This window comes from Podarcis vaucheri (genome assembly GCF_965113315.1).
Source record: "Podarcis vaucheri genome assembly, chromosome: 5".
NCBI lineage: Eukaryota > Metazoa > Chordata > Lepidosauria > Squamata > Lacertidae > Podarcis > Podarcis vaucheri.
In genome coordinates, this window is record NC_138763.1 from 91041679 (window position 1) to 91102133 (window position 60455).

General features: G+C 47.8%; 1 protein-coding gene and 1 long non-coding RNA gene across 2 annotated transcripts; one reads left to right on the forward strand and one right to left on the reverse strand.

Moving 5' to 3' along the window:
* Window positions 1-5330: 5330 nt before the first annotated feature.
* Window positions 5331-22893, reverse strand: WNT8B (Wnt family member 8B). Its single transcript, XM_082223644.1, has 6 exons — window positions 22778-22893; window positions 15230-15263; window positions 10567-10705; window positions 8142-8267; window positions 7042-7184; window positions 5331-5912 (listed from the first exon to the last, which is right to left on the reverse strand). Exons 1-6 carry the CDS (start codon window positions 22843-22845, stop codon window positions 5352-5354), a joined length of 1071 nt encoding a protein of 356 aa, XP_082079770.1. The 5' UTR covers window positions 22846-22893; the 3' UTR covers window positions 5331-5351.
* LOC309532889 lies at window positions 15687-18033 on the forward strand. Its single transcript, XR_014220052.1, has 3 exons — window positions 15687-15798; window positions 16630-16707; window positions 17497-18033. It is a non-coding gene; the product is annotated as an uncharacterized lncRNA (long non-coding RNA).
* Window positions 22894-60455: the final 37562 nt, after the last annotated feature.

A 60455-nucleotide genomic window follows, 5' to 3' on the forward strand; every position in this document is an offset into this window, starting at 1 on the left:
GGCAAATCAGAGCAGCGCATGGAAACGCCGTTTACCTTCCTGCTGGAGCGGTCCCTATTTATCTACTTGCACTTTGATGTGCTTTTGAACTGCTAGGTTGGCAGGAGCAGGGACCGAACAACGGGAGCTCACCCCGTCGCGGGGATTCGAACCTCCGACCTTCTGATCGGCAAGTCTTAGGTTCTGTGATCAAAAAGAACATTGAGAACATCGTCGAGCAAAGGGCAATTCCAGACTGTCGCTATTTTGCAGGTGGGAATTCTAGCTCGTAGCAGCCTGGCCAGGTTGCATAATTATCATGGATTTGGCACTCAACAAATCTTCTTATTTGGGGAATTTTTGCAGTTAGGAAAGTGTTGGGTAAAGTGGTTCACTGGAAAGTGTGAAATAACAATTGTGATGTCCTGTAACACCCACCAGAAACAAATAAGAATAAATGCTTAATAAACCTACAACATTGTGCAGCGGGCTGAAAAAATAGAAATAAATAAATACCACATGGACATCTCAGTGTTTAGCAAGCACTTAGCTTTCAATTTATTTATTATAACCTAGACAGAGGTCTATTGACCAGTAACAGGTAGCTAGACTGGCTTTAATACTGAAAATTAACAGCAAAAGCTGAAACGACATAGATAAATTAATGCCTCGGGGATTAATCTCAGCAAGTCACATCCCAAAGTCCCATGAAAAAAAGTTGTGTTGTGTAACCCCTGCACAGCAAGGAGGGGGAAAACAAGCAAACCAGTTTTCTATCCAGAGTTACAAAGCTTTCGCTAGGCCTAATGGAGATACACAATCTAGACGGATAAACAGTTATGCATACGTATATCACAGTTAACTGTGCAATAAATAAAACTTCAAAGTGCTTAACTCTCCTATTTACAACATAATTAAATACCTTACTGGTGTTATCCATGCCATCTACTAAGGGGAAGGGTTTTGTAAGTCGTAACATTATGAATAATAACAAAGAGGGTTTTAATAATTTCATCCTGCTCTGGAGTGACTGGGTAGGACATAGGAAAGCACTTTCACCCCCTCCCCTCAAATATAATGTCTAATGTGAGGCTGGGGGCTGAGAAAGCTGCTGTGCCGATGGACTAAAGCTGGTTTTGGACACAGCACCCTGCCTATCCACATAAGCTCAAAGTTTAGGCTGCTCAAATTTGGGTGTGGTTTTTTTTCAACCCAAGAAGCAGTCTCCCTGTGCCAGCAGCAGTTAGCGCTCAGATCAGGCCCCTGTTTGCTCTCCTTGGAGGAGACTCTTGAGAGTCCCATGGACTGCAAGAAGATCAAACCTCTCCATTCTTAAGGAAATCAGCCCTGAGTGCTCACTGGAAAGACAGATCCTGAAGCTGAGGCTCCAATACTTTGGCCACCTCATGAGAAGAGAAGACTCCCTGGAAAAGACTCTGATGTTGGGAAAGATGGAGTGCACAAGGAGAAGGGGATGACAGAGGACGAGATGGTTGGACAGTGTTCTCGAAGCTACCAGCATGAGTCTGACCAAACTGCGGGAGGCAGTGGAAGACAGGAGTGCCTGGCGTGCTCTGGTCCATGGGGTCACGAAGAGTCAGACATGACTAAACAACTAAACAACAACAACAACAATGTTTGGCAGTGCAGACTTGTGGGGAACAACTCTCCTGCGATCAGTTCCTGGGAAGAAGCAGAGGGCTTTCTCCGCAGCATCGCTGGGAGAGATAAAGGGAGGAGAGAGCTGGCGAGGATCTTAACGGGGACAAAGAGAAGGCGCCGAAGAAAGCAAGAATGGATACCCCAGATGGACTGCCGAAAACATGAGAGAAGGAGTCATGGGATCTCGAAATCAGGACGTTTGAGACAGCAGCTGATTAAGAAGGTCAAATGGCACCCTGAAATTTTCCACCCAGAGCCTCTAAAACGCTTATTCACACTGCACTGCACCGTTGAGGGCTGCAGAGATTATTAAAGAGGCAGAGGATTCTCCCCGTGGCACAGAAGGTACGCCAGCCCAGAAGTGCTCAAAGAAAAATCCTTCTAATTCTCCAGATAATAAAACTCCAGATATTAAGTAAGCATTGAAAATAACACTCCCGTGTATTGAGATTTAGTTTATATTCCTGCATCAAAATTTCCTTCTTGCAGTATCACATGTTTTCCATGGCGAAGATATGCAATGATCTCCATCGTTCATTTTTTGCTGAGGGCTTTCCAGAGGAGCAAAGGGTTTTTTTAAAAAAAAATTAGAGCTACACTTTTGCTATCTTCAGTCTAGCACCAGTCATAGTATAAACACCGACAACTGGGAAACACTGGCCTTCAAGTGCTCCAATTGGAGAACAGCCTTTACCAAAGGTGCCATGGGCTTTGAAGACATTCGAACTCAGGACGATAGGGGGAAACATGCTAAGAGGAAGGAACGCTTGGCAAACCTTCACCATGATCAACTCCCGCCCGGAAACCTGTGTCCCAACTGTGGAAGGACGTGTGGATCCAGAATTGGCCTCTACAGTCACTTACGGACTCACTGTTAAAACTGTGTTCGTGGAAGACAATCTTACTTGGCTATGAGTGATTGCCAAAGAAGAAGAAGTCATGAAATATCTTATCCCCACATTGTAATGGATAGGTTTGAGGGAAGCCTTAGAGGGAGGGAGCTGTCAGGTCTTTTTTTGTAAATGGGGCTGGGCGAGTCTAGCTGGGGAAATGGCCAGCCCCAAAGAATTTGACACCTAAATAGAACCACAGAATGATGCCCCCACCATCTACATCAGGAACAAAGGGAGATCTACACTGGGCTCTGCTTTCCCTGTGGATCCTGCCGCTCAAGGCAGTCTCCCCATCTTGTCCTATGGGTGGTCCGGTCCTGGCTGAGGAGCCTGCAGACAGCAAGCAAAGGAATTGCTAGAATAGCCTTTCCCAAGCTAGTGCTCTCCAGATGTTTTGGAGTACAACTCCCATCATTCGTGACCATGGGCTATGCTGACTGGGTATGATGGGAGTTGTAGTGCAGAATATATGGAGGGCACTAGTTTGGAGAAAGTTGGGCGCTCATGGAATAGCTTTACTGCTTTTCAGTAGATTTGTTTTTTAAGCACTAGACGTACAATGCAGCACGCACAGGGAGCATGTGTGCCTAAGATCTGAGAACATAAAAGTTTGCAAAAAGGCATGTTCTCTTTGTCTGTTTCGGTGTCATTTGTCATAAACGAAGCCACAATCCAAAGTGGAATTTGGCTCCCACTACAGCTGCAAAAAGCTACAACGCACTATTGGGAGAAGAACGGCATTTTCCAAGTACAAAAACCTTGATCACTTGAGTGCCGTGAAAATGTGATAGCCTCACCCCAGAAGAACTATACTGAGAGAAGATGTCTTGAGCTTACGACTGACTGAGCAATGAATGTAAAATTATCGTGCCAAAAAACATAACAGAACAATCTCTCATCACCTGGTAAGGCCATGAGATTATATATATTTTTTTCTGATTCTAAGGAACAGTGTGTCCATATTTTTTTTTTCTTTTCGGCACATTATAGCAAATTTATGAGTGGTGGAAATGTATTTCCATTAGGGAGCACCCAAAACAGAAGCTGTTTCCCTCCTTCCTCACCCATGCTTGTGTTTGTCTCTCCTTTCACCTTCCACTTCAGAACTGCATTCCTTTCCAACTGAGACTAGTTCCTGGTTCCTATTCCCTCCCTGAATGCGCAACGTAGCCTGCCACTCCTATTTCCTGTTCCTCCTGGCCCTTCAAGGTTCGTTTCAGCGTTCAGGGATCCCTAACAGTGCCCTTTTCCTGAGGAGCTACTCAAAACTATTGGCTCCCCTGAAATAAAACTCTTTTGAACTCACTTCACTACTCCCTGATTCAGCTCTCACAATAAAAGGACTAATCAGGTTCTGCAACAGAGGTCAGAGAGAAAGACCCTTACTTTTTATTTTAAAAAAGTGGGTGGGTAGCTGTGCTTTTCTCACACCTGGAGACAGAGGCACGGTCCTGATCCCAGGTATGTACAGTGGTACCTCGGGCTACATACGCTTCAGGTTACATACACTTCAGGTTACAGACTCCGCTAACCCAGAAATAGTACCTCGGGTTAAGAACTTTGCTTCAGGATGAGAACAGAAATCATGCTCCGGCGGCGCGGCAGCAGCAGCAGCAGGAGGCCCCATTAGCTAAAGTGGTGCTTCAGGTTAAGAACAGTTTCAGGTTAAGAACGGACCTCCGGAACGAATTAAGTACTTAACCCGAGGTACCACTGTACTGGAATGTGGAGTTCAAAGCTAATAGCAAAGGACACAGAGGGAAGCTATCCTTGAAGATAGCACATAGAGCAACGTGGCTCAAACACGCTTGGAATTCCCTGCCTATGTAAGCAAGCTCTGCAGATGCAGAATCTTGGGTAAAAAAAAGTCCTAGATTGGGTGGATGTTTTGTAGCTTCTGTTAAGGGTAGGATGGCCTCTGAGGTCGCAGCAAAGGACCATGTGTTTCCTTACTTGGAAAAGAAACCCAATTCTTGGGTCCAACAACAAATCCGCTCCAGTGGTATGCGGTCAGTGGACTAAGCTAGTCCCCTAAATGTTCCCGGTAAATCAGAGTATTATAGTATTATAGCCTGCTGCCTCCTTCCCAAAGCCCAGAAAGCCTTTGCTTGGCTCAGTGAGGGTTATCTGATGCTCCGACGGGTCCAAGAGACATCCCCCCACCTTCCCAAAGCCCACCCAGCTTTGGCAAGGAGGCAGCAAGTTTCAGCATCCTGGCAGAGGACTAAACCTCCTTTGCAAAGTCTAGGAAGCTTCTGCCCGGCTTAGGGAGGGAGGCACGATGCTCATGCGTGGAACATCGAAATAATGTATGTGCAATCTCTCTCCCACACACACACCCCGGCCCGTCACCCTCGCAAACTGGTGCCTCTGGCCCTAACTGCTCCCCTATGAAGAATTTCACCACACACGACAACAGTCTGTGGGGGCTCCCGGAAACTTCATCTTTGCCAGAATGCCTGCGAGCTCTCTCCCTCTGGGCTTCCCCAGCTACAGTGGTACATTGGTTCTCAAACTTAATCCATTCCAGGAGTCCGTTTGACTCCCGAAACCATTCAAAAACCAAGGCACAGCTTCTGATTGGTTACAGGAGCTTCCTGCACCCAAGTGGAAGCCGCGGCGGACGTTCAGCTTCCGAAAAACGTTTGCAAACCGGAACACTTCCTTCCGGGTTTGCGGCGTTCGGGAGCCGATTCGTTCGATGACTAAGCCTTTCGGCAACCAAGGTACCACTGTATGGGGTCGTTGGTTCTAACTTAAACATTATCCAGAAGTGAAGAAAAATCGGAGGGGGGGGAGGTTGGCAGGGGGCTGGTATTAGGGCTGCTTCCTCTTGAGTTTGCGGGAGGCCGCGCTGCCCCCACCACGTTCCCGCTTCTCCTTGCGCACGCAGTAATATTTGGTGACGCGCTTGCGGCACTGCTCGCACCGGACGGCGCAGCACCAGTGGAACTTGCAGTTGCAGCTGGACACCATCTCAGCTCGCCGCTCCTCCACGGCCAGCCCGCAGTCGCCGCACAGACGCTGACAGCTGCGCTTCTCCCACTTGCTCAAAGCCTTGCCCCTCTTCAGGCACTCCCGGCCCTCCGTCCCCAGCAAGCCCAGAGTCTTGTTCTCCAGGCAGTAGTCAGGGGAGTCCTCCAGGTGGACCAGCTCCTTCTTGGAGATGGAGCTGAAGGTTTCGGCAATCGCCCCCCGGCTGGCGGCACTGTTGCCTGCCCCTTGGAGCAAGTCAACCTTCAGGCCTTTGTGGTATTTCTCCTTCAGGTAGGTCCCTACTTCTCGAAACTCGGGCAGCTGCAGCCAGCAGGTCTGCGTGGTGCAGCTGCCGGATACTCCGTGGCATTTGCAAGTCCTCTTCATGGTCCCTTTCACTGCCTAGAGAGGAAGGAAAAGACAAGAGGGAATGCCATGCAAGAAGGCCAGGCGGACCGGAAGCCACTCCCTGGCCTGGATTTAGGTTTGATGAGGCCCTAAGCTACTGAAGGTAATGGGGCCCTTTATATGTCCAGCTGTCCTTTGTCCACAACAAATTGTCACTGTTTTTTGTGTTGAATATATGCTATATGGTCATTTCTGGACCTAATAGGTATCTAAAGCCATTTGCACATAACAAAATATGTATTTTATCGAAGCAATTGTTTTTTATCTCATATGTTGGAAATGTACATCCAGTTGTTCTCCTTTAATTTTTTTTGGGGGGCCCCAAGAGAGTGGGGCCCTAAGCTATAGCTTGTTTAGCTTATACATAAATCCGGCACTGGCCACTCCCCACCCCCCAGCCCAGGTTCAGTAAAAAGCTAAGGTAAAGGACCCCTGGACGGTTAAGTTCAGTCAAAGGTGACTGTGGGGTTGTAGCGCCCATCTTGCTTTCAGGCCAAGGGAGCCGACGTTTGTCCACAGACAGCTTTTCCAGGCCATGTGGCCAGCAAGACTAAACCACTTCTGGCAAAACAGGACACTGTGGCGGAAACCAGAGTGCACGGAAACGCCATTTACCTTCCCGCCAGAGTGGTACCTATTTATCTACTTGCACTGGTTTACTTTTGAACTGCTAGGTTGGCAGGAGCTGGGACAGAGCAACAGGAGCCTACTCCGTCGCACGGAACCAAACTGCCAACCTTCCGATTGGCAAGCCCAAGAGGCTCGGTGGTTTAGACCACAGCGCCACCTGTGTCCTGCGAGCTCAGTATCTAGAACTAGAAGACTTTTTATTGAAATGGATCATAATTTTCTACCTGAAAGGTACTTTGCAACTGTTTTGGAAAACTGTTCCATCGGTGGTCAGAGTCTTCCTTCCAATTTCGACAGAAATTTATGAATGGCAAACCTGCTGACATTAAAATCTGGAGCCTTCAGGAAACTTGCCGAAGTGTTTCTCTGTATCAAGCCATCCATCTAAATTGGCTGCGCCAGAGGAGGCTACCTCCTCAGGAAGAAGGCTAAAGGATACCTATCTCCTGCTTCAAACTATTTCATTTGCCATAGGTGGAAAATGGGTCATTACCTTTCTGCCTGCCTCGTTGTTATGCAGGTTCATCGCTGCTCTGGCGTCCTGCCCTGTCTCAAGTGCGTCCACAAACTGCTTTGAAATGGCCTCCCCAAAGCCCACGTTGTCGCTGCAACCGCCCCACAGCCACCCTTGTCCTCCTGTTGGAGAGAGAGAGAGAGATATCATCAGACATATGGAGTCAAGAGGCAGGCGAGATTCTTTCAGTCCTTTCATCCTCATGGTGAATGTTACAGCCGCAGCCATAAAGGAGATGGATTCTTAATAACGAGATTTGTTTTAGGGGCAATAACAAATTCCACAACCCCCAGAGTGCTTTAACAATCAAACCCATTTTGTGGGGAACTCCAGGAATTGTATCTTTCCAAGGGGAAATAGGGGACTCCTCGCAAACTCCCAGCACCCTTAACAATCCACAGTTCCTGGGATTCTTTGGAAAAAGCCACGGCTGTTTCCAGTCGTTTGAGTGAGTGCATTGAATTGCGCAGGAGGTTGAACTAGAGCACCTCCAAGGTCCTCCGCCCATCTCGAGGATTCTATGAAAATACACCATTTCTTGCAGAAAACTGAAGCTACAGTCCTATATAACCTGGTGGGAGTAATTTCCACTGGATTCAGAGGGACTGACTTCTGAATGGACACACATAGGATTGCACTCACTGCCATAGCACTGATAGGGGAGAATCAATTCTGCACAGTTTTCTAGCTCAGTTGGTTAGAGCATGGTGCTGAGGTCACAGGTTTGATCCCCATATGGGAAAGCTACCTATAAACTACAGGATCCTCAGGGACCCTTCCAACTCTGATCTATGATTCTAATAAAGTGAGGACGTAGAGAAGGGCAAGAAATATTATGTTTGGATTGGCAGTTTTGTTTCTCTTGCAATAAGAATGGGCACAAGAGTAGGGTGGCCATACGTCCGGATTTTTCCAGACATGACTTGGATTTCAAAGGCAGAATTGATTGGGGGGGGGGGTCCAAAAGGCAGCACTTTGTCCTGGATCTTAGGCAAGCGAATTGAAAAAGCTCCACAACTTTTGGGACGTCCTGGTTTTTTACTTTTTGAAATATGGCAACCCTACACAAGAGTCCTTACCAAGTTGCCCGTTGCGTGAATCATCGCATCCACAATTGTCAAAGTCGCCCAGGCTGCAATTGCGTGTCAGTGTGTACATGACTCCAGCGGAGCTGATCGCATGGACAAAGGCTGTTTCTCGGTTTGCTGTCAAACGAAGACACAGGAAAAAGGAAACTAAAGGAGGTGCAAGACAGGATACGGCCGCAGCTCCTGTGATTTGGAGCATCCCAAACAGTAAGGCTGAAACTTGGACTTGTAAAAGGATGAAAGAGTACTGTATTGGGAAATGATCCATACTGAACTGAGAAATTTTTTTTTAAGGTAAAGGTACCCCTGATGGTTAGGCCCAGTCGTGACCGACTCTGGGGTTGCGGCGCTCATCTCGCTCTATAGGCCGAGGGAGCCGGCTTTTTTCCACAGACAGCTTCCAGGTCATGTGGCCAGCATGACTATGCCACTTCTGGCGAACCAGAGCAGCGCATGGAAACGCCGTTTACCTTCCCGCTGGAGCGGAACCTATTTATCTACTTGCACTTTGACGTGCTTTCGAACTGCTAGGTTGGCAGGAGAAAGACCAAGCAACGGGAGCTCACCCCGTCGCAGGGATTCGAACCGCCGACCTTCTGATCGGCAAGTCCTAGGCTCTGTGGCTTAACCCACAGCGCCACCCGCGTCCCTTGAAGCCATCTAGATTGCACTAAAAAACCCAAACCTGTTAGAGAAAACAATACACAGAGCGTACTGTTTGGCTTTTGGTTCTCTACATTTCTCTCGGGTGGCAGTGCCGCTGATGGGTCACAGCTGGAGGTACAGATGTGCAAAGATAAGCAAAGCAGCCGGATTTGGTAACCACAGCCCTTTTTTCCTTTTAAAAAACAACACATTTAGGGGTACTCTCATTTTGACTCAAGAAAATCACCTTCTTATAGTTCAAATCGGGGGAAATGAATACAGTAAATGGACAAAAGTACAAAGAATGTGCATTACTCATTTTGAAAGACTGACCCTCAATGAAACCAAACTTTAATCAGCAAAACACCACACGTCCACATTCCAGACTGCTTCACACATTAAACCATGGGTAGGCAAACTAAGGCCCGGGGGCCGGATCCGGCCTAATCGCCTTCCAAATCCGGCCCGCGGACAGTCCGGGAATCAGTGTGTTTGTACATGAGTAGAATGTGTCCTTTTATTTAAAATGCATCTCTGGGTTATTTGTGGGGCCTGCCTGGTGTTTTCACATGAGCAGAATGTATCCTTTTATTTTAACGCATCTCTGGGTTATTTGTGGGGCATAAGAATTCGTTCATTTTCCCCCCTTCAAAATATAGTCTGGCCCCGCACAAGGTCTGAGGGACAGTGGACTGGCCCCCTGCTGAAAAAGTTTGCTGACCCCTGACGCTCGCTTCTGTATGCGACTCAGGAAACACCTGGAAAGGAATGAAGGTGGTAACAACAATCAGAGGTAGTAACAACGAAACTGGCCAATCATCGTGCTATTCAACAGAACTGACAATTCACTGTGCTAGAGAAGAAACTATTTTTTTATTTTAAAAATTGTTTCTTCTCTGTTAGATTCACAAAATGTTAAGGGGTATGGGTACCCCTGCGTACCCACAGGAAGAAAAGCACTGGCTAACCATATTTGGCTAAAGCAGCAGTTGGCCATAGCTTTTTCTCCTCAGCTCCCCTGTTGTGTAATAGATAGATCAATTGCCAGAGAACTAGATTATGTCAGTGATGGTTGTGAGATCATAAAAGCTTCTTCCTTGGGTGACTGCGTCTTTAAAAGGGCACATAAACTCTGGAGTTAAAAGCATCCTTAAATCCCCTTACCAGCTCCTATGGGGCCGGTCCTATCTTTAGACTGAGCGAGGCAGTTTCCTGGGTGTCATGAGCTGGTTGCAAATTGTTAGTTATTTAATGCATTACCATTAAATACCTCAGGGGCTTAAAATAATTTGACCAGCTTTGGTGCTGGACCAACTTAAGTTAAGGGGGGACCCGTTTGGGGGGGGTCCCTTCAGGCAAGGGACGCGGGTGGCGCTGTGGGTTAAACCACAGAGCCTAGGACTTGCCGATCAGAAGGTCGGCGGTTCGAATCCCCGCGACGGGGTGAGCTCCCGTTGCTCGGTCACTGCTCCTGCCAACCTAGCAGTTCAAAAGCACGTCAAAATGCAAGTAGATAAATAGGTACCGCTCCGGCGGAAAGGTTAACAGCGTTTCCGTGCGCTGCTCTGGTTCGCCATAAGCGGTTTAGTCATGCTGGCCACATGAACCGGAAGCTGTACGCCGGCTCCCTCGGCCAATAAAGAGAGATGAGCGCCGCAACCCCAGAGTCGGCCATGACTGGACCTAATGGTCCGGGGTCCCTTGAGCTTTTACCCTTCAGGCAGGCAATGTCTCAGGAAGGCCCCAGGCAACCCTCCTGACATTTTCTTACCACTACGCAGTCCTCCGTGGCTGGAGAGTTGCAAAGCTCTCTCTGGGCAGTTCCAGCGATCCCAAGCAAACTGGAACTTGCATTCCTCAATCCCACTCTGTGCTCCGGCCGCAACGCTGCTGGAATAGATGAGGTATGCCTGCAGGGAGGAAAGGGCAAAAGAGGAGCTTCCACAAGGAGAGATTGCCATGCCTTCGAAACCTCCCTCTAAGAGTTCAATCCTTGCCTGACAAAGCAAACCCTATTTGTATCCTCAGCACCAAATTGGACTTAGCATCATTGTCTCCTGGAAGGCCCAGGAAGTGAGTCGCTATGTGCTCAAGTCCAGGAGACTTGTCTGACTGCGTCCAGGGTTCGAGTCGACAGAGATAAGATTGTGCAGTGAATTTGGTGACACCTTCCATATTTAACATGCAGCCAGTAAGCGACGAATTCGACAGACAATTCCATTAGAAGCTGAAAAGGCGAAACAGGGCATGATCTGAATATAAAGTACTAAAATGAGAAAGTGCAGCTTCCTAAACCACTCATTCCAGGGCTTTCGGAATGTCTCGCCTGCTACTCCTCCTTTAGATTACCAAGAGGATTTTCTTCCTTTGAACTGGGTCTTAAGTGCCTTCTTTTTTCCTTGCATTGAAAAAAAGGACGTTGAATTTTCAGGGCTGTGCTGAAAATTCATCCCAGTTTTTCTCCATCCTGGTGATCCTCGGATGAAGGGGGGTGGAGAAATTTAATTATTAATAACAAAATAATAATCGCAGAGGAGAGTGTTGGGGTGTGTGTGAAATTCCTGTGGTTGGGAGGGAGATAAGTTGGGGTTTTTTTCAGATCAGGCAGTGCAGTCAGTTTAGGGAGGCTGGAGAAATGTTTAAACATGACACTGAGGTAAGTTCAAAACCCCACAAAGACCCAAATTTCAGCCAAGAATTGTTCAAGTGCGCTCAGAATGAGGCAGACAAATTGAAGTCTCAATCACAGGAGAGGAAAACGTACAAGAAATTGGAGAGTCGTGGATGCTTTAGCTGAGATTTATGCATTGCAGGGCGTTGGAACAAAGGACCCCGGGGTCTTTTCCAACTCTACAATTCTATGATTCTAAGATTTTATGGTGCACCGCAGCCCAGCACTAGTTCTGGCACAGAAGGCTGCTTTGCCTGACCTGGAAATAAAAGCAAAAAAGCAGCAGGACAGAGAGGGAAAGGGCTTATTGAGCCAATGCGCATCAGACCCTACTGGTCCTTCCTCAGGAATTTCAGATAAGAGGAATTCGAAATCTGGATGTGCCGCCTCTTCTATCTCCTCTGGGTAAGAGATAGGAGGGCCAGCACATACCCTCCAATATTTCTCCGATGAAAATAGGGACGTCCTAAGGAAAAGTGGGACATTCCAGGATCAAATCAGAAACTGGGACGGCTTCTGTAAATCCAGGACCGTCCCTGGAAAACAGGACCTCTGGCAGCACATCGGGACTTTGAATTACTGTTCTCTCAATTTCCCTGAAGAAGGACCAGTAGAATATGGAACCCTTTGGATCAGGATCAATACCACGATTTACCACATAGGTGTTTTGTTCGTTTGTTTTGTGTTTTAGTTAGTTTGCTCCCGTTTCCTTTTTGCAGGTTCCCTGACCTGGTCTATGTGCTGGGCTTTCCCTGACCTGGTCTATGTGCTAACTGCATGGCTGAGCCAGACCCCACACTGTTGAGAACTGCAGAGCCTCTCGTTTGTGTCGTTTGCTAACTTCCCACTTGGATCATGCTTTCTCCCAGCTTCTTAATCCACCTCCCAGCCCAGCCCCCAAACAGCAAACCTGTCAAGTACAGCCAGACTTTTATCTAGACTCTTCAGATGTTTGGCCCCCTCATCAACTCCCCACCCCCTTTCCATTCCTTCCTTTTACTTCAGGGGGCCAAGTTCAATATGGTGTTTTCCTCTATGAAACAGTATCAGTGGAGGAAGCCCTATTCAAAGTCTTCAAGGCAGGCAGCTGTGTTTGCTTTTGCTGCAACAGACGGACCGGCAGAGCAGCTTCAATGGGGCTTACTCCTAAGTAAGTGTGCATAGGATTACAGCCAAAGGGCCCCTTCAAATATCCTTCTTATTAGGCACCCAGGATTTTTTTGTGCTCAAGATGCTACAGGAATGGTCACATGCAATCCACTTTTAATACTGTTTGCATCTGCAAACGTTTTTTGGGGGGAGTCACACTGCTTCGCTTCCAAATCAGGGCATATCGCATAAGAAATCTGGTAAATTTTATGCCACAAATGTTCTAGTTTCTTTACAGTGGTACCTCCTGTTTTGCAGGGGATCCATTCTGGAGCTCCGGATGGATCCCGAGGTGTGCTTATCTGGAGGTGCCACTTCTGCACATGTGTGTGGTGCGGTTTAGTGCTTCTGCACATGTGTGTGGCACGTAGAGCACTTCTGCGCATGTGCGTGTGGCGAAACCCAGAAAAATATTTCTGGGTTTGCTGTGTACATATCCCAAACGATACGTAACCAGAGGTGAACCTAAGTAGAGGTACCACTGTATTTTGTTTTGCTTTCGTTCCGCTATTGCCCCTCCAGAAGGCAATAATGTGGAAGCATTGAGGAAGCACTGCAGAACACACGAAAGCAGAATAAATCTACCGCCAATGCACTGTTGCAGAATACACAGGTGGGGAGAGCCCAATTTTGTGGTGTTTGTTCAGAGCCCCCGGTCGTTTTACTGACTATTGACCTGTACACCACTGCTTTATTCTTCTGCTGCTACCAACCAGGTTTCTTCTGAGTCTCAGTCAGGTTGTAAAGTCAACAACAAAGATTAAAGTTTATTGAAGAACAAACAAGTTTTAAATATGTTCAGAACGGTTTCTCAGATGTGTGCCCTGAACTAGATGTGGCACTATCTCACACTGTCACACTCTTCTCTCTCAGTTCCATCCCTGTCTTTCACTCTAACTGTCCCAACCACTATGTTCGACTTTTACTGCCTCTGTCTGACCCTCACTCCTGTATCTAAAAGATTAAGCAGGGTTTTGTAGCAAAATGCCAGCGCTCAGAACATCACCCAGGAGATCACGACTAGAGAAATAAGAAGAGTCAGTGGCGTAGCGTGGGGGGTGCAGGGGGGGCCGGCCGCAACATCTGGGGGTTAGGGTTAGGGGGCGCAAATCCACGGGTTAGGGGGCGCAAATTACTTGCCTTGCCCCGGGTGCTGACAACCCACGCTACGCCACTGAGAAGAGTTGTTCTGTTATCTTGAGATGCCACTTCCTGGTTTGCCTGGAGAAGCCATTTTCAACAGAGCTCAGCAACAGAAGTATTCAGGCAGTGCCGGGTGTTGCAATTTTGTGCCCCTGACCATTTTGACGCCAGGGAAACTGCCCCTGTGGGTCCCCTACCTAGGCCACTAAAACTCAAGAAGCTTATGAGGCTGTTAGCTCAAGGAACTGTTTTTGTATTTGCTAGGTTGCATTTATATGTTGACCTGTTCCATTTTATACTTGACATCTCTGGGCTCGATCAGGTGATGCTTCCACACGCCCCTCAACACGGCTGTTGTTGGCATTTGTCTGTCTTGAGAGAGAATGGAGTGCGCCTCCGGGGGTAAACCACTGTGTTGGCAACACAGAAGTGACCTTCCTGGGGAACAAGCGTGTCTGGAGGTCCTGGGCTGCTCAGACGACAAGACCCCCCACCCTCAGCCTCGCTGATTTGGTCCTAAGGAAAGCAGAGCAATTCCACAGCATGGAAATTAGCATTAAGGTAAAGGTGAAGGGACCCCTGACCATTAGGTCCAGCCGTGACCGACTCTGGGGTTGTGGCGCTCATCTCGCTTTATTGGCCGAGGGAGCCGGCGTACAGCTTCTGGGTCATGTGACCAGCATGACTAAGCCGCTTCTGGCGAACCAGAGCAGTGCACGGAAATGCCGTTTACCTTCCCGCTGGAGTGGTACCTATTTATCTACTTGCACTTTGACGTGCTTTCGAACTGCTAGGTTGGCAGGAGAAGAGACCGAGCAATGGGAGCTCACCCCGTCGCGGGGATTCGAACCGCCGACCTTCTGATCGGCAAGTCCTAGGCTCTGTGGTTTAACCCACAGCACCACCCGCGTCCCTAATACATGAAAGGTGCAAGAATAGGGACCAATAAAATAATAACAAAAAAGCCAGCAAACTGGTAACCCTAGCACCAGGGCTTTTTTCAGCATCTCTCAGGTGGTTGCCATTGCCATTATAAGAGAACAAGGGAAGCATTCATGGTGAGTTCCGGCAACTCTTTTTCTAGAAAAACAGCCCTGCTTAGCACTATGCGTAAAGTCCAAGCCATCAGCTACTATGGTGTAGAAGAGTTGAATCTGGACTTTAGCAACTTGGATTCAAATCTCTGAAACCTGCCCAGCCATAAACCTCTTGGGATTGCCTTGGACAGGGATGTTGGGAAGATAGAATTTGGGGGCGGGGGACGGGGAATACTGCCCTGAACTCTTTAGTAAAAGAGAAAAACAGCTTCCTTCCTTGCTTTTTGTACTTAAGATTCGGCACTCAAGAGACAGAGAGTGCAGGGAGCCCCTGTCCAAACCTTAGCAAACCTGGGAGGCTGGAAACAAGCCTGATTCCCAGCCGATTTTGGCTTGTTGGAATTAGAAACACAGATCAAAGGAAACGCACTTACCTTGGGACCAGTCATCAGGAAATTATTCACTGACCTGGAAGGGAGGGAAAGGGTTCATCAATGGAGAGAAGCAGAGGGAATGCCTGGAATTCCTCTGTGCCACCCCTGCCCAGCCCTCGGAGAGTCGTCCCACTTACTGAACCGAGCGCATATGCCCATTGTTGCCCAGTAGTTACTGCCAGTGGCGTAGCGTGGGGGGTGTAGGGGGGGCGGCCGCACTGGGCGCAACATCTGGGGGTTAGGGTTAGAAGGCGCAAATCCACTGGTTAGGGGGCGCAAATCCACAGGTTAGGGGGCGCAAATTACTTGCCTTGCCCCGGGTGCTGACAACCCACGCTACGCCACTGGTTACTGCTGAAGGTTCGTTGGGGCTGCAAGCCTCTCCCTGTCCTGATTCCTTGCCTAAAGATAGTTGAATGATGGTCAAGGATTTGCACTTGGGTTGAAAAAACAGGATGGAGTTGTGGTTGGCAGTAGGCTTGTGGCTGCAAAGGTATTGTACGAAATGGAGAAGAAACCACAACATGGACAGAGGGAAAACACTTGCCAAAGTCTGAGGACCAATTAAGGTATCAGAAATGTATTTAACAACATGGTGTGAGACCACAGGCATTAGATATTTCTTGATATGACACCTTAAGTATGATTTTATATAGATTTGATTTGTAACCCCCCCCCCGCCTTGCAACTGTTAGGTGTATCTTTCTATTTTGTACTTTGTATACGAAAGATGGAAAGATGATGGTGATGATGATTTGATTTATACCTTGCCTATATGGCTGGGTTTTCCCAGCCACTCTGGGCAGCTTTCAACACATATAAAAACATTTTTTTAAAAATCAAACATTAAAAACTTCCCAATCCAGAGCTCCCTTCAGATGTCTTCTAAAACATGGAAATCTTTAGTAAAAGGCGAAAGATTCATATGATATCAAGCGAAACCAGAGAACTTTTCATAGAACTGAAATTAGAAAGCCCCTATAACAAATAAAAATGACATTTGCTGCCTGAACACTTGAAAACTAAGTGAGAAACTAAACACGTAAGAAATCAGAAGGTGGCCCAGATTTACAATTTAACAGAGATAACGAAATAGAATATAAAATCGTCTGAAAATGTTGAAAATGCAATTTTCCCTGTTGAAACGTGGTATCACAAACGGAGCTTTTCAAGTGAAATTTGAGCAGTTCCACCTGTGCAGAAAGATTTGCCAAAACTTAAGAGGCGATAGTATCATTGTACCCCAGTAAGACCTCCTTTTCAAGCCTTCCTTGACCGCATAGGAAAAAGGGAAAGAACCCCTCAAGAGTCACTGTGGATGGGACAAGAAGGAACAGAAATGTATATCTGGAAAGTGTTCCCCCCTAGAAGATCTGGGTAATTATTGCAGTTGCTTTTAGCTTAATAGGTGCATCTGTTGATATGGAAACAGACCTTCACATAGCGCAGATGAGGGCGAGGCAATGCTACCCCTAAATGTAAGTTTATAATGAATTTACAAAGCTTTGCATCTCTCTACCATAAAACTGAAATGTGGGACATGCAAATAATAGACCGCAAGAACCAACTGTGAAACCCAAGAAGAATGCTTTTATCCCCCAAGCGATTCTCCAACCCCGATCTCTCAGGTTTCCTTGCTGATTTTCATCACCCTCCCATAATGGCCCCGTTCAGATGACCATATCTCAGCCTAATAAATTCAGGTATCCATTTTCCATGTTGTGTAGCACACAGCTTTGCCCCTCCCTACACAATATGAGCAATCAAATTAGGAAGCCTCTAAAACTTCCCATTTTCGTCCAAACTGAACAACTGGTTCCCAGTTTAGGAACCAAGCCAGGAAATTAAAACCACAGTTGGTTTGAGCTCCTGGCTTGATCTGAAACCGGGAACCAGTTTCCCAGTTTGGACAAAAGGCGAAACGATGTTTCTTGATTTGATTGCTTGTGCCGTGCAGGAAAGAGCAAAGGTTGCTGCATTCAAGTTGCACCCTTTGTCAGGAAAGACTACGATGGAAATATTTCTATTAAAGCACCTTCACATTCGTTTTTGTAGCAAACCTTTGAAGCAATCACTTCTTAGCAGACTGGCTTTATCTCCCTTCAAAGGCAAGGGCAGTCGTCAAGGAAGGAGAAAAGACAGAGCACACAAATTCAAGTTTGCCGGTCAGCACACAAGGGGACAGATTAATCGCTGGCACAAAATAAGCATCTATGTGTGGAGATGTCCCCTTTAACAATAGGAGTTGTGGTTATTTCTTTTTTCAGAGCCAGTTTCTGTCAATTTACCACTTGCCACGGAGTGAACAGGACAGCCACAGATTCCCAATTGGGCGAACTAAGCAGACTCTAAGCTAATGAGGCAGACCACTCTGATCCTCTTCTTCAAGACGATGGGATTACCGGTAAATACCCGAATGGCCTTGAAGCTAGGATATGAAATAGAGCCGTCAAATTTTTAAAAGTTGTTTTAGGTTTTTTTACTGCTTAAATCCTGCTTTTCATCCATTTATTGTTTAACTGAATGTGTATCTTCTTCTCTGGCCTGATCCAGTAAGCCAATTATTATGTTGCAATGACTTTTTAGTGATAACAGACAGTCAAAACATTATTTCCATGGGGCCTGAATCTTTTGGATTTTATTTCTGCTTGGCTGAGTTGCAGATCTTCTGGATTATGCTCAGAAGAGAACTGTATCAGATTTTGGGGGGAAACAATAGCCAAGGAAATATTACTGGACCTCAGGAATACTTGCCGCTGGCAGAGCCACAGCACATTCAATTGTAATTTGCAATCTAAAGAGGATGGTATGCGCATATTAATAAATCACTTTTTAAGGGCCAAGGTGTCTTCTGAAAGTAAAACCTCTAAAAGCAATGTTGGTTGCTTCCTAAAACTACCACTTCATCTCTTGAGCCAATTATTATTGCTATTAGTTGTAGTATTATGGCATATTGTTAGCTCGCTCTTCAGCACAGTATATCCCAGGTCAAGCACAATGGATGGGTTAGAATAAATAAATCACGTAAAAATCGACAAAACCAATCAAAATGAGAAATCATCATACCAAGAAGAGCAATGGGAAATGCAGTATGAAGACTACAACAACTACAGAATGGGCTACTCATTCTCCTTTAGTAATTACTCCAATATCCTACAAATGTGCATCCTATTTATGGATATATGCATAGCCATGAGTGAAGGGGTCATTACAACAATCTGTTGCCTTACAATGTCATGAAACACAACTTTCCAGCTGCGCAAGCTGGGCGTACAACTTGTTCTCATGACACACACAAAAAAAACCCACCGTCAAAGGAATCACTTCCGGCGCGATTCATTGCTTAGAAAACATTATTGAAGAAGCATCCTAATTTCCCTTCAACCTTATTCTCAGTGCTCCTGTAGAATTTGCTGATTTCCTTGTAAAAGGTAAAGGTAAAGGACCCCTGGACGGTTAAGTCCAGTTAAGGCTGACTATGAGGGTGCGGCACTCATCTCGCTTTCTGGCCGAGAGAGCCGGCGTTTGTCCACAGACAGCTTTCTGGGTCATGTAGCCAGCAGGACTAAAATGCTTCTGGCGCAACGGGACACTGTGACGGAAACCAGAGGGCATGGAAATGCCATTTGCCTTCCCGCCACAGTGGTACCTATTTATCTACTTGCACTAGCATGCTTTCGAACTGCTAGACTGGCAGGAGCTGGGACAGAGCAACCGGAGCTCACCCTTTCATGGGGATTCGAACTGCTGACCTTCTGATCAGTAAACCCGAGGCTCAGTGGTTTAGACCACAGCGCCGCCCGCGTCCTTGTTCCCATACATCAATGGGAAACGTACGGAAAAGCTCGCTCTTTCCCCGAAATTTTAACTGGTGAATCGTCTCTACAGTGAAAGCTTATATAGCATACCAACATTTGCCCATTGATGTCTTGGTAGACCTGAGATAGAAAGTCATAGAGCCATGGCACTTCACAGATGGGGAGCACACTGTCGCAACGAACCTTGCAGATGAACATTTCCAAATTATATCCATTGCTAGCAGCAGGGCTCTTTTCAGCCAGAACTCACTGGAAGTCAGTTCCAGCAAGAAGAGAAGAGAAGAGTTTGGATTTGATATCCTGCTTTATCACTACCCTAAGGAGTCTCAAAGTGGCTAACATTCTCCTTTCCCTTCCTCCCCCACAACAAACACTCTGTGAGGTGAGTGAGGCTGAGGGACTTCAGAGAAGTGTGACTGGCCCAAGGTCACCCAGCAGCTGCATGTGGAGGAGCGGAGACGCGAACCCGGTTCCCCAGATTACAAGACTACCACTCTTGACCACTACACCACACTGGCTCTTTCAGGTAGGCACTATTGCCATTATAAGAGAACAAGAGAGGTGTTCATGGTAAGTTCCAGTACCTCTTTTTCTAGCAGCTAAAATCAGGGTCAATGCATATGATAATGATTATATTTTCACCTCACCCATCTGACTGCCCCAGCCACTCGGGGCAGCTTCCAACATATATAAAAAAGATAATAAAACATTAAACATTAAAAAAAACCCTTCCCTATACAGGGCTGCCTTCAGGTGTCTTCTAAAGGTTGTATAGTTACTTATAGTTACTTATCTCCTTGGCTGTCTTCTGGCAGTTCCCTTCCTGCGAGAAGTGAGGTTACAGGGAACCAGGCAGAGGGCCTTCTCGGTAGTGGCGCCTGCCCTGTGGAACACCCTCCCATCAGATGTCAAGGAAATAAACAGCTATCTGACTTTTAGAAGACATCTGAAGGCAGACCTGTTTAGGGAAGTTTTTAATGTTTGATGTTTTCTCGTGTTTTTAATATTCTGTTGGCAGCCTCCCAGAGTGGCTGGGGAAGCCCAGCCAGATGGGCAGGGTATAAAGAATAAATTATTATTATTATTATTATTATTATTATTATTACTCCATACCCTCCAACATTTCTCCAATGAAAATAGGGGGGTGCCCTAAGGAAAAGAGGGACATTCCGGGATCAAATCAGAAACCAGGATGGCTTCTGTAAATCTGGGACTGTCCCTGGAATATAGGGACATATGGAGGGTCTGGAATTGCACCTGATGGTGTTTGATTGCAGGTTCTGTTCTCAAGATAAATAAAACGGTGGCCCTTATTTGCACTAGTGTGTTGATTCTGTTCTGAGCCTGGGAGCCAGAAGCATTTTAACTAATAAACAGCTCAGTAGCTGTGGAATTTGGAGGCGACAATTGAACCTGGCAGTCAAGTGCTATAGCACAGTTTGCTCTGTAATGCTGGATGCTGAGGTTTGGCGCTAGGCAAGTATCAAGAAGTTCATCAAGTCCTGAACCTAATCTGAGTGATGGTCCATACACAGGGATATTCCTCCCAATGGTGTACATGACAGAGTCCAGAGAGGGGAGAACGGAGGTTTGGGAATGTGCACCTCGTATTCCCACATTTCAATCCTCCGTCTAGCAAACTTTAAGTAGCTGGGACTGTACCTCCATCTCATCTCAAGACGCTTTGGAAGGACGATTAAATTCAGACAGAAGAAAACACTTTCCCCTTGGGAAAGTTTTAAAGTGGTTAGGGCCCTTAAAATATATATACAAGCCTCACCATGCACAAATCCTGACCCTGGGTCCCTGCATCCTTCCAGGATACCAGAAGTTTTTAAGAGTTTGATCTCCCTCTCTCTCTCTTTCTTACTCTCTCTCGCTCACAGACAAACGTTTCCACCACTACCTCACCCGCTGGACTGTGGTTCTTGGGAGCTATTTAACGTTTATTTTTTAAATTAATGCTCCACCGCTGCCTATCTGGAATGCAGATGCAGAAAAACGATCGCTTTAATTGTGGGTGGCCCCATTTTGCCGCCAGACTGATCGACACAGGACCACCGGGTATGATGTTAGAAGGGAGAAGCGGGGAGCCACGAGGAAAAATTGTAGATTATCCTCAACCCCTTAAGAGGAATGCTCTTGTTGAAGGCTCTTAGGCCCCTCTGAGGCTTTCCTTTCTCCTTAGGATACGCACCTTAGGATTCACTTAACCTTTTTAACCTTAGGATACACACAAACAACACTGCTCCCTAACCCTATTTCCCATTCCACTGAGACACTTTTGGCTTAACCATGAGAGGGTTTCAAACATTTCAACAAGTCTGAACGACTTGTTCTTGCGCCTGGTCCTTTTGCACTTCTGCTGTTAACATCCCCAAAGCAAATTGTATTGTTGGGGGGCTCAAGATTTCGATACAACTTCCTTCTGTTCCCCCGCACTAGAATCTCTCCTCTGAACATTAAAGAGTCACTACTGCAAAAGTCTAGCCCTCTCTGGGTTTTAGTTAGGGCTCCCTAGCCAATTTCTCCAGATTCAATTATCCCTCTGTTAGTCCTTATTAAGAGCAATGGGGAATGATACGAGAAAGCTATTCCCCATCCAGCACAGTTTGGTTATTTTTACACTCGCAGTATACTGGAATCCCAGCTGAGGTAAACTCTCTGAAAAGATGCCGCAAGCAGCACTGAACTTGGTTAAATTTAGCCCCAGATTTTAGCAGGTTGCAAAAATTTAGCATGGCAAGCGCAGAGTCTATCAAGCACAGAATCCTCTCAGACAACTTTGTTCCACTGAGACAAGAGGATGCCAAGCGAGATCAGGTGATTGGGGGAATTCCTTTTTGTCGGAATTAATTCTGCCTGGCGGTAAATTCCATGTAACCTAAAGATGTGCCTGGACTTAAACAAATTAACAGAGACGCAGTGAAAGATAATGCATTACCTATTATCTCACGAACGCTGGGTATTTGCTTCTGTGATATCCTTTCCAATTTTCTTTTTAAAAACAGACAATTTCAAAGGCATTCACTAAAGTTTCATGAGTCTCACCAGTACAAAACATTTCAGGCTGAACAACGAAAAACATAGACTACGCAGCAGAACGGTCCAATTGAATTGATTGCTAGTTTATCTGAGAACGGTTGACTTTTTTTGACTGCTGCGGGGAGCCAATTGGAATATCTTAACGAGTCGTGATGTTAAAAAAACGAGGCCGAATGTTCCCTTTTGACACTTTCTTCTTCTTGAAAACCCTTGCTATTCCCTCATTACTGAACTGTCAAGCCGAAAGCTGTGATTTCAACCAGCTAAATCAATGCAACCAGAATCTTGGAGGCAGCAGCTGAATTGCTGGTTAGGAACATAAAGGAGACACAGAATGCAAGGAAAGGAGAGAGCAAAGCTTCGTAGCTTGGGAACCTTCAGACAGAGGAACCCCTGCTCTTCTGCGATCAGTTCATCTTGCAAATTGGACGCGATACCTTGCAAAGTAGCTTCTCTGAGATCCCCGATGATCTCTCCAAGCAGTCCTCTGGGGGGTCTGTAGGATGTGCCTCCGGGTGAGGTCAGGCTCCACAAGCCTAAAACACCCTTTAGCGACCCAAGGGAAATAGGAAAGGGGTGGTGGTTGCTCAGAGAGCGAGGTGAGGGTGCCTTTGACCCTGCACGACCGTGTCCCATGGGCCTGTCTTGCTACATCATCGCAAAGGAAGGAACTCTCGTTACTCACCAAGGATAGCTGAAGTGGAAGAAGGACACGAGGAACAAGGTGGCTGGATAGGAGCCCATCCAAAACATAATCCTGCCCCTTCCCCCCTCAAAAATAAATAAATAAAAGGCTGAAAAAAAGAAGATCTTAAAATATTAGGATGGTAATTTGAGGAGGGGGAGGGGGGGAAAGAAGAGCAAAATGAGCTCCTAGCCTCTGCTCCTAAAGGGTGCAGAGAAGTTAAAAGACCCCGAATCCAAACTGCGCTGTAGGACAATCGGTCCTGAAGTGCAAGCAAAAGGGGATTGGTGAAATGGAGCCACTGAAATTTGTAAGAAGAGATTATCTACTTAATTAAAGATTTCTCCCCCCCCCCGCCCTAAGTCCTTCAGCCAATCAGGACTCAAGTGCCAGAGAGAGACTGAACTGATCAAAAGAACACCCCAGGTCCCTTGAAGACAAATGCCACCAAGAAAAAGGGTTTTTTTTTGGGGGGGGGTGTTGTTTGACAGAGATAAAAAGACAGAAAGAGACAAAGCAAATCCCTCGAATAGTCCTTGGGTGCAATCTCCACCATCAGCAACCCTGCAACATCTCCAAAGGCAACTTGGAAAGACTTATTACAAATCTTTGATCTTTCGCCTTGGAGGCTTCCATTGCAACCTGTGCATTTTCCGCGAGCATGAATTATATTTGTTCTTAAGAACTGGGGAGGTGGAGTTGCGCTGTAAGAGGGCTTCTGAGAAGAAGGCTGGAGAATCGAGAATATTTGCAACTCATCCCTCAAACAGCTAGATGGAAAAGGAGTTGGTACCCAAAGGTCTTCTTTCCTTCTGGCTTTTTCAATCCCTCCTTTGGAGCAAAAACTCTAGACAAGGATGATCATCTTCTTTGGCGATCACTCGCAGCCAAGTAAGATTGTCTTCCATAAACACGGTTTTCAAAAGTGAGTCCATAAGTGACTGTGGGGGCCAATTCTGGATCCACACGTCCTTCCACAGTGGGGACATAGGTTTCTGGGTGGGAGTTGATCACAATGAGGGTCTGACAAGCGTGCCTTCCTCTTAGCGCGTTTCTTCCTTTCGTCTTAAATTCAAGCGTCTTCGAAACCCATGATACCTTTGGTAAAGACTGTTCTCCAGTTGGAGCGCTCGCAGGCCAGTGTTTCCCAATTGTCAGTGTTTATACTACTTTTTTTTTAGATTTGCTTTGAGAGAGTCTTTGAAGCTCTTTTGTTGACCACCAACATTATGCTTACTATTTTTAAGTTCAGAATAGAGTAGTTGCTTTGGAAGATGACAATCAGGCATCCGAACAACATGACCAGTCCAACGAAGTTGATGTTGAAGACGAAGAAGAAGAGTTTTGATTTGATATCCCACTTTATCACTACCCTAAGGAGTCTCAAAGCGGCTAACATTCTCCTTTCCCTTCCTCCCCCACAACAAACACTCTGTGAGGTGAGTGGGGCTGAGAGACTTCAGAGAAGTGTGACTAGCCTAAGGTCACCCAGCAGCTGCATGTGGAGGAGTGGGGAATCGAACCCGTTCCACTAGATTATGAGCCCACCACTCTTAACCACTACACCACACTGGCTCTCATTGCTTTGACACTGGTGATCTTTGCTTCTTCCAGTACACTGGCATTAGTTTGCCTGTCTTCCCAGGTGATGTGTAAATTTTTTTGGAAACACCGTTGATGGAATCTTTTGAGGAGTTGGAGATGGCGTTTATAAGTGATCCATGTTTCACAAGCATACAGTAAGGTTGGTAGTACAATAGCTTTGTAAACAAGTGTCAGAGCTGCTACCAGGTCCCAGCTCACATAGGACCACGCCACACAGCGTCCACTTTAAAAGAGTCTTTATTGAGTTACAGGTTTCATTTCCGAACTGCAGCGTGCAGCTCTACACCTTCTGCTCTAGGTCGGCGAAGACCCGTCTGAGTCCCCGCCTCTTGCACACCAGCTTAATACCCTAGCCTTGCTCCACCTCCTTCGCCTCTCCCTACGTCTCTGGGTCCTTCTGCCCCCCTGGGCCTCCTCCCTTCTACTCTCCTCTGACGCTGACCCCCCTGATCCTTCTGCCTCCTTGCGGCGGGCTTTAGGACCTGGCTCACTCTCCGGGCTGCTTACTGCTCCAGCTTCCGCTGCATTTGAACTTGGCGCGCGCGCCCAACTCTCTACTTTCCTCTTAACCGTTGCCTCGCTCTCTGAGGAGGGCGTGACCACCCCTGACTCGTGCCCTCCCTCCTGCTGACAGCCTCCGGAACCCGATGCCTGGCTACCTTCCTCCCTGCTGCTCTCAGTCTTGAGCGTGGGTCCCGACTTCCAGCTGCTGCCGCCCTCAGTTATGAGCGTGGGTCCCGACTTCCAGCTGCTGCTCTCTGAATCTCCTCTGTTCCCTTCCTCCTGGGGTGTCCCCCCGGATCCCCCCCTTGCTCTGCTCACTGGGGCTCCCTTTTGGGAGTCCTCTGACTCACTGCTTAGGCTTGGAGATCTCGGGTCGTCATCATCACTCATTCTCCCTTCGGCTTCCTCCCCCTCGCTCTCTGTTTCCACCCTTCTCTGCGTCTCTGCTTCTGAACCCCTGACATCCATCCCCCCCTCGAAGCCCCCCCTTCCCCCCTCCCCGCTGTCAGGTGTGGGTGCTGGGCGCTCCATCATCATGGGAGGGAATGCTGGATACAGGTCGCTCCCCGTGGGTGGCCGCCAACTGAAGACCTCCGAGTCTTCCCCCTCGCGGTCGTCGACGTTGACTTGTTGCTCTTCCATCTCTGTACCGCCGTGCTCGAACCCGAGGTCCTCCCCGAACACGTCCATGTCAGTCTCTGCGTCGGTCGCTCGACCTGGCATCTCCAGCCACTTCCTGCGCCATCGCTCCTCTGGTCGATCGTCCCACCAATACGAGTTGCCTGATGCCGAACCTGCCGGTGAACCTTCTGGGGAACGGGTGCTCCGTGCGGGTTCCCCTTCTGAGTCGAATCCATGGAACGTGCTGGAAGAAAGTGTGGGTGTGAACAACCAGTCGTCGAAGAAGCTCGCTGGCATGGGTTTGTGTGGGAAGAGGGCATGAAACTCGTCCTTGAGCAGGGGTTCCTCCAAAGCGTAGTCTGGTACCCAGCTATTGGCGCTGGCCCGGGTGCCCTCTCTGGCTAAGAGGTATTCGACTCCCTCTTCCCCCCATCTGGAGTCCAAAATCTCCGTGACCTCGTTGATGTGGTCCTGGTGCTTCACCTCCCGCGTCTCCGTCCGTTCCCGGAGCGGACTTGGCGCCGTCCCTGGCTCCTGGAACCTGTGAGGTGCTTTGTAGGGAGTGAGCACCGACCTGTGGAACACCGGATGCATTCTGGAACCCTCCGGCAGCGCCAGTCGGAAGGCTACCGGGTTGATCTGCGCTTCGACTTGGTACGGACCGATCTGCTTGTGCCCCAACTTCTTCTTGGCAAGCGACCTGGTCGGCACTGCGTGGGCTGCCAACCAGACCCAGTCTCCCACTTGGATCACTTCGCCAACCCGCCTGTGCTTGTCAGCTTGCACCTTGTAGGCGTGCTTAGCTAGCTCCAGCTGCCGTCTGAGTTGATCGTGGACCGCCTGCAGCTCTGACGCGAACGCGTCCGCCGTCTGTGGTTCTCCTTCCCCCACTCTCTCCAGTCCCGGGAAGGTTCTGGGATTCCTCCCATTGTTGGCAAAGAACGGCGTCACTCCTGTGGACACGTGCTTCGTGTTGTTGTAAGCGAACTCGGCTAGCGGCAGGTAATCCACCCACGTCGCAGGCTGTTGATTGGCATAGCATCTCAGGTACTGCTGCATGATGGCATTGACCCTCTCTGCTTGCCCGTTGGTCTGCGGGTGTCTTGCTGATGCCAGATTGACCTTGACATTTAGAAAACCCATCAGCTTCTGCCAGAAAGACGAGATGAACTGGCGTCCGCGGTCGGACAGGATAGACCGTGGCAGGCCATGCACTTTGAACACGTGATCTATGAACAGTTTGGCGGTTTGTTCCGCCGTGGCCACCTTCGCACACGGAATGAAATGTGCCATCTTGGTGAACAAGTCCACCACCACTAGCACAGCTGTCTTGCCTCTCGAGCTGGGTAAATCCGTCACAAAGTCCAGGGCCACCCTCTCCCACGGTTCAAACGGTGTTTGCAGCGGTTCTAACAGTCCCGCCGGTGGTCTGTGTACCGGCTTGGCCCTCTGGCAGGTGTCGCACCTCGCGACGTAGTCCGCGACCTCTCCTCTCAGCCTGGGCCACCAGAAGTCTCTCGCGACTAATTCCATCGTTTTCTCTGTGCCAAAGTGACCGGCCGTGGGTGCGTCGTGCAACTGTTGCAGTACCTTGGCGCGAAGGTCGTCTCCTGGTACATAGACAGCCCCTTTGCGTAGGAGCAAGCCGTCCCGCACCTGGAACTCGTCCGTGGTAGCCGTGCCTCTGAGCAGTTCCGCCATCTTGTCTTGCGCGAATGAGTCGTCCCGCAATGCACGTCGCACCGCATCCAGGTCTACTGTAGCTGAGGCACACGCCCACGCCGTCGGTGCGAAGATGTGCATGGCCGCCGCTGGCGTCACCTCTTCTAGGTATTGCGGTTTTCGGGACAGTGCATCCGCCATGATGTTGGTGTCGCCTGGGACGTACTCTATTCGGAAATTGAAGTCAGCAAAGAACTCCGCCCAACGTATCTGCCTCTGGTTCAGGAACTGAGCCGTGCGCCAGTGCTCCAGATTCTTGTGGTCCGTGCAGACCTGCACCGTGTGCTTGGCGCCGATTAGGAAGTGCCTCCACGCCTTGAAAGCTGCATGAATGGCCAGCAACTCCCTGTCCCAGATGGTGTAGTTCTGCTCCGACTTGCTGAGCTTTCTGGAGTAGAACGCTCCCGGCCGCCACACCCCCTGCGGGTCTCGCTGCAGCAGGACAGCTCCCACGGCTCTGTCTGACGCGTCTGTCTCTACCCTCAACGGCTTACTGGGGTCGATATGCAGCAGTTGCTTCTCCGATGCGAAGAGATGCTTGAGCGCTTGAAAGGACTGTTCCGCCTGCTCCGTCCAGATGAATTTCTTTTTTTTGGAGCTGAGCGTGTCCGTAATTGCTGCCGTCTGCATCGCGAACCCCTTGATAAACTTGCGATAGAAGTTGGCGAAGCCGACAAACCGCTGGACCTCCTTCCGGTTGCGCGGGCTTTTCCAATCCAATACCGCACGAACCTTGGTGCTGTCCATGGCTATCCCCTTGTCCGACAACTTGTATCCCAGGAAATCCACCTCCGTCGTGTCGAACTGGCACTTCTCCAGCTTGGCGTACAGTCTATGTTGTTGCAACCTGCTGAGCACCTCCCTCACGTCTCGGTCGTGAGCTTGCTGCGAGTCAGAGAAAATCAGGATGTCATCCAGGAAGCAGACGCATGTCTTGTAGAGGAGTCCCTCCAACACGTGATGCATAAAAGCTTGAAAACAGTGAGAGCCATTTTGTAATCCAAAGGGCATAACTCTGTATTCGTAGGTGCCCAGCGGTGTGAACATGGCCGTCTTCCACTCATCGCCCTCCCGCATGCGGATGAGATTGTACGCCCCTCGCAGGTCCAACTTGGTGAACACGCGTCCCTTGCGCACCGTCGCGAGGAGGTCGTCAATCCTGGGCATGGGGTAATCAGACGGTTTGGTCATCTGGTTCAAAAGGCGGTAGTCCACAACTAGTCTTTTTTGGGGCGTGTCTTTCTTTTTCACGAAGAAAACGGGACTGCCCCCCACTGCCTTGGACTCTCTGATGAAGCCACGCTCCAGATTATGCTCGATGAACTGTTTGAGTTCCTGCATTTCATCTTCAGACATGGAGTATAGCCGCCCCTTCGGCAGCGTCGCCCCCGGTAGGAGGTCAATCCTGCAGTCATATGGCCGGTGAGGGGGTAGCTTGTCCGCCTCCTTCTCGCAGAAGACCTCCAAAAAGCTCGCGTATTTGTGGGGGACCGCTTGCAACGTTCCCAACTGCAGTTGTGATTCCTCCTCCTCTCCCTCCCGTCGGGGCAGGATGCAGTGTTCTGCGCAATAAGAGGAGCCGAAGATCAGTTGTCTCTGGTACCAAGCCAGTGTCGGACTGTGCCTGTCCAGCCAACTCATGCCCAACACAATGGGCGTGTCCGACAGTTGGGTGACATTAAAACTGATGACTTCCCTGTGGTTGCCAAGGCGCATCACCATCGGTGGCGTCTGCTTCACCACCTGCCCCCCTAGCAACTCTCTGCCATCCACTGTGACGACTTGCAGGGGCAGAGTGGCAGGCAATAGCTGTATAGCGTGCTGCTCCACAAAGCTCTGCGCTATAAAGTCTGCGTTGCTTCCAGAATCCACAGAAAGCGGCACTTCGATAGTGACGCCGTCGGGTAGCTGGAGAGATGCTGTGAGCTGCACTACTGGTTTGGGTGGGAGGGGATCCGTGGGTTGCAAGATTGCTGGGGACTGCTTCACAGATGCGTCTGGCTGGGCCCCAGTGCCTCCGTCTCCAGCCAGACATCGTCGTTTCCCTGCTGTGGTTCTCCTTGCTGCGTTGCTGCAGTCACCATTGCTGAGGCTGCAGTGTGCTTGTGGAGCCTCCGGGGACACTCCTTCGCCAAATGGCCTGGATCCTCGCAGATGTAACACTTCCTGTTCCCTCTAGGAGGCTTCGCTTTCACTGCTGCCGGTGCTAGGGCTCTGGCTGCTGACTGAGCCCTTGCACCTCCAACCTCCATCGGTTCCCCTCCCCCTCCTGGCGGAGGTGTGGATTGCGCACGCGCTGCTTCCCTCGGAACGAAAGAGAAACTTCTCGCTGCTTCGCGCCCTCCACGTCCTTCATCTCTGCACCATGGACGTTCTTCCAGCCTCACCCCCACAGTCAGCGCCCTTTGGACCACCTCCTGCGTGCTTCGGGGCCTCTCCCCCCTTGCAATTTCATCCTTAACCGCAGAACTTAGACCCTCCCAGAAGAGGTCTCTGACAGGGGGCGAATCCCGATCCCATTCTAAAGCACTGACCAGCGCAAAAAATCGGGCGTGATACTGCCGGACGCTCGCCCTCCCTTGTTTTAGTCCATGAATCTCCCGTCTGGCAAGATCCACATCAATAGTAGACAAAAAACACGCATCCATCGCTTTGATAAAGGCATCTGCATTCTGAAGCGCCGGATCTTTATCCCTCCACAAATTGCGCAGCCAGGCTTTGGCATCCCCATGCAAATGGGACAATATGAACCCCACCTTCTCTTCCTCATCTCTAAAGTCTTTTGCCAGCAGTTGCAGTGCGCACATTACGTCTGCTCTAAAATTAGGGTACTGTTGCAAAGTCCCATCGAAGTGAGCCACAAGCCCTCCTGCTCTCCGTGCCAATCCCACGCCCTCCGGTCTGGGTCCCGGTTGCCCTTGCTTAACAAGCATTTCAAACCTGGCGTGTAGGTCTCTGTAGGCGGCTGTAGTCTCCTCCTCCCGTTTCTTGGAAGCCAATACCTCTGAGGACAACTGGGTCACTGCCTCTTGCAGCGCGGAGATCCTCTGTTCTTCCGTCATCTTGCTAACCTTTGTGAGCTCGCTTACAGACACCCCTCTTCCTCCCCTAGCGGCTTCTGCTCCCGCTGCGAGGTTTCAGGTTTCTGAAGCTTTGATGAGACGGGTCTTACTGTCAGAGCTGCTACCAGGTCCCAGCTCACATAGGACCACGCCACACAGCGTCCACTTTAAAAGAGTCTTTATTGAGTTACAGGTTTCATTTCCGAACTGCAGCGTGCAGCTCTACACCTTCTGCTCTAGGTCGGCGAAGACCCGTCTGAGTCCCCGCCTCTTGCACACCAGCTTAATACCCTAGCCTTGCTCCACCTCCTTCGCCTCTCCCTACGTCTCTGGGTCCTTCTGCCCCCCTGGGCCTCCTCCCTTCTACTCTCCTCTGACGCTGACCCCCCTGATCCTTCTGCCTCCTTGCGGCGGGCTTTAGGACCTGGCTCACTCTCCGGGCTGCTTACTGCTCCAGCTTCCGCTGCATTTGAACTTGGCGCGCGCGCCCAACTCTCTACTTTCCTCTTAACCGTTGCCTCGCTCTCTGAGGAGGGCGTGACCACCCCTGACTCGTGCCCTCCCTCCTGCTGACAGCCTCCGGAACCCGATGCCTGGCTACCTTCCTCCCTGCTGCTCTCAGTCTTGAGCGTGGGTCCCGACTTCCAGCTGCTGCCGCCCTCAGTTATGAGCGTGGGTCCCGACTTCCAGCTGCTGCTCTCTGAATCTCCTCTGTTCCCTTCCTCCTGGGGTGTCCCCCCGGATCCCCCCCTTGCTCTGCTCACTGGGGCTCCCTTTTGGGAGTCCTCTGACTCACTGCTTAGGCTTGGAGATCTCGGGTCGTCATCATCACTCATTCTCCCTTCGGCTTCCTCCCCCTCGCTCTCTGTTTCCACCCTTCTCTGCGTCTCTGCTTCTGAACCCCTGACAACAAGCATTTTGGTTTCCCTGTGAATGTCCTGGTCCTCAAATACTCTGCGCTTCAATTGGGAGAAAGCTGCACTCGCAGAGCTCAGGCAATGCTGGATTTCGGCATCAGTGTCTTGTTTGGAGAAAATACTCTAGATAAGGATGATACCAGCACGGTAGGAACCCACAGTTCCTCTGTGCTGACCTCAATAGGGAAAGACTGGAAAGTACAGTGGTGCTTCTTCTACAAGATAATGGTGATGTAAGGGAAACACATGCCAAGTGGGTTAATTGCTCAAGGGAAATCTATCGATTGCTTTTTCCTAAAATAATATTCTGCAAAACAGCTGGGTAACTATGGGGAGCATGGCTGGATCAGACCAATGACCCATATAGACCCAGCATCCTGTTCTTATCGTGGCCAACCAAATGCGCATGAGAAGCCCATAAGCAGGACTTGAGCACAACAGTGTAACTATTGAACACATGGGAAATTGCACAAATTTCCGAGCAGAGAAATGTGAGCCCCCTGCCTCAGGGTTCTAGACACAAACGTCCAACAGCAGCTCCCACTTGACTCCAACATTTGGGGTTTCCATCCAGGGCTGGATTAACCACTTAGCAAAATAAGCACGTGCTTAGGGCATCAAGGCATAAATAGGCACTGCTCTGGCAGGAAGGTAAACGGCGTTTCCGTGTGCTGCTCTGGTTCGCCAGAAGGGGCTTAGTCCTGCTGGCCACATGACCCGGAACTCGGCCAATAAAGCGAGATGAGCGCCACAACCCCAGAGTCAGTCACGACTGGACCCAATGGTCAGGGGTCCCTTTACCTTTTAAGGCATCAAGGGAAACCGGAATGTGGGGCACATTTCCATTTCTGGATTTACCATGGTCCATATGGTGCAAACTAATCCATTCTGAAGGAAATCAGCCCTGAGTGCTCACTGGAAGGACAGATCGTGAAGCTGAGGCTCCAATACTTTGGCCACCTCATGAGAAGAGAAGACTCCCTGATGTTGGGAAAGATGGAGGGCACAAGGAGAAGGGGACGACAGAGGATGAGATGGTTGGATAGTGTTCTCGAAGCTACCAGCATGAGTTTGACCAAACTGCGGGAGGCAGTGGAAGACAGAAGTGCCTGGCGTGCTCTGGTCCATGGGGTCACGAAGAGTCGGACACGACTAAACAAATAAACAACAACAACAACATATGGTGCAGCTGAACCAGGTTCCACAAAAAGTGGCTTCCACAATAAATGAAAAAAAATCTCTCTCTCACACACACGAGTATATATATTGTAAATGACAATACTGAGCATGCCTTCCGAAATATAGACATTTGCTTTTGTATACTTTTAACATTAATGGCCACAGATTTCTTGGCTAACCGTTCGTTCTCTCAGCCAAAGTCTATTAAAAATCTCAACAGAACAACTATGCAACAAGGCAGGCTGAATGCCTCAGCTCGACTAAGTACAAGAGCAGATGTGTTATGTAAGATTAGGGCATAAGTGGATGAGCTGTTAACCAAGGTTCTTCCTTGGAAGCGGGCATATCCTGGTTTTTCCTGGTAGCCCTCAGAGAAGTGGAAGCTCCATTTGACCAGGGTTTCTCAAACCTGGGTCTCAAGCTGTTCTTGGACTACAAATCCCATCATCCCTAGCTCAGGGCTGTCATGCGTCTGGAATTTCTAGGACATATCTGGGATCCATCCGTCGGAAATTGAGTCTGGGCAGAATTTCCAAAAATCGGTAAAAAGGTCCCTGTGTTTGACAACCCATGTCAGATGCTGATTTTGGGGTGGATCTCCTTAAAAAGAGCTCAAAAACATCTTTTTTGAGGTTTTCCAAAAAAAGCTTCACAACTTTGCCTCCCAAAAGAAACTCAACAACTTTTGTGTCCAGGTTTTCACATTTTGAAGTATGGTGAACCTACCCTAGTTGGCAGGACCAGTGGTCAGGAATGGTGGGAGTTGTAGTCCGACAACAGCTGATGTGCTGGTCGGGGGGGGGGGGTGTTACCGTGAGGCGTGGTCAGAGTCCGGTCCTGGGCCGAGGGTCTGGAGACTGTCCACCAAGGGCGAAGCGGGGTGCAAAGCAAGAAGCCGGGCGTGGTCGGGAACTCTGGAGAAACAGGTCTGGGTGCTGGCAGAAACAGGTTTCCAACATCGTTGCTCCCGCAACCTGGAACTGGGCTGACTGGCCCTTATCTCCTCTGGGGCCTAGGGCCGTCCCGGCCCACAGGTGACCCGCCTCTCCTGGCCTTAAGGCGAGCACTCCTCCTGAGAGAACTTAGTTCCCTCCGCCTCTCTGCCCTGAGCCTCTGCAGCTCAGGAGAGGCTGGAGGGTTACTGAACCCAGAGGCAACCTCAGCTTCCCCCTGACGGGCTGAGAGTGGAGCACCTGCAGGCAATGGGTCCTCCATCACCTCAGGAGCCAGAGCAGACTCAGCTGGTGCCTGCACCTGAGGATCCAGCACAGGTGAGGGCCCTTCAGGCTCAAGCCCCAGCCCCGGCTCAGCTGGTTCTGGAGGCGGGGACTCCTGTGCAGGCTGGGATTCCTCAGGTTCAGATTCTGAATCAGATTCCCAGGCCATCACAGCTGAAGACCCAAGTCTGAGAAGGTAGGGTTGCCGCAATGGCTTCCCAAACTTTCTCTGCAGCTGAGTAAAGTGTAGCCACTGCCAGTGGACTGCAGGGAACTGCGAGAGAGGAGGGGAAAGAGATGAAGCAACAGGGAGGATGGATGCATCGCAAGTGGAAGAATACTCTTGGTGCTTCCAGAGAGGGGCTTAATTTGCAAACAGGATGCTGAGATACCATAAAAGGGTTATTAGCAACAGGTGCTGGCTCTTGCTTCTTCTTCTTTTTTATTTTAATTTTTTTAAATTAGAATTCAACATTAGTACATACATATTACGAATACACAAACAAGCATACATTTCATACAATCCTTAAAAATATCCATACATACCCACACTCAATCCCACAGATACTTCCTTTTCCCACCTCACCCTCACCCCACCCTTGTGTTAGACTTCCAATCTACTCAATTGCAATTTCTTTCCACTTCTATTACTCCCCCCCACACACACTTTTAAACCAACTCTCTACTTCTTTTTCTGTTACACATTGTTATCCATCTTATTTAGTATTTCAGTATTTATAACGGAACTTGCTTATTCTAATAGGAGTTCTGATTTTTCAATATGATTTTGCAAGTGTCCTTTAAACACCTTCCAGTCCTTGTCTATCTTCTCTTTTGAGATCCTTCCAATTTCTCCCATTGTTTTGGATATATTGTAATACTCCAATAATTTGGCAAGTCACTCTGTTTTTGCCGGTATTATACCACTTTTCCAATTTTTCGCTTGCGGCTACTGTTGCATATAAATATAATGTCTTGTCTTCTTCCTTTAGACTTCCTGGTACTATTCCCAATAGAAAACCTTCTGATGTTTTCCTAAATGAATATCTGAACATTTTTTTCATTTCATTAAATATTGTTTCCCAAAATTGTTTGATGTTTAAACAATTCCACCATATATGCATCATAGTACCTTTTTCAGTGTTACATCGCCAGCAGACATCGGGTGGCGCTTGCTTCTAACTTAACCGCATTTCCTCTTAAAAGATAAATAAAGATTAAATTGGGGAGTTGGCATTTTGATGCCAACAACATCACGTAGTAAGATTTGCATGTGGGCCCTCATGGGGGCATGAGGAGCACCCATCCTGTCTGGAAACAGACAGGGTTCCTTCCAACAACTTATCTGCTGAGCATTCATCCCGATTTTCTCGCACAGAGCTTATAAGGAAGGTATCCTGTCTTTATTGAGCTTATATCCTGTCTTTATTGAGCACCGGATTCTGGTTTCTTATGTAACCATGAAGTTTCATCCTGCATTCAAGCTGATTTGCTAGCAGGGTGTTTGCATATCTTCCCATTAGTCCTTTGTTCATCCTACACTTTTAAAGGTGTTTCCCCATCACTTTCCAAACCGCAAAAAGCCTGTGCATGTCTTTCTAAACAGATTTGTTGCGTTAGGCTGCCTTAAATCCATTTTAACCATGCATACAAAAGGGATGATACGTGCTTGAATCCCTCCCGCAAAATATTGAGAGTCTGGAGAAGGGGTCGGCAAACTAAGGCCCGGGGCCCAGATCAGGCCCAATTGCCTTCAGGATCCGGCCCGCGGACTGTGCGTGGATTGGCATGAGGATTCTGTTCGTTCGGGCTGCGCCATTTTTTTCCTGCGCCATTCCATTCCCCCCCACACACCGCAGCGCCACCTCCTCCCCCCTTCTCCTGGTTTCTTCCCACCCTGCCCATAGCTGTCAACCGTCCCTTATTTGGCGGGAAAGTCCCTTATCCCACCGCCGTGTCCTGCTGCTGTCCCTTATTGATGATATCCCTTAAATTTCCCGGGTTTCAAAGGAAACAGCTCCTCTCCCTCCCTCCCTCCCTGCCGGCCAGGGATGAGGGAGGCTCCAATTGTGTTGCTTGGCTGCATTGCTCACCCAATAAGGAGTCTAAGAACGACTGGGGGGTGGAGCTTGCATGCCTTGTGCCGATCAAATCGGCCGTGTTGCCTGGGGACTCGCATTTGCTCAGCGCTTCCCAGCAGAGAGGTGACGGTGGTTTTCCTTGCTGCATCCCCTTTGCCGGGTTGCTGCGCTGTGGGAACCACCGCTTGAGGCTTTGTTTGGCTGCTGGTTGACTAAAATCCCTTATTTTGGCTGCTGATCCCTTATTTTCGAGGCTGAAAGTTGACAGCTATGGTCCTGCCTAGAGGAGGAAGGGGGCTGGGCTGAGCTGGTTGAGCGCCATTTTAAGCAGCCCCTCTCTAGAGCCAGCCACTCATCTTCCCTCTGCCACCACCGCCCTGGTGCTCCTGTGGGTCAGAGAGCGGAGCGAACGAACTCCCTCTGCCTACCCACAAGAAGCAGCAGCAGTGGCGGCAGCAGCAGCAGTGGCGGCAGCCCCTGGGAAGGTAAGTACAGTGGCTGGGGGTGGGGAGGAGGACTACCTGCCTCTTTTTCCAGCTCCCCCCCCCCGGTGCCCCTTCTCTGGCCCGCCACAATGTCTGAGATATAGTGGACCGGCCCGCGGCTAAATTTTTTTGCCATCCCCTGGTCTGGAGTAGTGCGACTCATGCAAGACGTTGGCAATTAATGTACACAGAATAATAATTATACATTCTTTATCAACCTTCTGAGAAAAAGACAAAATATTAAAGAGAAGCCACAGAGACTTGCAAACTACCCAACCTAAGATGAACTTATAATGTCTGGTTTCAATAGATTTTTTCAAATGCTTAACTCAGTTTTTTAGATAAGTTCACGAAGACACCAACAAAAGTATCTGAAGAAGTGTGCATGCACACGAAAGCTCATACCAAGAACTAACTTAGTTGGTCTTTAAGGTGCTACTGGAAGGAATTTTTTTTATTTTGACCAACAAAAGGTAAGTTCGGTGTTATTCACAATACCGAGAGAAGCTAGTGGAGTTGTAGATACAGTGGTACCTCGGGTTACATACACTTCAAGTTACATATGCTTCAGGTTACAGACTCCGCTAACCCAGAAATAGTACCTTGGGTTAAGAACCTTGCTTCAGGATGAGAACAGAAATCGCGCAGCGGCAGCAGGAGGCCCTATTAGCTAAAATGGTGCTTCAGGTTAAGAACAGTTTCAGATTAAGATCGGACTTCCAGAATGAATTAAGTATGTAACCAGAGGTACCACTGTAGATGTTAATGAAGTTGTAGACGACAGGGTGCTGGCGTTTTGCACCTGTTTCACCGTAGCAGTCGAAGTAGTCAAGAGGCTGCTGTTCGCCCCCGATTGAGCCCTTTTACTGGGGCTTGCAGGTAGCACACTCCCAAGATAGTTTTCTGGGCTTCTTCATTTTTATTTTTTTAAATGATATTTATTGAAATTTTGCAGACAATAAAAGGTTACAAAATTAAGAATAAGAAATAAAAAAGAATAACAATAATAAAAGAAAAAGAGATACAAAAATACAAAGACAAAATACATAAAAAGTAAAAAAAGAAAAGAAGTTAAAAAGGAATCAATATTTTCATGTCTTATATTTCATTTACTTGTTTCCTGACCTCCTCACACCCCTCTTTTTTGTATTCCAGTTCACATGGTTAATTCAGCAAATCCTTACCCTCTATCCTTTATCTTTACTCAATATCTTAACCTATTATAACTATATATTTTCAACCATTGTCAATCCGTATTTACATATTCTTGTTAATTTTTTTACCAATACCGCTTATTTTCAATCCAACATCCCTTTAACATTCATTAATTTTACAGTATTTCTGCAAGTAGTCTTTAAATTTCTTCCAGTCTTCTTCCACCACCTCTTCTCCCTGATCTCGGATTCTGCCAGTCATTTCTGCCAGTTCCATGTAGTCCCTCACCTTCATCTGCCATTCTTCCAGTGTGGGTAAATCTTGTGTCTTCCAATACTTTGCAATCAATATTCTTGCTGCTGTTGTTGCATACTTTAAAAATGTTCTGTCTTTCTTTGGCACCAATTGGCCGACTATGCCCAAGAGGAAGGCCTCTGGTTTCTTCAGGAAGGTATATTTAAATACCTTTTTCAGTTCATTATATATCATCTCCCAGAAAGCCTTAATCTTTGGGCACGTCCACCGAAGGTGAACGAATGTACCTTGAGTTTCTTTACATTTCCAACATTTATTATCGGGCAAATGATAGTTTTCCAGGCTTCTTCAGTGGTCTAATCTCAAAGTCTTGATACGTATACAGTGGTACCTCAGGTTAAGTACTTAATTCATTCCGGAGGTCTGTTCTTAACCTGAAACTGTTCTTAACCTGAAGCACCATTTTAGCTAATGGGGCCTCCTGCTGCCGCCGCACGATTTCTGTTCTTATCCTGAAGCAAAGTTCTTAACCTAAAGCACTATTTCTGGGTTAGTGGAGTGTGTACCCTGAACCGTATGTAACCTGAAGCGTATGTAACCTGAGGTACCACTGTATTGATATTCACTAATAATAATTCAAACTGGAGGCATTCCCAGAGCCCGAGGCTGACTGAATACAGTGGTACCTCGGTGTAATGAATATAGGGGTTGCTCGTGTGTAAGTTGCCGCCTCTCCTGGTTATGTTGCCTTGTTACACCTTTCTGTCTGGACAGCCCTTCACTTCGTGGCTGCCTCAGTCGCTAGCAGAATCCGTCAGTGGGCGTTTCTTAAACCTTTTCCAGCATAAAAGTTGTTTGACACCCAGTCTCCTCCTACTCGTCTCTGCGCGGAAGTCTTCTGCGCAGGGTGGGCGTGGGTAGCGGAGGACCCGTGCTCTCCCCGCTGGTGTCCGGTGAAGAGTCCTGGAGCCCTCTCGCCGATTCCCCCATCAGCCCCTCTATATCCCTGGTGTTGCGCTGATTTGCTTCCCCATCTGCGGAGCTGCCTATCTCCCTGCTGGGTCCCTCTCCAGCATCACTTGGGAGCCTTCCCTCTGCCTCTGGCTCTGATGTCAGTTCCCTAACACTTGGGTTAAGTACTTAATTCGTTCCGGACGTCCGGACTTAACCTGAAACTGTTCTTAACCTGAAGCACCACTTTAGCTAATGGGGCCTCTTGCTGCTGCCGTGCCGCCAGAGCCCGATTTCTGTTCTTATCCTGAAGCAAAGTTCTTAACCCAAGGTACTATTTCTGGGTTAGTGGAGTCTGTAACCTGAAGCATATGTAACCTGAAGCATATGTAACCCGAGGTACCACTGTACAGACAAGAGTAGTCTCTTAACAGGAGCTTTAAAGGTGTTGCCCTTGCTGCTGACAGGGGACACTTTCCCACCCCACACACATTGTGTGTGTGTCCAGGACTATGCAGAAGAATTGTCCTGAGGTGATTCAAAGAAAAGCAGAGCAATATGTTTGGCACCAGTTTGGCTGCAGGAGTTGCTGGAAGGAAGCGTACAAGGTGCCATCCAACCAACTTAGAGACCAGTGGCGTAGCGTGGGGGCTGCAGGGGGGGCTGGCCGCACCGGGCGCAACATCTGGGGGTTAGGGTTAGGGGGCACAAATCCACGGGTTAGGGGGCGCAAATCCACAGGTTAGGGGGCGCAAATCCACGGGTTAGGGGGCGCAAATCCACGGGTTAGGGGGCGCAAATCCACGGGTTAGGGGGCGCAAATTACTTGCCTTGCCCCGGGTGCTGACAACCCACGCTATGCCACTGTTAGAGACTCCACTCCAGATTTGTGTAGGGTTCGCTCCTTAACCTTTTCTTCTCCCAAAAATATCCTGCAAGTCTCCACCCTCATCATTCAGCCTGGACATTGAGGTCCAGTGCCAAGGGCCTTCTGGCGGTTCCCTCACTGCGAGAAGTGAGCTTACAGGGAACCAGGCAGAGGGCCTTCTCAGTAGTGGCGCCCTCCCTGTGGAACACCCTCCCATCAGATGTCAAGGAAATAAACAACTATATGACTTTGAGAAGACATCTGAAGGCAGCCCTGTTTAGGGAAGTTTTTAATGCTTGATGTTTTTTCGTGTTTTTAATATTCTGTTGGGAGCTGCCCAGAGTGACTGGGGAAACCCAGCCAGATGGGCGGGGTTGTTGTTGTTTAGTCGTTTAGTCGTGTCCGACTCTTCGTGACCCCATGGACCAGAGCACGCCAGGCACTTCTGTCCTCCACTGCCTCCCGCAGTTTGATCAAACTCATGCTGGTAGCTTCAAGAACACCATCCAACCATCTCATTCTCTGTCGTCCCCTTCTCCTTCTGCCCTCCATCTTTCCCAACATCAGGGTCTTTTCCAGGGAGTCTTCTCTTCTCATGAGGTGGCCAAAGTATTGGAGCCTCAGCTTCACGATCTGTCCTTCCAGTGAGCACCCAGGGCTGATTTCCTTCAGAATGGATAGATTTGATCTTCTTGCAGTCCATGGGACTCTCAAGAGTCTCCTCCAGCACCATAATTCAAAAGCATCAATTCTTCGGCGATCAGCCTTCTTTATGGTCCAGCTCTCACTTCCATACATCACTACTGGGAAAACCATGGCTTTTACTATACGGACCTTTGTTGGCAAGGTGATGTCTCTGCTGCGGGGTATAAATAATAAATTATTATAAATTATTATTATCTGGGATTGGTGGGGGAGCTATGAGGGAATAGAAAATCCACATACTCTCCCACATTTCTCCAGTAAAAATAGGGCTAGCCTACCTATTCCATCATCATCATTATTATTATTATTATTATTATTATTATTATTATTATTATACACCACCCATCCGATTGAGTAGCCACAGCCACTCTGGGTGGCTTCCAACATATATGAAAACAGAATAAAACATTAAACATTCAAAAACTTCCCTATACAGGGCTGCCGTCAGATGTCTCCTAAAGTTCGTATAGTTACTTATTTTCTTGGCTTGGGGGTCGCAAATCTGATTGCTAGCCTTTTCAGTTTTTATACACTAGAAGCAGAAATAATGAAATAATGGGGCACAAAGTTGAACTAGCCAACGCTACCCTCTGGTGGCACAGAAAGGGATAGGAACAGCTAAGTAAGGTGTTCAAAGGCTGTGTGGATTTCACACCTCCTACTGTTTTGAATTGTGCCAAGAAAAACCAAGGAAACGAGGAATAATCTATTATACATTTTATTAGATAGCTGCAGTCCTAACAGGGCCCTGAAGGCTGTTTTCTGCAAGCCACACTGGATGTCATCTAGGAAGCTGTTGAACTTGCCTGATACTGTATTTGCAATAACCAACTTATGACCCACGGAAATTAGCCAACATAACTCAGCTAAGTCTATTCATTTCAATGGATCTGAATGAGTAAAACCTAATTGAATATCACCCTATTCTTCTGCTAATGCAGTCTAAGATTGTACTACTTTTCCTAGCAATTGCACAACACTGCTGGCTCATATTTTTTGTTATCGAATTATTATTATTATTATTATTATTATTATTATTATTATTATTATTGCAGCCCACATTTCTCCAGGGAAGTTCAAGGTGACGTGCATACGCCTTTCCTTCTTCATTTTATCCTCACAACAGCCCTCTGAGGTAGGTTAGGCTGAGAGAAAGAGTGACCAGCCCAGGTTCATCTGGCAGGCTTCATGTCTGAGTGCGGATTTGAACTCTGGTCTCCCAGGTCCTAGGGACACGGGTGGCACTGTGGGTTAAACCACAGAGCCTAGGACTTGCTGATCAGAAGGTCAACGGTTCGAATCCCCGCGACGGGGTGAGCTCCCATTGCTTGGTCCCAGCTCTTGCCAACCTAGCAGTTCGAAAGCACGTCAAAGTAGATAAATAGGTACCACTCTGGCGGGAAGGTAAACGGTGTTTCCGTGCGCTGCTCTGGTTTGCCAGAAGCGGCTTAGTCATGCTGCCCACATGACCCAGAAGCTGTACGCCAGCTCCTTCGGCCAATAAAGCGAGATGAGCGCCGCAAGCCCACGACTGGACCTAATGGTCAGGGGTCCCTTTACCTTTACCTCCCAGGTCCTAGGATCAACTAAGATCAGCTAAGACAGAGGCGGGCAAGTGTCAGGGGCACTTAGGAAAATGCCGCTTTGAAATGAGCAAAAGAAATATCCAGACTGAAATTCCCAGGTGTCAAAAAAAGTTATTTACAGTGGTACCTCTGGTTACGGACTTAATTCATTCCGGAGGTCTGTTCTTAACCTGAAACTGTTCTTAACCTGAAGCACCACTTTAGCTAATGGGGCCTCACACTGCCGCCACACAATTTCTGTTCTCATCCTGAAGCAAAGTTCTTAACTTGAGGTACTATTTCTGTGTTAGCGGAGTCTGTAACCTGAAGCGTCCGTAACCTGAAGCATATGTAACCCAAGGTACCACTGTATATCATCTACTAAGGTGGCCCATGTTTCGTTAACCCAAAAATGGAAAATGATCGAGGTCCCAACTAAAGAAGAATGGCAACTTAAACTGATGGAATATTTGCAGCTTGCGGATCTAACATATAGAATAAGAGAACAAGAAGAATGCACGTTTAAAGATTGGAAAATGTTTATTGAATATACGGGGGGTCACTGTGTACACTTGAAAATGTTGGCAGCATTAAGATAAATTCAACAGTGTAGATAAGTTTTGATGGATGTAATAATGGAATACTGAGCGGTATAGTTTCTGTAAAATATGCAGGGATTTATGATATGTCAAACGAACCATGGAAAGAGAAGAAGGGAAATCATTGATATTTTAAGAATGTAAAAATGAATACCGTATTTTTTGCTCTATAAGACTCACTTTTTCCCTCCTAAAAAGTAAGGGGAAATGTGTGTGCGTCTTATGGAGCGAATGCAGGCTGCGCAGCTATCCCAGAAGCCAGAACAGCCAGAGGGATTGCGGCTTTCACTGTGCAGCGATCCCTCTTGCTGTTCTGGCTTCTGAGATTTAGAATATTTTTTTTCTTGTTTTCCTCCTCCAAAAACTAGGTGCGTCTTGTGGTCTGGTGTGTCTTATAGAGCGAAAAATATGGTACTTTAAATTGTAAAACAGATTTTTTAATCAAAATTATATATACAGTGGAACCTTGGTTTTCGGTCCATTCAACTTCCAAAACATTCGAAAACCAAAAATCGAAGGGTTGTTGGGAATTTCAATGGTGAAAATGGGGGGGGGGGGGAGACTCAGCGGACGCCGTTAGACGTCCAAGGCGCATTCGAAAACGGAAACATTCACTTTTGGGTTTTCGGCGTTCGGCAGCTGAGACGTTTGAAAACCAAGGTTCCATCGTACATATAAAAATAAATGAGCAAAAGAAATACAGTAGACACTCGGGTTGCGAATGTGATCTGTGTGGGATGCACGTTCACAACCCACAGCGTTCGCAACCTGCAGCGGCGTGTCTGCACACATGAAGGTTGTGATTTGGCGCTTCTGCGCATGCACGATTGCCAAAACCCGGAAGTAACTTCCGGGTTTTGGTGGGTCCGTAACCTGAAAAAACGCAACCTGAAGCGTCTGTAACCCGAGGTATGACTGTAATAACAACTGCTACCACCCTCAATTTTTTTCTGACCCAAAAAATGCACAGTGGAGAGAAATTCTGAAACAGGAGGTTTTCTGTTAGAAGAGCTTGAAGAGGAGAGGAGAGCCTTTCCATAGAATGATAGAGTTAGGAGAGACTCTGAGGGTCATCTACGGTAAAGAGTAAAGGGACCCCTGACCATTAGGTCCAGTCATGGCCGACTCTGGGGTTGCGGAGCTCATCTCGCTTTATTGGCCGAGGGAGCCAGCGTACAGCTTCGAGGTCATGTGGCCAGCATGACTAAGCCGCTTCTGGCGAACCAGAGCAGCACACAGAAACGCCGTTTACCTTCCCGCCGGAGTGGTACCTATTTATCTACTTGCACTTTGATGTGCTTTCGAACTGCTAGGTTGGCAGGAGCAAGGATTGAGAAACGGGAGCACACCCCATCACAGGGATTTGAACCACTGACCTTCTGATCGGCAAATCCTAGGCTCTGTGGTTTAACGCACAGCGCCACCCACGTCCCCCCAATCTCAACTGAAGCATCTATGACAGATGAGCACCCAACATCTACTTAAAAACCTCCAAGGAAGGAGAGTCCACCACCTTCTGAGGGAGACCGTCCCACGGTCAAACAGCTCTTACTGTCGGAAAGTCCTTCCTGATGTTAAGTCACAATCTCCTTCCTTGTAACTTAGAATCATAGAGTTGGAATAGACCACAAGGGCCATCGAGTCCAACCCCCTGCCAAGCAGGAAACACCATCAGAGCACTCCTGACACATGGTTGTCAAGCCTCTGCTTAAAGACCTCCAAAGAAGGAGACTCCACCACACTCCTTGGCAGCAAATTCCACTGTCGAACAGCTCTTACTATCAGTAAGCTCTTACTGTCAACTTGAAGCCATGGGTTCGAGTCCTAGAATCATAGAGTTGGAAGAGACCACAAGGGCCATCGAGTCCAACCCCCTGCCAGATCAGGAGAAAAGACGCTTGGATGAAAACAAGAAGCGTATTTTACAGTGTTTCGCCGTGACGCGCTGGATGCAAAAGCGACCGTACTTGGATGCCCTAGAATTCGCACGGCCTTTGAACACTTTGTTGGCTCTTCTTGGTTGTTACTGTTCCAGACTGGGCCACCAGAGGGCACCTCGGGCATGTTCCTTGGGAAGGCCTTCTTCCAAATGGTGCAGAGAACAACAGCAAGGAAACCATTCTCCTGCTGTTGCTCCTCCCCACTGCCTGCAATACGCATTAACAGCTGCCACTGGCTCCCAGTACAGCGGTACCTTGCTTCTCACACTTAATCCGTTCTGGAAGTCTGTTCCAAAACCAAAGTGTTCCAAAATCAAGGCGCGCTTTCCCATAGAAAGCAATGCAAAATGGATTAATCTGTTCCGAACAACCCCACAAACAGTAATTTGACATGGATTTTACTATCTAAAGAGACTACCAGATTTACGCATAAGCTAAACAAGCTATAGCTTAAGGCCCCAGTCTCTTGGGGCCCCTCCCCCCAAAATAAAGAAGAAAAAAGCCTGGATGTACATTTCCAAAATAGAAAGTAAAAAACAAATTTTAAAAACTTACACGTAGCAACAGTGCTTTGTGTTGTGTAGGCTGCTATTTGTTATGTGCAAATGGCTTTAGATACCTATTAGGTCCATAAATTACCATATAGCATATATTCAACACAAAAAGCAGTGACAATTTGTTGTTGACAAAGGACAGCTGGACATATAAAGGGCCCCATCACCTTCAGTAGCTTGGGGCCTCATCAAACCTAAATCCGGCCCTGAACAAGAGCATTGATCCATAAAATGAAAGCAATAATCAATGTACTGTACTATAAAATAAATAAGACAGTATTGTAGATGATAAAAATTAAAGTTATTTTTTTTCATACCTGCACTGATGGTAGTCACTGTTTGGATGGGGGGCTTTTATCCATTTCGGCAGTCACACAATAAATCAATCAGTAGCTGAACTGGCCTCCACACAGTCACAAAAACAAATTAATTGAAAAAGCCTCAAAAACAAATAAATGGCTAAAACAAAAGCGCCAAACTTAATCCACTCCGGAAGTCCGTTTGACTTCCGAAATGTTCAAAAAGCAAGGCACAGCTTCTGATTGGTGCCGGCGCCCCGGAAACAATAGCCGACAGTTGCATCGGACGTTCGGCTTCTGAAAAACGTTCGAAAACCGGAACACATACATCCAAGTTTTTGGCATTTGGGAACCAAGGCATTTGAGAACCAAGGCGTTTGAGAACCAAGGTACCACTGTATCTGAAATGCAGATGTGCACAAAAGACAATACGAAACTCCGGCATGGAAGTTGCTGTGTTGCGACACAAGCAAACAGCTCTAAGAATCTGGATGTTTGGAGAGGAATGATTTTCCAGGGACAGGAAGCACTTCTATGGTTCTGTGGTTGGAGAATATGCAAGAAGCTCTGCAGTTACTGATCATGCTCTCAAGGAGCCTTGCTGCCCAAACTCAACATTTGCCCCTTTGTATGTCAAATCTATTTGGCAAATACAACAAGAATCAGACTAGTCTACAGAACGAGAATACAGTGGTACCTCAGGTTGCATACGCTTCAGGTTACAGATTCCGCTAACCTAGAAATAGTACCCCAGGTTAAGAACTTTGCTTCAGGACTTCCGGGTTAGCGCCTCCGGCAATGGCGGATTTCCTCTGATCGGGAGGAATCCGCTCCGTGGAAACCAGGGTCTGGACCGCCACGGCGAGGCGGAGACCCACTAAAAACCACAGGCAGGAGAAGCCTGTGGATGTGGGATTCGGCTGGCACATTTTGCGCCTCCCCTACTCACAGGGAAGCCCGGTCTCGGGGTTCCGGAGCGACGTGGGGTGAGCGGCACGGTGCTTTGAATCGACTGCTTTTTTCACGGAGTGAAGTCGCATTGCTGTTGCCGGAGAGCGCTGACTTTTTCCTGTGGACAAATGGATTCTAAACAACTACCCGTGAGTAGAACAGAAAATTGGATTTTTAAACATCGTAATTTGGCACCGAAATGGGAAGGTTTCCAAACAGGAAGTCCGCCTTCCCTTTTTGTAAATAGATTAAAGCAAAGACGTTGCAAACTAAAGTCTGGAAAGCCTTTTGTAAAGGATTAAATCCCCATCGGTTAAAACTACTAAACCCCCCTTGGAAGCAGGAGAAGGGGGGGGGATTTTAGACTGCCTAAGCCTGCAGGAGAGAGAGTGAAGGAAGATAAATTACCATCGCCTTGAACCTGGGAACGGGCTGTCAATAAGATTGACTTTTTGAGAAAGTTCATTGACTGTGAATAACGTATGCTGACAGATAGCTAAACAAGAGAAAGATATTGTTTCCATTGTTTCCTTTTGCACTTGAAAAGAAGCAAATGTAACTGAAAATTGATCTAACTTTGCTGCCGGATCTTTACTTAAAAGGACGGATACAAACAGAAATTGTTTCCTCTAGAGGGAGTTCTTGAAACTGTTGCAGGAGTGGATCTGGGGAATTTTCCAGCTACAGAGATTACAGACTGTGGGAAACTGAAATTGACCTTGGACAAGAATGTTGACAGAAGAAGCCCTAGTGATTGCATTTTGCAAAACAAGTGCTTTATTCGAACAGCTTCATAAGAAGATGGATGTGATGATTACTAAAATTGACAATATGGGACAAAAAATGACTGAGCTGGGTCTAAAAGTGAATACCTATACAGAAATAACTCAGGATCTGATTCAGGAATCTGTTTTGACATTGCAAGCTGTGGAGAAGAAGAAGAAAGTTGTTGTGGAACCTCAAGTAATTCAAGTGGATAGAGCCCCGGCCTTTCAGAGGCAATTTGACGAATATAAGCTGTTGCCATTTACGATTGAATCCAGAGAAAGCCAGATTTGGAGGGATGGAGTCCCGCTTGGATTGGAGAAGGAAAGCTGGATAGATCCCCTTATGCAGGTTTGGGATCTGGATTTGGGTCAGGAGGAGATTGGAGTTGTGGGGGCCTTTAGTTTTGGAGGGACGTGGAAACACGCTCAGAAATATCGTTTGGACTTTAGTTCGGACTATGGAGAGTGGGCTGACCCATCAAGAAGGAATAATGACATTGTTAGGTTGGAGTTTCCCCGAGACCTACTCCTCAGTGCCAAAGGAAGGAAACTAAGAACAAGATCAGCAGAAGACAAAGCGAAGCCCGTGCTTAGATATGAAGAAGACCTGCAGAAGGGACATGGAAAAGAGTTAAGAGCCTCGGATAGAAGATCACCAGGTTGATGGACCATATGGAATGGATAGAAAGGACTGACAGAATCCAAGTCCAGGGTGAAGAGACGGTGGAAGAAGATTGGAAAAAAGTTTTAAAAATTTATTTAGAGAAATATTGTTAAGTTAATGAGTGTTAGAAAAATTGTTGGAATGAAATTATACGGCTTTAGTAGAAATGCTATAAGGAGCTAAGTAAATATAAGTTTTAGGAATTTAATGGTAAGATAAGGTTAAAATAAATTAAGACAATTAAATGACAGAAAATAGTGAAAGATGGAAAGGATTTGATGGCATTAGCAGAAATGTTATAAAGAGCTAAGTAAAAATAGATTGTTAATGGACCAAAGTGGAAAATCTAAGGTTAGACTGTCTTAAGTTAAATTTTAGATTGAAAATTGAGAAAGATGGAAAGGACTTGCTGAAATAGGTAATTGAACTAGAATACAAAGAAGGGAGGTGTGAGGAGGTCGATGAAACAAGTATATGAAAGGTAAAGACATGGAAAGGTTGGATGTGTTTTTAAATGTTTGTGTTCTTTTTTGCTGTTTTGCAGTTTTATTGTGTTGTTTTTTGTTCTTTTGGGTTTTTTTTTCTTTTTTTGATGTATTGTAAGGTACTGTTTGATTTGTTTAATTTTTTATTGTTCTTTTTCTTTTTCTGTATTTTCCAAACCCTTAATAAATATCATTTTAAAAAAATAAAAATAAAATAAAAAGAACTTTGCTTCAGGATGAGAACAGAAATCGTGCTCCGGCAGTGTGGCAGCAGCAGGAGGCCCCATTAGCTTCAGTTTCAGGTTAAGTACAGACCTCCGGAACGAATTAAGTACTTAACCTGAGGTATCACTGTACTTATGAAAGACTTGCGCTAGCCAACTGCCACCGCCAGAGGGAGCATAGGAGATTTCCTGTGAAACCTTCCCTTTCCAGATGTTGGCTTAATTGTACAAAGGCTGCTGCAGAAACTTGTGACATTTCCTGCAGAAAGGATAAATTCAGATTACATGGGGAGGGAATACAGTGGTAACTTGGGTTACATACACTTCAGGTTGCATACACTTCAGGTTACAGACTCCGCTAACCCAGAAATATTACCTCGGGTTAAGAACTTCGCTTCAGGATGAGAACAGAAATCGGGCTCTGGCGGCACAGCAGCAGCAAGAGGCCCCATTAGCTAAAGTGGTGCTTCAGGTTAAGAACAGTTTCAGGTTAAGAACGGACCTCCAGAACAAATTAAGTACATAACCAGAGGTACCACTGTAAAAGGCCCTTTCTGATATTTATATCATATATATTATGATACCGTGCCCAAGCAGTAGCATAGCCAGGGACGCGGACTTATAAAAAATATTGGGGGGGGGGCCCCGGGAAAGCTCATGAATAATAAATCAGCTCATGAATATGCAAATAAAGTGGCGCCGCCTCCTCGTGAGCGAATAGGGGAGAGCGTGCTGCGCCTATTAATCAGCTCCGGAGCGGAAATTGGGTGGAGCTTTTGCTCGGGAGGGAGGGCAGGAGGCATCCAGCCCGACCCTGTGCATTTGGGGCTGGGGGAGGGGCGGCGATGGCGCTCTGCTGGAGGGGCGCCGGAGATTATTGGGGGGGCGGAGCCCCCCCAAACGAATTTTTGAGGGGGCTCAGGCCCCCTCAAGCCCCATGGAGTCGGCGCCTATGAGCATAGCGTGGGTTGCCAGTGCCTGGAGCTGGGCAGAGGAGTCGGTGGGAGGGAGGCAAACTGATGGAGTACACATGAGTTGTTCCATTGTCTGGAGAGGTCACTTCCTAGTTCACATGGAGAAGCCGTTTTCAATGGAGTCCAGTGATATCCTGTTGTGAATATTCTGAAGGCAGCCCTGTTTAGGGAAGTTTTTAATGTTTGAAGTTTTATTCTGTTTTTAGTCCTCTGTTGGGAGCTGCCCAGAGTGGCTGGGGAAACCCAGCCAGATGGGCGGGGTATAAATAAATTGTGGTGGTGGTGGTGGTTACTGAAGCACACAGCTATATTCAGGCAGCGCCCCTAACAATTTCGCATCTGGGGTAGCTGCCCCTGTGCCCCCAACCTACGCCAGCAGATCTTTGTATACCCATGGAGGGTAGTATGTTTCCGAGCACAATTCAAAGTGTTGCTGCTGACCTTTAAAGCCCTAAACAGCCTCGGTCCAGTATACCTGAAGGAGCGTCTCCACCCCCATCGTTCAGCCCAGACACTGAGGTCCAGCTCCGAGGGCCATCTGGCGGTTCCCTCACTGCGAGAAGCCAAGTTACAGGGAACCAAGCAGAGGGACTTCTCGGTAGTGGCACCCGCCCTGTGAAACGCCCTCCCACCAGATGTCGAAGAGAACAACAACTACCAGACTTTGATAAGACATCTGAAGGCAGCCCTGTTTAATAATAATAATAATAATAATAATAATAATAATAATAATAATAATAATAATAATAATTTATTTGCACCCCGCCCATCTGGCTGGGTTTCCCCACCCACTCTGGGCGGCTTCGATAGAAACCAAAAATACACTAAAATAATGTCTTCTGAATGTCAGGTAGTTGTTTATCACTTTGACATCTAATGGAAGGGCGTTCCACAGGGCGGGCGCCACTACCGAGAAGGCCCTCTGCCTGGTTCCCTGTAGCTTTGCTTCTCGCAATGAGGGAACCGCCAGAAGGCCCTCGGAGCTGGACCTCAGTGTCTGGGCAGAACGATGGGGGTGGAGACGCTCCTTCAGGTATACTGGGCCGAGGCCGTTTAGGGCTTTAAAGGTCAACACCAGCACTTTGAATTGTGCTCGGAAACGTACTGGGAGCCAATGTAGGTCTTTGAAGACTGGTGTTATGTGGTCTCGGCGGCCGCTCCCAGTCACCAGTCTAGCTGCCGCATTCTGGATTAGTTGTAGTTTCCGAGTCACCTTCAAATGTAGCCCCATATAGAGCGCATTGCAGTAGTCCAAGCGGGAGATAACCAGAGCATGCACCACTCTGGCGAGACAGTCCGCGGGCAGGTAGGGTCTCAGCCTGTGTACCAGGTGGAGTTGGTAGACAGCTGCCCTGGATACAGAATTGACCTGCGCCTCCATGGACAGCTGTGAGTCCAAAATGACTCCCAGGCTGCACACCTGGTCCTTCAGGGGCACAGTTACCCTATTCAGGACCAGGGAGTCCTCCACACCACCCCGCTCCCTGTCCCCCAAAAACAGTACTTCTGTCTTGTCAGGATTCAACTTCAATCTGTTAGCCACCATCCATCCTCCAACCGCCTCCAGGCACTCACACAGGACCTTCACCGCCTTCACTGGTTCTGATTTGAAAGAGAGGTAGAGCTGGGTATCATCTGCATATTGATGGACACCCAGTCCAAACCCCCTGATGATCTCTCTCAGCGGCTTCATATAGATGTTAAAAAGCATGAGGGAGAGGACGGAACCCTGAGGCACCCCACAAGTGAGGGCCCAAGGGTCTGAACACTCATCCCCCACCACCACTTTCTGAACACGGCCCAGGAGGAAGGAGCGAAACCACTGTATAACAGTGCCCCCAGCTCCCAGCCCCTCTAGTTGGTCCAGAAGGATGTTATGGTCGATTGTATCAAAGGCTGCTGAGAGATCCAGCAGAACTAGGAAACAACTCTCACCTTTGTCCCTAGCTCGCCGGAGATCATCAACCAGCGCGACCAAGGCAGTTTCAGTCCCATGATGAGGCCTGAATCCCGACTGGAAGGGATCCAAATGGTCCGCATCCTCCAGGCGTGCCTGGAGTTGTTCAGCAACCACACGCTTAATCACCTTGCCCAAGAATGGAAGATTTGAGACTGGGCGATAGTTGGCCATACTGGCCGGGTCTAAAGATGGTTTTTTAAGAAGCGGTTTAATGACTGCCTCTTTCAGCGGGTCTGGGAATGTTCCCTCACAGAGGGAAGCATTCACCACCCCGCACAGCCCATTGCCCAGCCCTTCCCGGCTTGCTTTTATTAGCCAGGATGGGCAAGGATCAAGGAGACAGGTGGTTGGTTTCACACGTCCAAGCAGCCTGTCCACATCCTCGGGGGTAACGGATTGAAATTGATTCCATGCAACTTGACCAGACAGGGCTCTAGCACTCTCCCGCCCCGACCCTGCTCCCACAGTGGTGTCTAGCTCCTTCTGAATATGAGTGATCTTATCTGCAAAAAACTTTGCAAAATCGTTGCAGGAGATCTTGGGGTCTTTACAAGGCCCCGGTGGTAAAGGTGGTTCCGTTAAATTGCAGACCACCTGAAAGAGTCTCCTGCTGCTATTTTATGCAGATGCAATAGAGGCGGTGATGAAAGTCTTCTTCGCCGTCGCTATCGCCACTTGGTAGGCTCGACGTTGAGCTCTAAGCTGTGTCCGGTCAGATTCGGAGTGAGTTTTCTGCCACCGACGCTCTAGCCGTCTCAACGATTGTTTCATCGCTCTCAGCTCCAAAGAAAACTATGGGGCTGTCCGGGCTCCATGCAATCGGAGAGGGCACTTCGGAGCCAGACAGTTGATAGCCTGTTTAGGGAAGCTTTTAATGTTTGATGCATTATTGTATTTTAATATTTTGTTGGAAGCTGCCCAGAGTGGCTGGGGAAGCCCAGCCAGATGGGCGGGGTATAATTTTATTATATATATTGTTGTTGTTGTTATACTTTTTAGTGCTGCAGCAGATGACCATTTAGTCTTTTCTTCCTTGGGCAGTCAAATTTGTTAGGCCATTTCTGCATCGACAAGCCTCGCAAGCAGGTGGCTTGGGCTGCTTGACCCTTACGTCCCATCCAAACTACCCCAAACACTTTATTTTGAATGCCGGGCTCTCTTAGCGCAAGACATGAATCACCAGCCTCACCCTTCATCACGAGCATTGTTTGCCTCTGGGCTTTGGCCAGACTAGTTGCAACAGACCTTCAAGCTCTAGACAGTCAAGACAGTTTGCCAGCCTGGCTCTGTATGCTTAGGAAAGAGATATCTGCTGAACAGCTCCTTGCCTTGGGAACACAAGTTCATTAAACTTTGCAGATGAAAAGGTTCCTGCCAAAAGGTGATGAAATGACATGACCCTCCTGGCTTGGAACATGAGCAATCTGGGCCATTGCCAGGAAATGCTTTTTGCTGCGCTAGGGGTGAGAGTGGCTGACTTATTTGCTTCCTTTGGACAATTCTGAACAGGTGTCCAATGAATGGCTCTCTGCACATGAAGCCATGCGCTGGCAAAAACCGGGCTGCGTGTCTCGTGCTGGTGGCTCGCACAAGGGCAACACACCAAAAGATACACATCTTTTGGGTGCCACACAAGTTGGCGCCAAGTGCCAGCTCATCCCTGGGACATTCTGGGATCAAATTAGAAGCCAGGATGACTTCTGTAATTCCGTAAATAGGCCAGGCAAATAGGGACCGTTAGAAAGTTTGGGCCATCTATCTCCTTCCTTCCAAGAATTTTCTCCACCAGCAGCTGTGGCACCAGGGGGCATCAAAGTGAGATAGCAACAGAGCTAGCATTTGATGTTGTTGTTGTTTAGTCGTTTAGTCATGTCCGACTCTTCGTGACCCCATGGACCAGAGCACACCAGGCACTACTTTCTTCCACTGCCTCCCGCAGTTTGGTCAAACTCATGCTGGTAGCTTCGAGAACACTGTCCAACCGTCTCGTCCTCTGTCGTCCCCTTCTCCTTGTGCCCTCCATCTTTCCCAACATCAGGGTCTTTTCCAGGGAGTCTTCTCTTCTCATGAGGTGGCCAAAGTATTGGAGCCTCAGCTTCAGGATCTGTCCTTCCAGTGAGCACTCAGGGCTGATTTCCTTCAGGTTTGATCTTCTTGCAGTCCATGGGACTCTCAAGAGTCTCCTCCAGCAACATAATTCAAAAGCACCAATTCTTTGGCAATCAGCCTTCTTTATGGTCCAGCTCTCACTTCCATACATCACTACTGGGAAAACCATAGCTTTAACTATACAGACTTTTGTTGGCAAGGTGATGTCTCTGCTTTTTAAGATGCTGTCTAGGTTTGTCATTGCTTTTCTCCCAAGAAGCAGGCGTCTTTTAATTTTGTGACTGCTGTCGGCATCTGCAGTGAACATGGAGCCCAAGAAAGTAAAATCTCTCACTGCCTCCATTTCTTCCCCTTCTATTTGCCAGGAGGTGATGGGACCAGTGGCCATGATCTTCGTTTTTTTGGTGTTGAGCTTCCCTCCAACATTTCTCCAGCGAAAATAGGGACATCCTATTCCATAATAATAATTTTATTGTTTATACTCATGTGACTGGGTTGTCCCAGCCACTCTGGGCGGCTTCCAACTTATATAAAAATGTAATTAAACATTGTAAAACTTCCCTAGACTGAGCTGCCTTCAGGTGTCTTCTAAGGGCTGCACAGTTACTTATCTCCTTGGCTCAGACACCCTCCATGGCCTCTAACATTTCTCCGATGAAAATAGGGACGTCCTAAGGAAAAGCAGGACATCCCAGGATCAAATTGGAAACCAGGACGGCTTTTTTAAATCCAGGACTATACCTGGAAAATAGGGACACTTGCCCTCCAACTTTAAAGGTACATCGTTGACTTCCTTCAGGGCAAGTTCAGTGCCTTGTTGCTAGCAATGCGGTAGGGTTTGCTACTTTTCATGGAATTGTAGGGACCACAAAGGTCATCTCGTCCAACCCCCTTTTGGCCCAAAGTGGGGCTCAAACCCTCAACCCTGAGATTAAGAATCTCATACTCTACCGGCCTTGGATAGTGAGGACCATTCTGTTGGTTTGGCTAGGACCAGTTGCTGTTTGTAGTGACCACAGCTGGACGGATGTGACTGGCCTGGAGATGGAAAGAAGATAAAGTTCCTACCAGAGAAGAATGGCAGATGAAGTTAATGGACTATGCTGAAATGGCTAAAACGACCGGCAGAGTCAGAAATCAGGAAGGCCAAAATTTTAACAAGGAATGGGGAAAATTTATAACTTCCCTTAAATAATAATAATACAGTGGTACCTTGGGTTAAGTACTTAATTCATTCTGGAGGGCCGTACTTAACCAAATTTCCACCCCTGCTACTTTCTTAGTTGAGGGGGTGCCACAGGAGAGCCAGTCCGGAGTATAACCTCTCATCTGAAGCTGATATTTGCATTGGGAAGAAGTCTGTTGGCAGCCACCGGCAGCAGCTCAATGTTCAGTTAAAAGAGGCGATACCCAAAGTTGAGAAATAGGTTGACTTTGAGAAAACACCCCTTGCAGGATTTCACACAAATAGCTGTAGGTCAGAGTCATAGCCTACAGGGTGTCCTCTGAGTTTTGCTGGGTTCCAGTTCCCACCATCCCTGGCCAAGGACCACGCAGAGTGCGGCTGATCTGAAGAGGCAAGCCCTGGCTGCTCCTGCTGAAAACCCAGACAAGCTGGAATTTGTACAGATTTCCAAAGATGCTGCACATGTGGACATAAATAGAAGAGGTCTGGTGTAATCTGCTGCCCGAAGTGAGCAAACAGGACTTTTTCTGTTGATCAGAGATGGCTGAAGTTGCTGAAATCGTGCTCAAGGTCCCGAGGGCATTGGTTGCCATCCCTGGCAGCTGCACACCAAAGTTTAACGCATCAGGGTCAACGTGGCATGCCCATTCCTCTTGCCAAAGCATAAGTGGGCGTTAGGATAGACTTTGAAACTTAATTCTTGGGTGTGTGATAAGATGAAAAAGTTTTGGGATCTAATATATAGTGAACTGAATAAACTTTTAAGTATACGTTCCCTAAAAAACCGGAGGCTTTTCTATTAGGGATAATAGGGGAGGAGGTGAAAAACGAGGATCGTAAACTATTTCAATATGCTACGGCTGCAGCTAGGATCCTCGTGGCTCAAAAGTGGAAATTACAGGAGACCCCAACAGTAATGGAGTGGCAGACTAAATTTTTTGAGTATACAGAATTAGCTAAAATGACTTATAAAATTCGAGACCAAAAAGGGGCAAAGTCTGAAGAAGAGTGGGGTAAACTTGTTGCATATATAAGAATTAACTGTAGAAGTCTAAAAACTGTAGCAGGGTTAACATAAATCCTGTGATGTGTATAGAAGGCAAATAAGAATCTGCAAGAGAAGATATAAACTAAGAAAACCGAAGCAGGGAAGGAAGGAAGTCCGGGCGTGAACTTACGCAGTGTAAATAAGATGACATAAAATGATGACTGTAAAAGATTAAGTTTTATTTATGTTTGTGAAAAAAACAATAAAAATATTTAAAAAAAGAAACTTAATTCTTCTCCTACGTTTCTCCCACATGTGAGAAACGTACGATGAAAATGTCGTCTGTAACAGGGGTTAGCAACCTAAGGCCCATGGGCCACAAGCAGCCCATGGGGGTCATTTAACCGGCTCATTTAACCGCCCCTCGCCGCCTGCTCAGGGACCGCCTTCCACGATGCTGGCCAGCTTCCCATTGGCTGCAGAAAGGTCCTGCAGCCAATGGGAAGCTGCGCACACCTCCTCTGAGCCGGAAGGAGCACCGGAAACAGTGTTTGCACATGTGTGCATGAGTGCGCACTCTGGCCCACCACGGTGTCTGCGGGACCGTGAACCAGCCCAAGCCACAAAAAATTTGCCGGCCCCGGTCTATAAGAATAAAAGAAAATTGTTATGAATTAATTTGGAGATGGTATTCAACACCAGTCAGATCAAATCAAATAAACAAGGGATATTCGGTGTTATGTTGGAGGGGAAGCCAGGAAACAGGGAATTATGTTCACATGTGGTGGGGGTGTAAATATGTACAATTGTTTTGGCAAAGGAGATAACAGAAATTACTGGGTTCAGGCTGACCAAAAGTCCAGAGGTAGCATTATTATCATCAATTTACGATAGGGTGGAAGGTCCACAGGATATGAAGGAGTTGCTCACAAATTTATTGACAGCTGCACAAATTATTATAGCCAGGAAGTGGAAGAGGCAAGCAGAAGATAAAATGGTATAAAGAGGCGCAGGATATAGCTATTAATGATAATTTAACATGTGACATTAAGATAAGGCAGTGGGTATATGCAAGAGAAATGGCTTTGAGGAGATATGGAGGGTGTTTGTAGAATCTGTACCTTTAAAGTGGAAAGGGGTCAAACCATCACAAGAGGTGTCGAAATTTTGGGAGGTTGGGTAGTTACAATGGAATGGTCTCGGTGGTGGGGTGCACATTTTTATTCTTATTTATTTGTGATCATTACTTTATTAAAAAATAAATTTAATTCTTTCTTTAAAAAACAAAGTAGTCTTTACATTTCTAGCCCGCCCCTTTCCTCCAAGGTGTTTAGCAGGTCACACTTCAAATGTTCTTAAACTGTGCCAGTTGTTCAGAGCATGGTGCATTTTGAGTGCACACGTGTTTGGTTTTGTAAAACGATTCCATGAAGAGTTAAGCAGTTTCCCAGAGGTACCGAGTAGCCTGTCACCCCATGAGCAGCAGAGGAGGAGGAGGAGGAGGCAAGCCCTGGCTTGCTCTGTTGTGAAGTGACACACCAACAGGGAGCGTCAGCAAACAAAAGCTGCGTGAAACTTGGTCCCTTTGCACCCAAGGCATACACACACAGCCATAGACACGTACAAAGGATTATATGCAACACAGACAACTTAATCCTAATACTATTGGGCCACACAAAGTGTGCGGGGTGCATTTTATACACAGCTTAAAAAAGGTAAAGGACCCCTGACAGTTAAGTCCAGTCGCGAACGACTCTGGGGTTGCGGCACTCATCTCGCTTTACTGGCCGAGGGAGCCGGCGCTTGTCCGCAGACAGTTTTTCCGGGTCATGTGGCCAGCAGGACTAAGCCGCTTCTGGCAAAACCAGAGCAGCGTACGGAAATGCCGTTTACCTTCCTGCCGGAGCAGTACCTATTTATCTACTTGCACTTTGACGTGTTTTCAAACTGCTAGGTTGGCAGGAGCAATGGGCGCTTACCCCGTTGCGGGGATTTGAGCCGCCGACCTTCTGATCGGCAAGCCCAAGGCTCAATGGTTTAGACCGCAGCACCACCCGCGTCCCGTCTTTCACTAATATACACATTCATTAAAAAAAGTAAAGGTAAAGGACCCCATAACAGTTAAGGTCAAAGGCAACTATGGGGTTGTGGCGCTCATCTCACTTTCAGGCCGAGGGAGCCGGCGTTTGTCCACAGACAGCTTTCCGGGTCATGTGGCCAGCGTGACTGAACCGCTTCTGGTGCAATGGGACACCGTGACGGAAACCAGAGCGCATGGAAACGCTGTTTACCTCCCCGCCGCAGCGATACCTATCTATCTACTTGCACTTTGACATGCTTTCAAACTGCTGGGTTGGCAGGAGCTGGGACCAAGCAACAGGAGCTCACCCCGTTATGGGGATTCGAACTGCCGACCTTCCGATTGGCAAGCCCAAGAGGCTCAGTGGTTTAGACCACTGAAAGCGAGATGAGCTCTGCAACCCCATAGTCGCCTTTGACTGGACTTAACCATCCAGGGCTCCTTTACCTTTACCTTTTTCTCTGTATCTCCCCTTAGATCATGGGTAGGCAAACTAAGGCCTGGGGGCCGGATCCAGCCCAATTGCCTTCTAAATCCGGCCTGCGGACAGTCCAGGAATCAGCATGTTTTTACATGAGTAGAATGTGTCTTTTTATTTAAAGTGCATCTCTAGGTTATTTGTGTGGAATAGGAATTCATTCATTCCCCCCCAAAAAATATAGTCTGCCCCCCCCAAGGTCTGAGGGACAGTGGACCGGCCCCCTGCTGAAAAAGCTTGCTGACCCCTGCCACCCCCACCCCAGTCCATGCACTAGCCCCATATCCAGCAGTAAGGTAAAGGTAAAGGGGCCCCTGACCATTAGGTCCAGTCGTGACCGACTCTGGGGTTGCGCCACTCATCTCGCTTTATTGGCCGAGGGAGCTGGCGTACAGCTTCCGGGTCATGTGGCCAGCATGACTATGCCACTTCTGGCGAAACCAGAGCAGTGCACGGAAACGCCGTTTACCTTCCCGCCGGAGCGGTACCTATTTATCTACTTGCACTTTTACGTGCTTTTGAACTGCTAGGTTGGCAGGAGCAGGGACCGAGCAACGGAAGCTCACCCCGTCGCGGGGATTCAAACTGCCCACCTTCTGATCGGCAAGCCCTAGGCTCTGTGGTTTAAGCCACAGCGCCACCCACGTCCCACATATCCAGCAGTAGGGACCAGCTTCTCCTCCTTTTGCCAAACACCCACACAGCCACACGCCTTTTCGGATTATACAGTAATCTTATACTTATCCAATAGCAATTATTAGGGATGCATTGCAATGATCAGTGCAAATCTCCAGTTGTTGCCATTCAGGTAGATCTTTTGTTCTCTGCGCACGTACATGGTCAAATGATTCAGAGTGCTCTAGCATCTTCTCTCGGAGTGGGGAAAGTTGTGTTTTCCTTCAAGTTCCGCTGCAAGTATGGAACTAGAAACTGAAGCAGCCCATGTTTTCAGTGTTCCTAAATGCTTAGTTTCGGAGGACATAAGGACAACTCCTCCTCGGTTTTCTTCCTACAAGCTTTCTCCGCAGAATGACCCTAGGAGCCCATTCTCAATAGCCGACTCTTCTCTTTTCACTCTTCCTGGCTCCAGTCAGCACAAAGGCGACATTTTTCCATTTTCGCCGTATCAAGAAGTTGGTCCCTTACCTTTCCCGCCCCGACCTGGCCACAGTGATCCATGCGACGGTCACCTCCAGGCTTGACTACTGTAACTTGTTCTACACGGGGCTGCCCTTAAAACTGTCCCAGAAACTCCAGCGGTTGCAGAATGCTGCAACGAGGTTCCTCATGGGATCCTTGCCATGGGAGCATATTCACCCAGTGCTCTATCAGCTGCACTGGCTCCTAGTGGAGTTTAGCAGGGGTCAGCAAACTTACCGCGCCTTGGGCCAGTGTCTCCAGCACTGATTGCATGGCGGGCTGGAGGGCAGGGGAGCGTGTGCCCATACGCATGCGCACATGCTACTTCCAGGTCGGAGGAGCACCGGAAATAGCTTGTGAGCATGTGCACCGGCCTCCTCTGACCTGGATGTGCACCGGAAATAACGCTTGCACATGTTTATTCTTGCAATTTAAAAATAAATCTAGTGGTTTCATGTTTTGTGCTTCCCGTTTTTCCATACATCTGGTGTTTGAAAATAAAAGTTAGCCATTTCTTTTTGGAGGGTGTGTGTAAGTAGTTAACCTTCCCTGGCACCCATGCAGGCATAGCCAGGATTTATGTTAGGGGGCAGGCAGGACACTCGCCTGTCATCATCCTCTGCCTGGCTCTGTCTAGCACATGGGTAGGCAAACTAAGGCCTGGGGGTCGGATGCGGCCCAATCGCCTTCTAAATCCGGCCCACGGACGGTCCGGGAATCAGCGTGTTTGTACACGAGTAGAATCCGTCCTTTTATTTAAAATGCATCTCTGGGTTATTTGTGGGGCATAGGAATTGGTTCATTTTTTCTTTTTCAAAATATAGTCCGGCCCCCCACAAGGTCTGAGGGACAGTGCACCGGCCCCCTGCTGAAAAAGTTTGCTGACCCCTGGTCTAGGAGATTTGGAATGAAATGTCTCAGCAACCGTTGTTTCTTCCTTTCTTTCGACCCACAGTGCTCAGAAAAACAGGTCCAAATCTTTCTACAATTTCAACTTTTAGTTAAGTTACAGATAGGTAGCCGTGTTGGTCTGCCATAGTCAAAATAAAAAAATTCCTTCCAGTAGCCAAAGAATAAACGGACATAAATCTGACATCAAGAATCACAAAACAGAGAAACCAGTAGGAGAACATTTCAATCTCCCAGGACGTTCTATACAAGATCTCAAAGTAGCTGTTTTACTACAAAGGAATTTCAGAAATAGACTGGAAAGAGAAGCTGCTGAATTGCAACTCATTACCAAACTTAAAACCATGGAGAGACCTGGTTTGAACAAAGACATTGGATTCTTATCCCATTATACATGACTAAGCCATTTTTCACCTTCTCACCCCTTGCCTTTTCCTGTAAGACCTATTGCAGTCGTTAAGAGTCGTCAACAGGCTCAT

Coding starts and splice junctions, on each gene's coding strand:
- WNT8B (XM_082223644.1), bottom strand. CDS start 22,845: ATGTTTTGGATGGGCTCCTATCCAGCCACCTTGTTCCTCGTGTCCTTC. Junction 15,264..22,777: donor TTCCACTTCAGCTATCCTTG/GTGAGTAACGAG, acceptor CCTCCCTTCCAG/GTCAGTGAATAATTTCCTGA. Junction 10,706..15,229: donor TCCTGATGACTGGTCCCAAG/GTAAGTGCGTTT, acceptor TCCTCCCTGCAG/GCATACCTCATCTATTCCAG.